This window comes from Lytechinus pictus, chromosome 10 (genome assembly GCF_037042905.1).
Source record: "Lytechinus pictus isolate F3 Inbred chromosome 10, Lp3.0, whole genome shotgun sequence".
Lineage (NCBI taxonomy): Eukaryota > Metazoa > Echinodermata > Echinoidea > Temnopleuroida > Toxopneustidae > Lytechinus > Lytechinus pictus.
Genome location: NC_087254.1, coordinates 8,912,270 through 8,982,007, shown reverse-complemented (window position 1 = coordinate 8,982,007; position 69,738 = coordinate 8,912,270). Strand labels below are relative to the sequence as shown.

Here is a 69,738-nt window from a genome sequence, read left to right as displayed (position 1 = left end):
TTGCCATTCCAACTCCATACAGCTTCACATGTTTCTATTGTTATTTTCTCATTTACATTCAGAACATTCTTCTTCATTCATATCATCTTACCTCATCCTCATTGGTTCACCTTTCACCCTTGGTTCCTCCACTTTTCTGGGTTCTCCCATTCTCTGTTTCTCTATTGGTTGAATTTATCATGTGACATTATTTTTGAATATATTTGAATGTATTATTTGTGAAGGCAATGCCTAGTGAGGTCTGCATTGCAGACCAATAAATCAGAGCACTACTAGACTTCATTTTGGTCAACATCTTTATTTTTGAGTTTAGCTCAATATAATATGAGTTTGCTTGTTTCTGACTGATTTGTGAGGTAGACATGTTAGAACACTCGGCCACCCTACAAACTGGTAGCAGCGGTGTCTCCCTAACTTCAGGCAGAGTTTGCAGCCAGTGATAGCCCTACCAAGCTAATTTCACCCTGTTTCAACTGACATGTTAGCTCTTCCTCCTTCAGTAAAGCTATTTGCCTCCTACTTCATGTGCATAGACTTCAATATACTACTCATCGTGGGTTTAGTACTTCAAGCATTTTGCAACCTGCTTCAAGTCTTGATTTCTCCCTTCATCTTGAATTTTAGCGGAGTAAATTTGTCTACATATTTGAGTAAGTCTACCACCATTTTTATCAGATATCATATATATTTGATGTCATCCTTCATCATTTATTCTCCAGTTATTTATTAGTATGCAACTTATGAGATAGTATTTTCATCCTTTGCATGATTAGTAAGCTCCCTCCTTCATTAAGACACTTTTATGCTGTTAATGAAAGTTGATCGCCCTTCTTCATTTACATAAACTTGTACAGCATTGTCTGGTAGTCTTAATTCATCATGGCAATGTTTCGCCTTGAATTACCAGAGACTTTCACTGGAGAAGGTCAAGATTTTCACCAATGGGTGAAAAGATTTGAAGTTGCAGTTGACTCAGTAGGCAGTAGTAATGCTCAGAAACATAGCTTACTTCCTTCCAGACTTTCAGGTTCAGCATTTACTGTCTGGGAAAATATTCCTGATTCTGATAAGAAAGACTTTCAGAAAGTAAAGACAATTCTTTCAGAAATATTTGGCAGAAAAACATACCTAACAAACTTCCGTTCTTGTGTTACTGCACGGACTAGACAGCCCCTAGAACCTATTGAAGTATTTGCAGCAGCTATTTCAACGTTAGTTGGTGAAGCTTTTCCCAAGTACGATGAGGAAGCTCAAGATGGAGAGAAGTTTCGTCGCTTCATGGCAGGCTTAGACTTACAGCTGAGGAGAAAGCTATATGAACACGGTGTCAAATCTTTCAAGCAAGCCGTTAATACTGCAGTTCGCATAGAACAAGCAACACTTTTGGGTCAGTCTGATAGTACTCAGATTCAAGTGGCTGCTACATCCAAGTCTGAGAACTCAAACGATGCACTCATGCAGCGTATTGCCTCCCTAGAGGAAAAGATTGAAACACTCACGATGTCAGGTCGCTCAAGATCTCCTTCCTCCTTCGAGAAAAGACCACATGACAGAAATTATCATCGGTCACCATACTCAAGTCCAAATAGGTACTCACGTGGTGATGATAGATCATACCATCGTCGGTCAGCATACTCAAGTCCGACTAGATACTCCCGTCGTGATGAAAGGCCATATCATGGACATCGTTCACCCTCATCTAGTCCGACAAGATATGGGTACTACCACGATAAGCATAATTACCAGCAAGAGAGATCACGACATAGATCATATCCCCATTCTTATCATGATTCCTCCCTTCATCGATCAGACTCACCTAGAAGGAATTTCTCGTCACCCTCATCCAGTCCGACAAGATACTCGTCGCACTCACAATCATCCTCCTTCAGACCAGATATGCCGAGTAGACGTCCCCCTACTCCGCCCAGAAGGCAACGGAATGTTCGCTTCAACGACCAAGCTGATAGAACTTACCAGGGAAACTACCTCTAGTTGGTGATGCGGGTCACTCATCAACTCCCACAACTACGGCCCAAGTAAACAAAGAAAATGGATCTGAGTGTTTGTCGCAACAACCACCCTTCATCCCTGTAATCCTAGACAACACATATGTCTTGGCGTATTTAGACTGCGGATCATACACCTCCCTTGTCAGCAGTGATTTCTATGACTCAATACCAAAGTCTCAGAGAAGCCCTCTAGTGAAATCCACTATTGCAGCAACGTCTGTCACCAAACAGCTTCTAGACATCATCGGTACCATTGATATCATCCTACATCTTGGTAATACTTCACGACGACATACGTTCATGGTCGCCAGAGGAATAAGCCACCCTGTCATCATAGGTTGGGATTTCTTTTGGAGAAACGACGCAGTACTCTCCACTACTACGTTCACCATGCCAGGTGTAACGATACCTCTAGTCGACAAGCACCGTTACCAAGCCCCTTTCAAGTGCAATGTTACACTGGTAGGACAAGTCTCTATACCAGCAATGAGCGAGATACATGTCCAAGGCAGACTAGAACCTCAACAACCAGACCTTATCCCGCAAGGATATGATGGTATCTTTGAGCCAACATTACAAGAATGTCATCCTGTAGCTGGTGCCAGATCAGTGAACACAGCCCAAGACGGTCTCATCCTTGTTAGACTAGTCAATACATCTCAAGAAAAGGTTGATCTTACAGTGAACACCACCCTTGGTCACTTCCACTCACTGACCAGTGATCCAGAAGAAGAATACAAGATCTTCGATAAGGTGATTGCAGCTACCCAAGAGGCAAAACCAATCTTACCAGTAGATGACATGCTTTCCAAATCAGACCTTACCAAGGAACAGTACGACAAGACCAAGCAAGTTCTAAATTCCTATGCTGATGTGTTTAGCTCATCTCAAGACGATATAGGACAGGCTGATGTCTACCACAAGATAACCACAACGAGTGACACACCCATCCGTCAAAGAGCTTATCGCACATCACCTACCATGCGATGTGAAATTCAGAGACAGGTAGATAATCTTCTTGAACGTGGAATTATCGAAGAAAGCCACAGTCCTTGGTCGAGTCCTATAGTGATGGTAAAGAAAAAGGACAACACATACAGATTCTGTGTCGATTACAGAGCTCTCAATGCCGTCACCATCAGAGACTCTCACCCGATACCTCGTCAAGATGATTCTGTTGACGCCCTCTCTTCGTCATCCTACTTCAGTGTCATGGATCTTTCAAGTGGTTATTGGCAGATTAGACTTGACCCAGAAAGTAAAGAGAAGACAGCCTTCACTACCGGTACTGGCTTATATCATTTTAATGTCATGCCATTCGGCTTAGTAAATGCACCAATGACATTTCAGCGTCTTATGGAATCTGTCTTACATGGTCTGCATTGGTCGACTTGTCTCATATACCTCGACGACTGTATTGTGATGGGTAGAAGCTTTGAAGAACATCTCCAAAACCTCCAAGAAGTCCTCCAGCGCTTCAAAGACGCCGGATTGAAGTTGAAACCTACCAAATGCCAATTTCTACAGAAGAAAGTCACCTATCTAGGCTATGTAATTGGTACACAAGGAGTGCTTCCAGATCCAAACAACACAGCCAAGGTTGCAGCATGGCCAAGACCCAAGAATCCTTCACAAATCAGATCGTTCTTAGGCCTTGCTTCATTCTATCGTCGATTTATTCCAGGCTTTGCCCAAGTTTCCACACCTCTTACCAATCTGACGCACAAAGGAACGCAATTCGTCTGGAATGCCGACTGTGAAAACGCCTTCATCAAACTGAAAATGGCACTTACCAATCCACCCATACTAGTATTTCCTAACTTCAACAAGACATTCAACATAGCCACAGATGCTTCTAGTGATGCTGTTGGAGCTATTCTCTCCCAAGTCCAAGATGGAAGAGAACACGTCATAGCCTACTACAGCCACAAACTATCAGAAAGTCAGAAGAGATGGTCTACATACGATCGAGAATTGTGGGCCATTGTCGCAGCTGTACGACACTTCCGCCACTATCTTAGAGGCCAGCCTTTCTCAGTATACACAGACCACCAACCACTTCTAGGATACATGAAAGTACCAATCCAAGACGATGCAACTGGTAGACGTGCACGCTGGATAGTAGAATTGGATGCCTATTCCTTCAAGATCATACATCGCAAGGGACGCTCCAATCAGAATGCTGATGCACTCTCTCGACGTCCACACAACCACTCAAGAGATAACCAAACCAATCTCCTACATCAAGACCAAACCAGTTGTAATGTAGTTCACACAAGGTCTACTATGAAGTCTTACACTACTCAAGGATCGACTGAACACAAGTCCCAAAGTACTAACCAGACGCAACCAGAAAATTTCGTTCTAGCCGATCAGCAATCTGAGTTGCAAGAACACCAAGAACAAGACCCAGACATCAACCAAGTCATGGAGTATGTCAAGTTGGGATATCGACCATCTGTCAGAGAAATACGTCGCTTCAATCCCCGTACGAGACGACTACTCTGGGAATACCCTCGTCTGACAATTAAGGGAAACATACTCTATCGTATGAAATATGATAGACTTGGCACAACAATACTTCAACCAGTCATACCTCAAAAGCTCATTCCTAAAGTACTCGAAGAACTCCATGGACATCCTTCATCAGGCCATTTCGGAATTCAGCGCACACTTCATCGAGCAGAAGCCACATGTTATTGGCCATTCATGAGACGAGATATTACCAACCATTGTTCTACTTGTATGGCATGCGAGTCGTTCAGGTCACCAAATCCAAAACACCAAGCCCCATTACGAAGTATAACGACTGATCACCCTTTTCAGATGATCTTCGCCGACATCGCTGAACTCCCTATTTCTCGCCGTGGATATCGCTACATACTAGTCATCATCGACCACTTCACAAAATATGTCAACATCTACCCTATGAGGAACCAAACTGCCGAGACGGTCGCCAAGCATATCTTCGAAGACTACGTCACAGAACATGGTGTGCCAGAAACTCTGCACACTGACCAAGGTCGACAGTTTGAGTCAAGGCTCGTACAACAACTTTGCGAGAAACTTGGAATTCGCAAATCCAGATCTTCGCCTTACCATCCTCAAGGTGCTGGAATGGTCGAACGAGCAAATCGTGTGATCAAAGAACAATTAGCACGATATGTCGCTGACAAACGTGGAGATTGGGATTCTCACCTCCCTCAACTACAACTTGCATACAACTCAAGTGTCCACTCCACAACAGGACTTAGTCCCTACTTCCTTCTTCATGGAAGAGAAGCTCGAGTTCCAGTGAACATAACATGTCCAGTTCCAGCCCATCAACCTACAACCTCACCAGAACAATATGTTATGGATCTCCAACAACGTCTTAAGAAAGCATTTCATTATGCCAAGCAGAAATCTGAACTTGCCCAAAAGCAACAGAAAGTAGGTTACGACATGAAGACTCGTACCATCAAGTACTCTGTTGGAGACTTAGTTTGGCTTCACGACCCAGCAAATGCCAGACACAAGCTACAACCAAACTGGACCGGACCATTTTCCATTATGTCTTCATCAGAAGATGGTTTGAACTATCGTATTGAAGACATCCATAATCCGAGAATACAGAAGGTAGTGCATCATAACAGACTGAAGCTCTTCAGATCGAAACTACCTCAACAATCTGAGTCTAGTAAAGAAGGTGGAACTCATCCAACCATCCCTCCTTCAAATTCAAAACCTCCTTCAAACTCACAACCTCCTTCAAGTTCTCAATCTCGTCCTCAAACTTCCTTCATCGAATGGTCAATTACCAAACCACGACCGACGACAGATACTGACCAACCATCATGGTCAGGGCAGTCTGTCTCCACACCTGATGCCCAACGTCCTCCTTCATCTGACCAACCTTCATGGTCAGGACAGTCTGTCTCTACACGTGATGCCCAACGTCCTCCTTCATCTGACCAACCTTCATGGTCAGGGCAGTCTCGCTCCACACCTGATGTACATCGTCCTTCTTCATCTGACCAACCTTCATGGTCAGAGCCCATCCAGCTGAGGCGAGAAGTTCGTAGAACTGACCGGAGTCAATCAGATGACCAACTACTACCAAACCCCTCTGATGAGCGTGGACTACATCTACCTAACCAAAGCCCAGGTCCATCCGATGCCGGACACCATGATGCCCCTCAAACTCAACCCCATGGACGTCCACCAGATGAGAACATCACAACTACGCGTTATGGACGAAGAGTCAAAATACCAAAAAGATTTCGCGACGTTGAAAAATGATAATGTGAATTTATTGATTTCAGCTTTTACATTTACAATTTTAACCTTTCAAAGAAATAGCAACAATGAGAGTAAATTCAACAAAATCATCCAAAATTTTATGATTCCCATGCTTCAATCTTCGAACTGGATCATTTTAAACTTTTTTTGAAGAAATATCAAGCATCAAAATATTCAAGAGACTGAACTTATTTGAAAACGTAATCTTCAACAGTCAACGTCGCGATGATATCGAAATTTGAACACCAAGGAAATTTTTCCAAGAAGAAAGAAGATAGTGAAATGTTGTAACAAGAATCAACAAATATATTCTATTTCTAGAACAACATTCAAAAGTAATATAATTTTAATAGAAAATAATCATCAATTAAAATCAACTACTAAATGAGCAAATATCTCAACCGAACTGTAAGAACATTTGAAGAAAATGAACATTTGGAACGTTGAATATTTTTTAAAAACATTTTGATCGAGCAATCGTTTGAAATTTGTGCTATTTTTCATGTTATATTATGTGACATTTGAATTAATTGCATGTGTATTATGTATTTTCATAAATGCCTCAATATTTTCATACTATTACAAAACCATTTTATGCTCTTTTTACATAACGGGATATTTTTTCCCTGCAGTGCGAAAATTAGATATTTTGCTTGTATACATTGTACCAAGTCATCTGGTACATGTACAAAAATATTGGACGATTTTGATATACAAAGTTTTAACAAAAATTATCTTTTTTTCACTGTTATACTAGGTTACCAATTACAGATTGTACAAGTTGATGCAGTTCAATACCTTTAGTAGTTAGTGTTTTTAAAGAACCAAGTTATTCAACTTGTAATTTTGCGAACAATAACAAGAACAGTTCAAAAGTTTAATAGAAACTGATATTTTCTTTCATTTTGAGATTTTCCAAATAAAAGATCATGTGATGTATAGTTTATTTAACAGAAAAGAAAAGTTCAGTATTATGTATGTTTTATTTTCATATTTAAGCACATTCAAACATATTTCTGAAGTTTCTTTAAAAAAAAAAAAAAAGAGAGAAAGTCAATTTAGTGATCTGAGGATTTCATTTTAAATCCGCAAAAGTAAATATTTGTATAAAAAGAATACTTTGATATTATTCAGTTCTCGTTATTGTACAGATTACTGTATATTGTGCTTTATAGAACACAGGCAAAAAAAAAAAAAGTTTTATTTCTTGCTGTGTTAGCAACATGTATATTGAAAAGGGACTAAACAACTTTGCCATGTATATATAAATTTATGTTTTAAAAAAAAATTTGCATTTATTGAAATGAAAGAAATACAGATGTAATTCATGTTCTTGTATTTCTATTGCAACTGACAGAAGAACAACATTCATTGATCTTATATTTTGTTCAAATAAACAAGTAAAACGTTTTCATTTGTAAAATAAGAAATAAATGATTAATGTTCTTTCTGGATAATTTCATTTTGGCAAATTTCAAATTATCAACAACAAAAAAATTGTTTTACCGACAGTTGCAAAAGTTGCAGATAATGCTAAAAAATATATATATTTATGAATTTCCTTCATCAAAGAAAGTACTCATCCTCATTTTGTGAATCCAAAAGTTTTCGGAAAACTACTTTTGACAAATATGTATCAATATGAAACTTATAAAAATGAGGACATTTTTAGCGAAGAAGGAAGTTTATGTAAGAGTTGAATTTTGCCTTATTTAATATAATTGTTTATTTCACACTTTGCTTTCCATACTTCTCTTCACTACCATTTCTATGCCTCTGTCACACACCTGTTTCTCTCATTCCTTAGTTTCTTCATCACATCATTCCATTGCCATTCCAACTCCATACAGCTTCACATGTTTCTATTGTTATTTTCTCATTTACATTCAGAACATTCTTCTTCATTCATATCATCTTACCTCATCCTCATTGGTTCACCTTTCACCCTTGGTTCCTCCACTTTTCTGGGTTCTCCCATTCTCTGTTTCTCTATTGGTTGAATTTATCATGTGACATTATTTTTGAATATATTTGAATGTATTATTTGTGAAGGCAATGCCTAGTGAGGTCTGCATTGCAGACCAATAAATCAGAGCACTACTAGACTTCATTTTGGTCAACATCTTTATTTTTGAGTTTAGCTCAATATAATATGAGTTTGCTTGTTTCTGACTGATTTGTGAGGTAGACATGTTAGAACACTCGGCCACCCTACACAACTATTTTCAAAATTCTTTACATAATATTTGTCTTAATCTGTAACTGCAAAAATGCCCCTCCCCCCCGGCAAAAAAAAATCAAGAAAGAAAAAAAAAGGAAAAGACTTTTGTTGTGCAACTTGTGCTTATTTATTAATGACAGTGTGTTGAATCGGTATCGATTATATTCAATATTACAGCAGAGGCCTAGCTACAATATTTTTTCCTTCAAAGTGTTTCTTGCTCAAGGTGCATAGCAGGTGATAGTGTTTTTTTATTCATTGTATGATAGGCCCTGATACAGTTTGATGCCAGTAGGTAAACAACATCTTCCTGCACTATTTTTAGAGAATAAAAAACAGTTTCTATGAAATATTTTGCTCTCGATGAAACTCTGCTGGGAGCTCTGCAATGTGGTCGGGTGAAGATGGAACAGTATCCCGGGACGTCACCAAAGACGTAATCGAGGAAGAGCGTGAAAATGTCAAGTATACGAGAAAGGATTCGCCTTTTGGGTTGATTTCCTTGAGGGCTATTCACAGGAGAACCAAGTAAAATACTTGAATTACGCAGGATGAGCTATGATATCACACCAGTCCAGGCAATAATAGGTGCCTTTGTCCTATTAAGAATTTTTTTTTCTGTGTGGGTTCCTTCACACTTACCATATATTATGAAAAAAATACTAGGGGAACATATCATGAAAAGTTTGTCAGTGATTTTTAGTCTAATTTGCTCTCAGCCAATCAGATGCTAGAATTTTCACGTTTGCAGTACATCAGCTGTCAATGCTAAAACTTTTCATAAAGTGCTCTCTAAGTATTTTCTGACCATGAGTTCTTCCCCATAAGAAAATACAAGTATATTTTGCCCCTGTGAAAGCAAAGTTTTTTTTTATAATATCCCAGAAACATTAAACACTCATGAAATGCTTCCCAGGGGAGCATTTTTTTGAAAGGATGTTTTTGTCTAACAAAGTCTGTTTAATATGAGACAGTTGAATAAATAATAATAAAAATATAGGATTTGTATTGTGTATCCACCTAGCCAGGTGCTCAAGGCGCTCCTATATTACTGTCATCACACATTGATCTCCAAAATTTTGTAAAAGTTATGTAATAGAAAGGTCAATAAAATGTATTTCAATATCTTTTGCCAGGTCAAATCTCAATAGAAGGGTATTCTATAACGGTTCCACTGAGCAGTTTAGTGGGCATCACTGTCTATTGTATATATTGTAAATCATTAAAACTAATATTATTTCAAATGAATTCTGTGTATTTGCATTTTAAAAAATCACATTGAATTCTATTTATGCTGAAGTCCATGCAAGAAGTTATGCATTCATTTTTTTTTGGGGGGGGGGGGGCTTACCGTACAAAAGAGTTGAGTAATAAAAAAAAAAGGAGAATTACTTATTTCAATATAAACTCTAAAAGTATTTTGGGTTGTCATTATTAGCAAGGTTCACATGGCAATCTGGTGCTTTACCTTTAAGTTTGTTATACATTCAAACCCAGCGGCCAACGGATGGTGGACCATATTAAAGGCTTTAACCGTATGAACACAACTTAGGATACTCATTCCCCATCTGTTTGTGCCATCCCAGAAGAATGCAATTTTTTGACCTACATGTATGATTATGATTCCATATGAACATAGTTGTATGATACAATCGATGGAACGAACGGGAGAATTTCCCGTGTTCCCCCTCCGACATCAAGTTACCATCTGGGGTTATAGATGCCTGGTTGGGGACTGTCAGTTTGATCGGATGGTTGTACGTGATGACGTGAGGGACTGAGGGCCTCTCTTCGCTCTTTCCCCTCGACACGTAAGACATTCTGGTCTCCCGAATCAGAAAATTGAAGCAGACTTCTTTGGCCTAGCATTGTAGCCATTTTTCGTTAGGAAGAGTAGATCGACAGTTTTCTATAGGTAGAAGGACTTGGTTTATCAGAATATAGAGGTATGTATGTTATATTGTGGTTGGCATTATAGAACAATATTGTTTGTAATATATAATCATATTGCTGCGTTGAAGTATTGTATGTAGGCCGCCTGTACTACACTGTATGCCATTGTATATGAACTTATTGCCCAAATGCATGAAGGCAGGTTTAGCTTCTGGTTAAATTGTGACTTGTGTCACTCGACATCATGGGCTAAAATTAATCCCTCCGTGCAGCTAGGCCTTTACAAAAAGTATGCAATTCATGTAAATGGAATAGTAGCATGTCAGAATGCATTTTGTTGCATCATTTGACATTGGTTGATGTAATTTGACCAATGGATGAACTTCTGTGAAGAGCAAAATAAACCATGGTAACCCATTGGTTGTGTGATAATCCACCTTTGTGAATGTGGGCCAAGAAATTACAATAATTTGCTGAGGGGTGCAGATTTTTCAACAAAAAAAATAGGCCTGAAAGATAGATTTGATTAGCAGGAACTACCAGATGAGCTGCCAAAATCAAATTGATTATTTGAGATAACATTTTGATGTATGCGAGTGTGTTATTCAATGTTAAAGAAGATTATCTGAAGAGAAAAAATAAATAACATAGGTACTAGACCTTGAGTGTGTCTTAATTCTTACACTATTTACAGCAAAATACATAAAATTTGATTTTTATGTAATCCCCATATGAACTGGGTGCGGTTTAGATTGATCCTTTGGATGTGAACAGGGTCAATGTTTGCAAATCAGGCGGTGCTATGACCTGTGGACCATCTGGAACTCACATTTTCATTATTCTTCCCTCCTCTTTTTATATTTCACTTTAATTTGTATCATATTCCTGGGCTATGACAAGATAAGATCTGGATTCAGTGTACTGGTAATGTCCATGAGGATGGATTATCCGTTCAAAGTCCGGTCATTATTTCGTCATATATTTTTTGAGGACACAATTGGAAACATAATCTCCCCTTGATGGTAGAGAGACTGATGGAGTACAAAGGTCTAGTCTATAGATATAACTTGATAAGCCATTATGCTAATGAGGGTTCGCTCAAGCGAAGTCCTATCTTTGTCCTCTGTTACTCACCATTGTAAAAGGGGTGTTGCTATTGTCTGATGCCATAAAAGGGAACAAGGTATTAAAATGCTGACTGTTTGAACGTGATTCCCATGGACTCCTAGCTCTCATCTCTCTAAAAGCTGAGTGAAAAGCCGTGGCATTAACAACAGTGTACTCATGATAAACGAATGAGGACAAATGCATGGTTCGTCTGTGTTTTGATTGCATCATGGTGTCTGGAAGAACATGAGAGACTGACTACATTGAGAACTTAAATCACTTGATCAGCAACCTGATGAGCCGGGCCATGCTGTGGTGATATCAAACTCTTACGGATGTTGTGCCTCTGAACTGCACTTGACACTTGACAACCTGATCTAATCAGGAGGGAGACAGAGGCGGTCAACAGTTCTGATTTTTCATTCTGCCCGTTGGTTGAGGTGGGAGTGTGTAGGATATGGGAGGTGATATTTATTTTGGACATATAAAGCCGTGATTAATCAACAGGCTGACTTTGCGCAGGAAGTTATCTAGCCGTTATGTCGTAGGCTTCGTACAGTGATGCGCCAACTGCTAAGTGATTATATTGACAAATAGAAATCGACGAGAGACTTGACATTGTTTTTATTTTCCTGGCTGTGGTATTGATTGCAACAGGAGTTTATATGCGGTTTCATTTCCTTCCTGCGATTGGATTCCCCGTAATTAAACCGTGACTCCCGGCTGATCACCGCCGGCTCTTTATCCCTTGGGAGGTGGAGTGGTTGTAAACATTTCGTAGCCAGAGTCGGGTTCATTTTCATTTGGGAGGCTGGCTACAGGCACCTTTCAAATATCAACAGTCAATACATTTGGATCAATTGAATTGCCCTTTCCTGATATAACTGTAGTCCAGTAACATGAACTGATTTTGCTGGTGGTATATGTATATGCTGTGTATTGAGTGAATAACCAGCATGTCTCAGGTTAGTACAGTGTATAAAAAAAATCACTGCTTCTTTGGGGCAACTTTTCTTATTCCTACACCAAAGATTATTTCCTGGTGAATGTTATTGTTTTGGGCACATTGCTCTTTATTATTACTGTATTATGCAGGCCTATAGTGAGTATTTTGTTGAAAATCATATCATGTTGTCGACTACTGAACACGTAGTAGAAACCATTGCCATTGATTGTGTATTCTGTATGCTTGAGATGACTCAGTATTGGTTCTATTGATTGTAGGATAAACAGTTCACATCTGAGGCAAGATACATGTTGAATGGAAGTATTGCTTACATGGGTTGAAGTTGTTTTTTTTTTAGACAGGAATTTTATGACAATCTGATCTGGAATAATTTATCTATAGAGTCTTTCAGATTTTCTGTAATAATTAATGAATGAAAGTCTTTTAGAGTAGCATTCATATGTATGCTTCATAATTTTAATCTCTGTTTGTATTTGGTCTACACAACTATGAATAATATCTGCATTTAGGGCTATACCGTTGGAACAAGGAGGATCCCCTTTGGTCAAACTATATATTTTCCTTCCCTTTTTATAGTTTAATCGTGTCGGATGCCTTGGAATTCATCTCTCCCAAGGAAAGTGGCATTGTGATCGAATGCCTTTTCCTGCAACTGCCACATGTATTTGAATGGTACATGTAGACGCCACTTTTAGGTTTATCAATTCAAGTGTTTTTGTACATGTATGTTGTATAATTTCTTCATGTAGTGTTGGTACAAATTTGAGAATTCGTGTTAATTTCTGAAACAGTTGTAAAGTTATTCTGTATTGATGTTTAATCCTTGATCCAGGCATCCAAGATTCTAGAAGAGTCGAGAGTGCTGTGGATGGTGGATTCTAGCATTTTGAATTCAATTGCTTTCTTTACAGATCATACTTGCCATTACCTTTAATAATATTTCAATTCTTGATGGAGATATGCTGTTTTCTTCACGTAGGCATACAGTATGTAGTCTCATGAGGCCCAGAGGGGAACGGACTACGATGAAAGCAGCTCCCCTCCGGGATATATAAGACACAAATCCAGCATCATTAGAGATAATTGAACATGGTTTACGTCTACCACATTCGAGATAATTAAATTTTTTAAGGACAAGTCCACCCCAACAAAAAGTTGATTTCAATAAAAAGAGAAAAATCCAACAAGCATAACACTGAAAGTTTCATCAAATTTTTTTGGGAGGACAATTATGATTTATAAAAAAAAAAAAGATGATTTATGGAGACTTTGTGTGGGTTAATTAACCCACACAAAGTCTCCATAAATCATCTTTTTTTTACCTACAGGTGTACTGTAATATTCTATCTCTAAAATATATTCTCTTATTAAGTGGAAATGACTCTCACATCTCCTCATGATTGAAATTAATGTCATGTTGTTTTGTGCAGACAAGAATAAACATAGAGAATGATTTGGGCTTTTAAACCATCACAATCAAATATTTGAATTTTCCTACTCAATGCCATTGTTCCAGACCTACATGTATACTCGCAAGAAATGCTAACTTGGCCAAACAATGAGTTTCAGAAATATTCTTTTAACAGTACTGTATACTCTCAGAAAAATTATACTTCAGGGGGGGGGGGGGAATTACCTGCTTGTAAAAGTGACACTATCTATTTCCTAAATTGAATCAGGGGGTAATGCACAACTTTTGTTTAATATACCCTATTTTCTTCTTCCTTTTCTTCCTCTTTTTTAAAAACTACTTGAATTATCATAGGGGGTGTTTCCCTTGTCCCCCCCCCCCTCCGTAGCGCCACCCTGGTGTCACTTCTATTGGTTACAGAAGAATATGTTCTCAGGTGTGACAGTGTTATCATCTGTATCCCATGAAGAAGATGACTTTGTTTTACTTGTGAAAGTGACCCAGAAAGGACTACCGCAGATATATTATTCATCAAGGGGGTGTTTCACAAAGATGTGCACTTGATTCTTAGTTGCATGTTCAGCATAATGGCACTTCATCAAGGGGGTGTTTCACAAAGATGTGCACACTTGATTCTTAGTTGCATGTTCAGCATAATGGCACTTCAGTGCATTGGTCAGATCATATATATGCTATTATTTACATGTACACCTGAGCATAATGAGCCATGGCCACACATGGTGTGTATTGTGTAAGGGACAAAATTTCTATAAAAAAGCTATGAATGAGCAAAGCGAGTGACCAAAAAAGTTTGACCTTTATATTTACAAAAATCTGTTTTTTTTTTATAGATTATGTTTAATATGGTAGGCCTATTTAGAAAATAGAATCATGTTTCACTCATTTTCCCTTCCTCTTTGTTGTTTTTCTGCTTTTATTTATTAGTTTTGAAAATGTTTGGGTCCATGGCCCTCGGCTCAACCCCCCGTCTGTATGCAATCGCTATTGCATATCAATTGGTAAGATTGAGCATTAAATATCATGTGTGCATTAGCACTTAAGAATGATTATAATGCTCTGTGAAACCACTCAGGTCTCTCATCTTGGTTTGGTTTTCTTTGGATGTATCAGCATCAAGAAGGTGTGAAGACTCACCACATTCCCGCTTCATAATCTTGCAAGCGATGACCATCACTTTTTCATAATCCTGCGTGTCTGCCCTTTCCTTTCTCTCCCGCCAGACTTCTGAGAGCACCTACAACGAGTACGATGACAGTGCGATTACAGACATGAGCGAGGAGGGGACGTCGTCGCCGAGCCCCCTCATCAACCTGGAGATGGATGAGGGCGTGGAAGCCTTGATGACCATGGACTTCATTCCTAGGTGAGTACTTGGGCAGCATCTGACATTTGCCTCTCTCCATCCAGGTGTACTCAATGGGTACCCGGTAGGAAGGATCCTAGAATGCTTGAGCACCTGATCAGGGAAACTGTGCTAAAGCATGTGTTCATGTAGAAATATTGTTATAACTTCTGAAGGTTTCCATGGCGAAGAAGAATAGTGTAGTAGGTTTCACGGTACACCATGTATCTTTCTTGGGCAGATGTTGGTCCTGAAAAGGACCACCCAATCTCGACGCAACTCCAAGGACCTCCCTGGAGTTTACCGAATTCCTTGTGAATGCGGTAAAGTTTACATCGGAGAGACGGGTCGTTCCTTCAACACTCGGATTAAGGAACACAAGGCCCATGGTAGGAGAGACGAGAGGGAAAAATCTGCAATCATCGATCATGCCCATACGCATGATCACCGGATTCTTTGGGATGAGAGTAGACTGGTCACCCGTGTCCCCTACTGGCATCAGCGGAGAGTCAGAGAAGCGTTGGAGATTGAGGAACATAACACTGTTTCTCAAGACAGCGGCCTCCAACTCAGCAATATCTGGCTTACCATTCTAGACAAAGAGGCTAATTTGCCTAATTAGCCTACCCGGACGTTCCACACACGTGTGAGCACTGCAGTGCATGGGCAGAAGTGGTGACTATTGTCATTTACATGTATGCTAATCCTAGCGGGAATGATAACTGACAGCATTTCCGGTCATCGCTGGTTTTGCGCGCCCAATTTGTGTGTTGTCACCCATGTCCGCATATGTGGATGTCATGTGACCTATCTAGCCAATCAGAGACATGTACCCTGCGAGATACCGTGCATACGGCACTTCGACAGAGTATATAAGGCCTGCTTTAATTTACAAACTTTGCTCATTTTCTGAGGACGACAAGAACACACTTGTCGAAACGTCGAGATTGGGTGGTCCTTTACAGGACCAACATCTGCCCAAGAAAGATACATGGTGTACCGTGAAACCTACTACACTAGAAACATTGTATTACATGTTAGTGCTACATGTATGTTGCATACAGGTATTATAATTATTATCGTCATTTTTAAAGGAGAATGAAACCCTTGAAACCAGCTGAATCTATATCAAAGAGAAAAATCAAAGAAACATATTGTTGAAAGTTTGAGGAAGATTGAATGAATAATAAGAAAGTTATGAGCATTTGAATATTGAGATCACTAATGCCATGTAGATCCTCCCATTGGCAATGCGACACGTACAACTCCCTCATTACTTTAGTACTTATTTCACTTATATTCTCACTTTTATAGTCTATCACAAGGTGAGGTGTTCTCTTTATGAGAGGACAAGTACAGAGGTTTCACAACATTATATCATTGATGAATCGTTTGTCATATGATTAGAATGAGCAAAAAGAGATGTTTGGGGTATATTATATTTTCAGTGTCCAAAAGGGGAGAGTTGTTCATCTGTGACATCATAGATCTTGGTCGCATTGCCAATGGGAGGATCTCCATAGCATTAGTGATCTCGACATTCAAATGCTCATAACTCTTCTATTGCTAGTCCTATTTTACTCAAACTTTTGTTGATCTTATTCTTTGATTTTTCTGCTTTCACAAAAGCTAACTTGCTCCAAGAGTTTCATTCTCCTTTAATATAAATAATATAAACCATTCCATTTTTCAATGAATTTCCATGCTTATGAAGGAATATATTTGAAAATATAGGGAAGAGTGGGCAAAAGATGTAATACATTTATTTTGTTTTAATAGTGATCTCTGTTATGTAGTGAAAAATTAAAGTTTGTCTTTTGTAACCTTTTTCAAACAAGATTTTTTTTTTATTTCAACAATATTTTTCTGCTTGTTTCCTGTAATTATTTAAATCTAGTAGGTATTACCCTTTATTTTTCCATGTTAAAGACCTTCATCTGCTGGTACGGGGTGTTACATTCCCCATGTACAGTACTTGCGATTACAAAATCGCAAGTCTGAGCTCATGGATGGCATTATTACCCATAGTGCTTTCTGTTGCCTTGGTAACTTATCAACCCTCAATACCATTTTGACCTTGTCCGATATAAATCATTATTTCATTGGGATATATTGAATTCTGATTGATTTATGAAACAAGAGCATGCAAGCATGTGCTGCGATGATTTTTGTGTGTAAATTATCTCCAGAATTTGGATATCTCATCCTTCTGCGTTGATATCATGTGTGTTTTTAAAGAATCTTGATGAAGTTTGGGGAGATGTTGTTGGGAGTAGCTTGAATTGAATAATAATAGTGGTATATTTACCCAGGGTAGCCACTCCAGTTCCGAAAACTGTTCTCCCAGCGGGCCCTGCTATTATTACCCCAGCTTTCGCTTTACTGCCTAGGCGCCCAAGCATTCAAGTAATTAATCCTGCTGGGTACCCATTCACCTCACCTGGGTCGAGTGCAGCACAGTGCGGATAAATTTCTTGCAGAAGGAAAACACGCCATGGCTAGGATTCGAATCCCACGACCCTCTGTTTTAAAGGCAAGAGTCAGATCACTAGACCACGACGCGCCCACAGAATAACAGTGATCAGAGAAAGGGGTGTCTACACGTACCATACATTGGCTCTAAATTAACGGAAGTTCATGTAGGCCTACAGGAGTTTGTAGAGATGGATGACTATGGAAAGACAGATAAAACCCAGAGCCTTTTATAGTTTCTGCAATCTGAATTGGCAGAATTCTTTATATAGCAATGAGAGCATACTTTTTAAATAGGGCAGCATCCTTCCCTTTAAAAATGACCTGTTGCTTTAGTTGGCATCAATATTTGATTAGCAATTCAATTGTTTTCAATCTAGTCAATTTGTGCATGTCCCTTGATACCAACCCAGCATTAAATGTTGTATTACGAAACCCTCATCAATGATACAGCGCCACATCATCTGAGCCATTTTGTGATTAGATGGAGGTGCTTCGTGTATCTTTGTTTAGAAGGGAAATCATTAGAATCAATATGTTTGGGATTAACGATATGGGATAAAGAGTGAAGAGCTTGATTGAATTTCCAATCAATAATTGAGAAGTTTAACATGTTCAGCTAGGTGGGTCCATATTGAAATGGCCGACACTACTGCACTGTGTGCGACACATTAGATATTCATGCTGACACAGATCTTGAGATGTATTCATTCTTAATCAGAATGGATTAATTTGTTTGGGATTAACATGTTGGGATGGATAAAGGATGAAGAGTTTGATTGAATTTCCAATCAATAATTGAGAAGTTGCTTGGTCAGGTCAACGGGTTCACAATGAAATGGCCGACACTACTGTGGCATACAATTTTATGTAGTAGACATTTTACACTGTACAATATATGTAACATATTGGATGTTCATGCTGACACAGCACTCAAAATACATCCATTCTATTGGAATGAAAATGAATTTGTGGAATAGTTAAAATAATCAATGTAAATTTTGGGGGCATTTTCAGGGGAAAAATCTGCCCTTGCTCCTATTTTCTTGTCTTCTTGTCTTTCCGTTAATGCCCACAATCATTATATTGATTATTATGGCATATGAACGTCAAGCTTGACTTGACCTGAATTTTGCCTGGACCGGCAGGTGCAATACACCGGGTGAACACCCTACTCTTTGACGAATAGTGTATCGGTTTGAACGTGCATAGGTTGTGACTCTCCTATACACGGGACCAACATTTGCGTCCTTTCCGATGGACGGAGTGTGTTCCAACTGTATTCACACCTGCACTGAATACAGTGGTGAGGCACGCTAACACACAATGCTACATGTATATCAGATTTTTTGTTAGACGCGTTACGGCATGAGCGGGACTCGAACCCCTCACGTTGAGATCTACGATCTTATCCGAAACATGCGCTCTAACCGACTGAGCTACATGTACGCTGCCTCCCTTTTTTCCCTTATAAATATGTGAATACATTAAACAGGGCTGGAAATTTCTGGTACTTGTCAAAATTTTAGGGAAAAAAATAATTTGTCTTCATTTATAAAGCTTTTTGCAAGAAAAGAAATAAGTAATGTTTAGATAACTGTCTTTTTGAAGACCATATTTTTCTGTTTGTCCCTTTATAATGTATTTTTTGTAGTGTTTAAATTGGATGTACTGTCCCAGCATTGCCTGAAATTGGAGCCTTTGCAGAAATATCTTCTGGCCATTTTGGTTCAAAATAATCCCAGCATGTTTGTAAACATGTTTGTAACTTCAATTTAACTTGATGAACATTTAATAGCGTGATGGTGATCTGCCCGGGGAGCTACATCTAGGAATTCATTGTATGCTTATATTTCTACGACATAGGTTTGAATGCAAAATCTTCTCTACTCCGGATCTTTCTGGGTCATTCCAATGAATAACCTCGTGGGATTAGGAACGATCATTGATTTTTTTTTCTTTGTTGTTGAGAGCACATTTGGGCAAGTTTTGTGAGCTGTGGGAAGTGTTGATAATACTTCTCTATTGATCGATTGTGAAGGACAGAGGTGGAAAACAATGAGGCGCAGTGGGGAGGAATTCGATGGACGTCAGGTGAAATGATGCCTCAGAAGTTTGTTTCGCTGTAGGTGAAATGTACATCTGTAGTCAGTGGGTCAGTGCTGATCGTAAGGGTCAAGTCCACCTCAACAACAGGTTGATTCTAATTAAACAGAGAAAAGCAAATATTAAGCATAGCAGTGAACAATGTTAACAAAATAGTAAAATAAAAAGTTATAGCAGCTTTAAAGGACAAGTCCACCTCACAAAAAGTCGGTTTGAATAAAAAGAAAAATCCAACAAGAATAACACTGAATTTTTTTATCAAAATCTGATAAAAATGAGAAAGTTATAAGCCATAACTTTATTATTTTACATCCAATTTTGATGAAATTTTTAGCATTATGCTTGTTTGATTTTCCCTTTTTATCAAAATCAAAAGTTTACTGGGGTGGACTGGACCTTTAATAACATTCACAGGTTTGTTTTCACATCCTTACAGTTAGTAAATTAGGGAGTCTGCAATGCCACAAACTCAATATTTGTTTAATTGAAACATGAAATATTTCAAATTGAATACATGCACATTATGTAGATTTAATTATTCAATTATTATTTTTTTTTTAAAGGAAAAAGTCATTTAGAAATTACGTCGGCAGGTTGGTCATGTTATGACAAATAGTTGTTGTTTTGTCTACATGTATAAAAGTAGTTCTACATGTAGGCCTATATGCATTTACATTTGCACTGTATTCATTTTACACACCTCAAATACATTACATGTATATGCAAACATAACTTGATGAATCATGTACAATTTTGAATTCACGCCCCTATTACATTGTAATATATTACAAATGTGGTTATAGGCCTACATGTTAGGCCTCATTAAGGTATAATTACTATTTCTTTTTTTTAATTATTACATGTAGTCATGTGGATCATGATCGATCATGAATTTTGAACATTAATACATATACACATGGATTAGAGCATAGAGGTAGTTCTACCTCCATGATTAGAGCAGACTTGCTGTATAAAAGTTGTACATTTATCTCTTATTACACATGGGCAAGACAAGAATGAACGCTTCTGTAGGCACTACGGAGGCTTATACAATTTTTCAAGTTATTTATTGATTATTTTTTTCATCACTGGACTCAATGAGTCAGTGGGAATTCTAGACCTCACCCATTATCAGTATGCAATGGGACCTTCACCAGATGTGTCTGCATGCTTGAAATGTATTTCAATCAAGGAGTTACCAGCACTCCTTGTTATAATCAATTTACAGCCAGATTGCAGGCATAATTGACTGAATAGGTGGTTTCAAACTGCCTCAATCATAAGAATCCCTGTTAAATTACGAGAACTTTTTTAGGCTAAAAAATACCCATTACTTATTCCTGCATTCACACCGCCCCGAAACATATCCTTCGGGATAAGTTCCTGAAGTTAGAAGCATGCACAGTATGGTCTGATAAGCAGGCAAGGCGCGAGATTCAAAATCACTAGCTCAGCAGCCACCCACGGCGCTCGCACCCAACTACACGCTGGGCTAAAAGTTCTCGTAATTTGCTTTCACATTGCCAATATTACGTGGTATTTTGTGATTGGGGTAAATTTCCTGATCAGAAAATACCTGAAACTGACGAACTTCGAGGCAGTCTGAAACCACCTACATGTACATGTAATGTGTGTTTATAATACATGTAGCTTGGTATTTCATGCAAAAAAAAGGAAGATAACAAGACATACTACATGTACATGTAGATGGGTTTATGTACTGTTCCTAATGACAACCAAATTTAAATGTTTTTTTTTTCGTTTGATTTAAAATGAACCAAAATGATCTTCAATCCTTCAAATATTTGTTGAAGTGTATACCAGGTGTGTGTTTGCTGACTCTCCTTAAATTAGCCCTAGTCTAAACCCAGCTTTATTGTTCTGTTTCTGCCATTTATAAGATATGCATGTACATGTACCATCCAACGTCTTTTATGAATTTGGTTTTTTTTTCATTGTAAAGAGATTTTGAAAAAGCCATAAGAAAATGGGAGCCTTGCATCATCCAGTTACATAGTTCATAGACACTGTAACTTTTTAAATATTTGATTTTCCATTTGAAAACATTGATTTCTACATCAACTTTCCTCTATCTCTAGTTCTTTGACTTTTCAATTCGATCTCCCCTTACTCCTGCAGTACCCAAAGTAACCCCGGTATGGCCTTCTCCGTTCCCGTCATCAACGGTTCCGAAGAAAACTTTGAGGACTTTGGCGAGAACGATGCAGGCATCGAGCTGGAAGTCCAGGATGCCAGCAGCCTCTCGGATTCGGCAGAGACAGCCATCACCGACAGACAGACCCCGACGAATTTACTAAATGGGTAAGCATATACTGAATTTTCAAAGAAACGGGTCAAACTTGCCGGTATGTTGATCTTCCATACGCTGAATAATCACCCAAGTTAAAGCAATTTATATGTAATACTAGATCAAGGGCCTGTTGTATAAAGAGTTGTACGTGTTAAGTCAAAATATTAGCGCAAGTCCCAAATGCGTGCTTTTGGTTAAAAATCAACTTGCGTTTGATTTTCCGATAACGTTTGATTGCACCTCTTTCTGCAACGGGCCCCTGATTAAATGCGAAAAATGTGTCGGATTGGTTTTCTATTTTTGTCCATCGATCTACATGTATATGAAAGTAAAAACAATATCTGTTGTCTCAAAAGAATCAACTTTTTATGTAAAAGGCAATTAAAGTTGCCTGCATTTCTTCAAATGCAGTAGATTCCATGTATGGGATGGATTGTTTGGAGACTATTTTGGTTTGTAAATGAGGCATCAAGATGCTTTTTATAGCTTGTAGTGGACTTTTTCCCTTGTAATTGGTGTGGGAGCTATCATATTCACAATTAATGTATTTTTCTAAATACTTTCTTTTTTTTCTTAAGTATTCTGGAGAATTCTAAATGCATTTTCAGACTATTTTGATGGCATCACTTTGGGCAACTATCTTTTTGCTTTATGCCCTACTTTTCATTGAAATTAACACCATTTCAGTTTGCTTCAACTCAATCTCCTGCAGAGAAATATTGGGCACTAGATCTGATTTCTCTCCAAACTTGTCTATGCGTGGGACTACATTATGATCAATTTACAGTCCCACGCATAGAGGCAAGTGTGGCTGATTGATCATTTTGTGGGAATGAAACTCTCTCTTATCCACGATGATTGAAGAGCAATTGGGGCTTATTTTACCGCAAATTGTCTCGAATATCTGTGATTTGTGGCTTATTTCAAATGTCATCGGAATGAGTCCATCATTCAGGATTGGATCTCTTATTATTGCGATGCTATGTATCGCATCATGAAATCAATGTACATGCACAGGACATGATCCAATAGAAACGGTCTCTTCTTTAAGTTTCCGTGAAATTGTTTTTCATCATAAGTGTTCACGGAAGATGAAAACAAAATTTCATTAATCTAGTTTAGAAAAAGTCAAGATATGAATGCAGAATCCAAGAGACTTATGCAGGCCTTATAATTTTTACGTTTTACTCAAATTAGGCATTTTCCTCCAAGCAGAGTTTCCATAATTTATTATAGAAAAATACATGATGTTCAATGTCTAGATGAAAAACTTGTGAGAAAATGTGAAATTCGAGCTCCATTCTGCATAGGGGAACATCGTAAAAGATTTTTTTTTTCATAATTTAAATACCCTAAAGGTAAGAGCAGTCTCCCATTATTTTTCTTCCAAAGTATTATAATAACATTCGAGGTATTTTTTAGCTAATGAAATTTGCTTCCATCAATATTGTCCTTAATACCCCAAAGCACCATGACAATATTACATACAGAAACAGGAGCTTGGAGTCTACTTTAGCCTCAGCCCTAGACCCTGTATTATTTGTTAAAGTGTCAATATGAGTCTGTGCTTGCAGACTATTAAACAGAAACTGTGAGAAAGTGTGAAATTCTTATTAAATCAAATGTAGAATTTAAGTAGACCCTGTTTTTAATTATTTGTTTCAAGAGTCTGTATGAGTCTTTGCTTGCTGACTGACACAAACCAGTGGATGCAAGAAATAGCAACACCTGATTTGGACGAGCAGAATTCAATTTTTAATGCGGAGAGAGCTTTAGTGTTGTTGCTCATCCCTAGCCGAGTCCGGTTCGTAGCTCTAGGATATGATCACATGGGATAAACAACCTCAATCGAGACCCCCCCCCACGTACATGTAGGAACGATGATTCAAAAGGGTTCTTTGCCTTGATTAAAAACAAGCAAGAATGCTCGTAGAATTCTTGTAGATCAACACTTTAAAGTGATTGGTTAACATTGGTTTGACTTTTAAAAAATCTGAGCTAGAAGGTCACACTTGTCACCTGTGTCTGTGATATGTTACAAAAATTAAGCCCAGAAAAAATTGCATTCGAAAATAATTATTTAGTGCTTCAAAAATTTTTTTTATACAAAATCGGGGTTTGCCTTGTAGTTTTAGCTTTTCATTCTCAATAATGGTTGTTATCAGGGTTTATTAGTTCTAATACATGCACTTGTACTCATGTTTCATCTTGGTTTGAGAATTTTTTAAATCGGCTGCTCACAAAGTTAAACAATACCTTTAAATATTGTTTGAGAGACAATGATATGAATGTGGGGGATAGACGTTGTAGAAATAGAAACCCCTCAAATTTCATAACCGTACTACTTTTGTAGCTTAGGGTTATTAATTTGCAGTACATTACAAGAAGACAGCCAGCTATTTACTTTTTTGTTGTTGAATTAGTAAGGCACATTGGAAGAGCAAAGTGATGAATTAAATACAAGTTCAGGATGTTCAGTTCATAAAAAAGATGTTATGTTCTCTTCAAGTTCGAGTTCAAGATACTTCCAAAATGGGAGAAAATGTGAGATTTTTTTTATGACTTGGGAAAATAAACATTGCATTTAATACACAGTGCAAAAAGGGCTAGTACATATTTATGTACACTGTATTATAAGCACATTCAAGCTCCATGACCTGCTGTCTGTGGGCTGTAGAAAGAATTCTCTGGACATGCCATTAAATTACCTTTATCGGGTAAGAGTCCAAAGGTTCAAGACCATATGAAAATCATATCATGCCATGTACATTACTGCTATCTTGCATGGCATTGCACTTTTCTCCCCCCCCCCCCCGCAAGTAGAAGAGATCTGGATCTGGCGATGCAGGATTACTGGGCATAAATGCATGGGGGGTACAGGGGACGTTGGTAGTTAATCGGTGTGTGTTCAGATGTGAATGGCAGTCATGAAAAAAGGGTTCATTTTACTACCGGTAGTCATGGCCCGTTTGTTCCTGACCAATGGGGGTAGTACCAAGGAGATATCACCTCAATCTCCTTGGTAGTACAGGTTGAGAACTAACTCGATGTGTATTGATCGCTCCGTCAATTACTTCACGTTTTGGTAGGCTCTAGAGTTCAGGAGCGAGTTAATGAGGACAAGTAGAAAACCAAATGCTCTAAACCTCTGAGAAATATATATGTACATGTAGCTGGGCAGGGGTAAAAAGGTAAATCGGATGAAGAGATATCATATGTAAATGAGGGCATTATCTTTTTATTAGAATACTATTTTTGTAAAACATTTGAAGAAGAAAATGAAGTGTTTCATTTGTTTGAATCTGAATTGTTTTTTAAAAAAGTTTTTTTTTTAAAGAATTGGTCTAAATCTAATTTTTGATTTTTTTAATCTAAAATGAGAAAAATGTATCCTAATTTGCATCAATTTCCTAAAAATCCATGGAGATGTTCGATACACTGACATTGTTTGTACAGTATAATCAGATTAATACTATTTTTTCAACATGTGCAGTACATGATGGAAAATAATTTTATGAAGATTTTCATTTTTTTTTCATTTATGTTTTCCTTCAGGGTGAAAATTGTGACAAAAAGAAGGCAATTCAGAATTCAATCAAATTTATTTCACTCTAAGAAATAAAATCATGTTGGTTGTATCAACCTTCCAACTGTTACAGTAAAATGAATTTTTATAATCACCACATCATTTGAGCGGTTCTTATTAATTATTATCCAACCTAATGAGTTGTTTAAAAGAATTATAACAGTGTACAGCCCCTGCATTTAATGTAAGCTTCTAGATTAGATGATTCAGTAGCCAACCGGTCAACTTCTGTTAATCCAATAATTATCTGCTGCTGCCTGTGTGAATAGGAGATGACCTCATTATGTTCTTAGTTTTAACGAGGTGGCTTATGAATTCTTGAAGGTCAAATGAATCTGTTTAATGAGGTCGAAGGCACTGGTCAAAGAACTATGCAGCACTAGATTCAGATTGCAATTAGACATAATATTGTTTGTATATACAATGAGAGGGGAAACAAGTTAATGGCAGGAACGCCCATCTGCACTCCTAGTAATGGATCACCAAACAATCTTCCACATTTTTTTTCCAGAATGTAAACTCTGAGGCTTGAATATGTGTAATCATCTAGTGCAAGCTGACATACATGTACATGTATATACATGTAGGGCCTATCTGCAAGTGAGAGAATGACATAGATTAATAAAATTGCATTTGTCTTTATTCATTTATCGAGCCTGCGGCTTCTTAACTTCAGTGAATTTATACATTGCATTAGATTGCATAGCACAAAACGCCACACGTATAATACACACTCCACAATACCCCCAAACATTGCTTGGGAGTTCATAATCACGCGACCAGCGGGAGAGCATCACACAGCTGGTTGCCATGACGACCTGGTCTCGTGTTTCAATAGCCGTTGAGTCGGTGGTTTACATTCAGGGGGGCGGTGTGGGTTCTCACGAATCTCGGTGTCCGTGGCAATGGCAGGTTGGCTGATAAAAGGATTGGAGTGGACATTATGCGTGTAGTTATATTGATAATCAGGGAGACCTGTGGGGTTTTGCAAGAAAAATGCAATTGAAGACAATTTTAGGTCCCAACATCGATTGAAAGTCATGCGTTTCATTGTAAATTTGCAATTGATAGATGATGTGCTTCTTGCAATCAACAAGTATGAATTGGCTATAGTAAACATTGATCTATCACTTGTAAATTTGCATCTGAAATTTGGAATTGATGGCAAATATTTTCTTGTTAACACCTGGGGGCCGTTTCATAGAGCTGTTCGTAAGTTAAGAGTGACTTTAAGAACGACTGGTGATCCTTTCTTGTGGGAAATGATGTTCACCATTGAATGTTTACTGGTGATTATTTAGTGCGTATGAAAGGTTCACCAGACGTTCTTAAAGTCGCTCTTCACTTATGAACAGCTTTATGAAACACCCACCCGGTAAGTTTTTAGGGTATTGTACATGAAGTCATGTTTAGTTTTTACTGCATGTATTTAGGGGATTTTTTGTTTATTTGCACAGTGGGGCGATTGCTGAAGCTTGGGGGCTATTTCTTTCATTTCAAGGGCTACCTTTTGAGCATTAAGCAATTATACTGCTGAAAGAAATGTCATTATTTTGCCACAAGTGTTATTGAATATTGTGACAGATCTTGGGGCAACTTTAGAACAGATGGTCGCCCCAAAGCATTTTATCTTGAGAAATTCTTAAGGCTATTTAGGTCGTCATGAGCGCAAAATAGCTTATCACTCTTATGTATTCCTACACTGGTGTGATATGAAAATACAACTGAGCACAAAGTATAGTAGAGACAGTGAATTTCCGTTTCAAAAAATGGTCTTTTCCATTTCTGAAAATCTTTAATTCCATTTCAACTTGATCTAAAAATGGAAATTCCACTTTGTCACTGAAAATGTACACAGCAAAAACCTGAATTCCGTTTTGCAAAGGTGAATTCCATGAATTTTTACATGAAAAGTATAATCTGACCAAACGGAATTTCCATTTTATTTACTCGTAAAACGGAAAATCACTGTACCTGGTATAGCTTTACCAGAGAAATGTACTTTTCCTAAACAGGGAGATGTAAATTTCCTCGGTTTTTTAATGAAGTGCTATCATTATCAAGAGTGGAGTTACACATGTGTATATTGCATCCGCCATTCATTAATCTATTGGCATTGAGTTTGACAACCATGGAGGAAAGACAACAATGGCTAATTAGAATATGAATACAAGTGTCACACCAAAGATAAACTGATATACGAAACGTAATACAGGGAATCTCTCGAGGCCATCCATCGGTGCGGCATTCAGCTATCGTGTGAATATCGCACATTTCTTCAATTTCATTCTATGAGTTAAATGCAATAATACATGTATTATTGCATACACTCTAAAAGCAAATCATAATGACTAGTTAATAGGGTCAGCTGGGTGCAACTGCTATATTCTAGTCATATTTGACTATTTTCTAGTAGTATTTTACTTGTTTTACTAGAACAGAGTTATTTCTAACTAGAATATATAAGTCAGAAATGTGACTAGCATATCAGTTGCACCCAGATGACTACTTGTCTATAGTCAATTTGACTGATTTGTTTTAAGAGTGTACACTCTAGGCCACTTTATCAGTTGATATGAATTACTTGCTCAGTGGAATTAAATGGCTTGTTATTTGATCTAACATGAGTAGCATGGATTTGCATCTTTCATTATTAGGGTTCAATTCAATTGCATATCAATTTATTGGTCTATAGATGGTCCTGCTCTGTCATCTCAGGCATTTTTTTTTTTTTTTTTTTTTGGGGGGGGGGGCGGGGGCTGGGTGGTTTGCTGGCTTTTTTCTTACAGAATTTATCAACAAGGCAAGTTTTGCCCTTTTCATTATTAATATTCCAATATGTGTAGGACCCTATCTTATTATCAAAAGAATTATGGCTTGTTTTCTCTTTTCCCTTTGAACCATCTCAAATAAAAATGTATAAAATTCTTTATAACAGGTTTGTTTTTCCACTTTGAGTGTAACCTATTACAGTATTCACTAAGGAAAATTTTGCTTTATGGATGGTATTAAATAAATGTTTTTTCCTACCCACTAACAACTTAACAAGTGCAATGAAATGTTACTCTTTGTTGTCTTCTCTTCTCCCAAATCTTCCATTTTTCTTCCTTTCCCTCCGCACAGCTTGTCTCCTTATGAAAGTCGGAAGCCCTACATGTCCAAGAAGGATGTGTGGTCACACATTCATCATAACTATCATCATAAATGGTACCTCCTTCCTCCCTTCCTTCGTTCTTTTGTTCTATCTATCTATCTATCTATCTATCTATCTATCTTTGTTTCTATCTATCTATCCATCTGTCACCATGCTTGCATTGTAACCCACATGCTCTTATCTCTACAGAGTCAAATTTGACTTGCCAACGTTGATCGCTGGGAGTCAACTCTACTCTTAGTCAAAAGACTTGGAACGGTGTGGCATCAGTGAAAAAAAAATGACTTGACTCCAAGTCAGAGTGACTAAAAAAAGGAGTCACTTTGACTTAGAACAGAGTCGATTCCCAGCTGTCCCCATTCAGAGTCAAATTTGACTCCTCAGAAATGAGAGTGCATGTTTGATTTTATTTTATGGGAATATAGTGTTGTGTTTAACTGTATATTGACGTGTAGCATTTATCTGCGAGTGTATTCTTATGCATGGATTCTGCCAAATTTCAACAAGGGAAGCATTTTTTATTCTAAAAAGAATCTAAAAGTTACTTTGCAGGCTAAATAAATGTTAACATTTTAGCATAAAGTGAGATTTAAATTTGCAACAAAGTGAAAAGTTGTTTAAGGCAGCTGTCATATTTACTTTCATTCTTTTTCCTGTATTATAATATTAGTGCTCCCCAGCTTTCAAAAGGAGGCTATTATTGACTAATATTTGTATAGTACATGGTACTTTCAAACCTTTAATAGTGAAGTATCCTGAATGTATTCTGCATACAGCATACTGCTTCTTGATGTGCATCTTGTATTTATACATATTTTTTTATTTTTTGGTTCAAGGATGTGGATGATTAACTTTTAATTTGCAGAGTTGATTGGCATTTATGATTTCTGAAGCAGATCTAGAGGAATAACATAAATTTTATTTGTTTTGCGGCATTCTTTTAATGTTAATATTATTATGTTTTGCGGCTTGCTTTTAAAAATGATAATAATAATAATTATTATTATTATCATTTAATTAACTGATTATAAGGATTTAAGGAACAAGAGATGGGTTTTATCTGGTATCTCTTTCATGGAATTAACACTGGCTTATGCATAATTTATTTGGTTTTGTCGATAACAGATTTTTTTGTTCATTCTCTTGCACTCATGTATAGCATTGGTTTGATGATACAGAGATTGATCTGGTTGCCATTATAATTGCCTGTACAGAATGCACATATAATTATATTCATAGCATGTATTTTTATATGATTTCTTTCTATGTTTGGTTCAATAACCCATCCTAATTTTCTATTCTTTAATTTCTTTTGTACCTACAAGTACTCTGCACTCATCATTTATACATAGTAGCCTAGAAGCATATTTTATATTCTTTTGTAAGGTATCTTTAAACTGCAAAATGAATTTTGATGGAATTTGTTGTCTTCCACATTTACCTACTTATTGTGGGTACATTTTTTTGTGGTTTCATTCCAATAATATGAAAAAAAAATCTGTTGAGAAACATGTCATTGATCTTAATTCATTGTCTTTGTGCAGCACCATGGCTTTTCTAGTGTTCAAAATTAAGAACGAGAGAGAATGAGAGAGTGGGGGTGGGGTGGAGATGAGAGATATTGTCTTACTCATTTGCATATTTATAAAAAATGTTATTGTATACTTAACTCTCTTTTCAAATGTTGTCCTCCAACTGCTATATTGGTTTTTGTCTCACCTGCATAGCAGAGTGAGACTATAGGCGCCGCTTTTCCGACGGCGGCGGCGGCGACGGCGGCGGCGGCGTCAACACCAAATCTTAACCTGAGGTTAAGTTTTTGAAATGACAGCATAACTTAGAAAGTATATGGACCTAGTTCATGAAACTTGGCCATAAGGTTAATCAAGTATTACTGAACATCCTGCCTGAGTTTCATGTCACATGACCAAGGTCAAAGGTCATTTAGGGTCAATGAACTTAGACCATGTTGGGGGAATCAACATCAAAATCTTAACCTAAGGTTAAGTTTTTGAAATGTCATCATAACTTAGAAAATATATAGACCTAGTTCATGAAACTTATACATAAGGTTAATCAAGTATCACTGAACATCCTGCATGAGTTTCACATCACATGACCAAGGTCAAAGGTCATTTAGGGTCAATGAACTTTGGCCGAATTGGGGGTATCTGTTGAATTACCATCATAACTTTGAAAGTTTATGAATCTGATTCATGAAACTTGGACATAATAGTAATCAAGTATTACTGAACATCCTGTGCAAGTTTCAGGTCACATGATCAAGGTCAAAGGTCATTTAGGGTCAATGAACTTTGGCCAAATTGGGGTATTTGTTGAATTACAGCCATAAATTTGAAAGTGTGTTGGTCTAGTTCATAAAACTTGGACATAATAGTAATCAAGTATCACTGAACATCCTGTGCGAGTTTCAGGTCACATGATCAAGGTCAAAGGTCATGTAAGGTCAAAGAACTTTGGCCACGTTGGGGGTATTTGTTGAATTGCCATCATATCTCTATATAAGTGTATTGGTCTAGTTCATAAAACGTGGAAATAAGAGTAACCAAGTATCACTGAACATCTTGTGCGAGTTATAGTAGTTTTCAAAATCAGCACTGCTGCTATATTGAATCGCGTGATGCAGGTGAGACGGCCAGAGGCATTCCACTTGTTTTTTGTGAGTGCCAATATGACATACTTTTCAACGATTCTTGATTGCTTGCAAATGTGTATTTTCTTGTGTATATACATGTAGGCCTATTTGTCATACCCTCCTCCTTTTAAAATATTCAAAAATAATTTATGATAAATTCTTTCCAGTATATGTGTGAAGTATGAAATCGAGTATTCAATTTGTTATTTTACAGACAATGACATACATCAAAATTTCAATCTCAGATTCTTAATCTGTACCTCCAATATGTCACAGTACACACATAACATCTGATTGAATTTAGGTATAGAGCATAATCCAAAATGCACACAATTATGTCACTCATATTCTCCTGAAGAGAAATAATTCACAGTTCACCCACTCATATAAAATAGATTTTTTTTGTCTCGTTTGGGCAATATCAATTAGCATAATTGCCAGTGGCGTGTTGAAGTAAAGGTGGGTTTGCCTATTTCAAGGTTCGCTATGACGATGACGTTAGAGTAAACAGTCTAATATTTCCAACGAGGAATGCAGCAAATATTCAGATGGATATGGTTGGTTAGTAGTGGATTGTATAAAAAACAGTGGACACCCATTGTACTAGGCTATATCAGTATTATCATATTCAGTGGTGGATCCAGACAGGGGCTTGAGGGGCACCCCCCTATATATTGTGAGAATTTCCCATTGACCATACATATTAATACAGATAAGTCTGAGATATTTGTTATCTGTGCCCCTATATTTTCAAATTTGCTATTTGTGCCCCCCCCCTTTTCCCTTTGAAAAAAAAGCTGGATCTGCCACTGGTATTGCCCTCTATAAATGTCAACCCCAGTTGATTTAATTCATTATTTTGTGTCAAGCATCAACTACTTTTGTCATCCTCTTTATCTCAGGGTGATTAAAAACTATTGTATTTTAGTATACAGCTTGGAAAAAACATGTAGGTCAGGATAGACATATTTTTGGTTCTGATTATTTTTTGCTTTATCATAGGACTTTCATATTACATGTATTATGGGGTAATTGGATTGCTGTACCAAATATAATACTTTGCTACTTGGAAAATGGGAAATATGTGATAATTTGTGGTGTTTTTGTTTTGTTTTGTTTTTCTTTGGGGGGGTTATTATATGTCCATTATTTCATGAAAATTTAATTATTATTATAAGCTGATTTTTCGGTGCTATAATCAATGGATAGTCTTTTAGATTTCATAAATGAAATAGAAAATTCCTGCAAAAGTACTTAGTCTATGCACTATTGAGAATGAATTTAATACCTGACTTTCGTTCTTTCATTATTTTCTCTTAAAATGAAGCATTCATTGTAATGGATACATTTATAGGTAAATTTTTGAAAGAAATTGTTGAATTTATTTGACATTTGTCAAGTGTAAATTGTTAGAATGAATCCTTTTTTCAAAGTAGTTGTAATTCTCTTCTTTGCAGTAGTTTTTTTTTAGAGAATGTTTGATCCAGTTAAATGTATTTTTGTCACTTCTCTCATTTTCATATATAATGTTTTACTTTTAGAAATTTTGTTGCATTTTAGAGTTCTTTTGAGTATAATCTTCCTCACTCCATAGCTTTTGAAATTGAATGTGACAAATTTCTATGCATTTAGTGTGATACAATATTATTTTATCTTGAAATCCTTTCTCTAGTATTAGAAAGCGTGCAATAGTTAAACCCCCTCGCAACCATCCAAGGTAAGATACAATATCCTTTGATGGTAACATTCCAACCCAAAAATGTCATGCCAAAATAAAAAGAAAAAGATGTTGTTTGCTGAGTTGTTTGATTTTGCTTAAAATATGAAAAATATATTTACACAGCTGGTTTATTGTTCACAATAGGTGTTTCCTCATTTCATCATAGCATTACCTCCAGGACTTTAATTTCAATATTTTTAGGGAAAGGCCGCTTTTTATATCTGATTTCGACCATTTTTGTTCCTTCTCTTTTTTCTTTCCTGTATATATACGCATATATGAATAAGTCGGCAATATTTTTTTTCATTTCCAAGGGGAATCCACACTTTACAAGCTTTGCTTTAGTGGACCCCCCTGATTTCCATTTATGCTCAATTTTATGCTGTTTTTTAAAATAATTTTTACGAAGTAAGAATGCTCGTCTGTAAAATTGTATCTGATTTACATTACTTTGTATTATGTTTTGAATGGAAATGGAATAAAGAATTGAATTGAAAAATATACAGGGCATATTTCTATATTCCAGTGCAAATGCAGGGGGGGCATCCAAAGGGCTATTCAAACATGGCATTGAGGCCAGTCAGTGGGATCCTATTATGGCCTTTGATTGATTTAAGCCCTGCACCTCCATTAAATATTATTTTGAAAACTATCTTGAAAATTGGGACCTGCAAAGGAGGCATTTATTATCAGCCATGAAAAATATGAAAGTGCCTCTTTCTCACACACATGCGTTTGTGTTCCTGTTGTAACATTGGTATTAATTTTAAGTGATTTTTACTAGATATATACTAACATCAATGTACAAAAAAAAAGAAAAAAAAGGAATAATTTTTCCCCATTGCCTACCCCTTTTAGTCTTTAAAGTCATGTTTGTGATTATGAAATTAAAACCATATTTCATTGTTTCAATGTGAAAAAATACCCCAAAGATTGACTTTGACTTCCCTCTTGGTGTATTATTGTTTGTGCTGTGTCATAATGTTAATGTTTGATGTGGCCAATGTTTTCTTTGCAATTCACCAAACCAGTCATGCCACTCCATATGCTCTACATAGCCTAGGTCTACAAAAGTGAAACACATATCTCAGCATAAATTTCTTGATTATTCTATTTGAAATTCATTATTTCTTCTGCATTCTGAGAAAACTCACACTTCCTAAAATCTTATGAACCATTTATGCGGAGTCGTTCTAAATCTAATTCATTAAGGAAGAATTTAAAGAGATCATTATGCTTATACAGGTATATTCATATTATTGAGAGATTGTCTGAAATGTTTTGAAATCATTCTGCAAGACATGTTATTCATAGAGTATATGCTGAGCTAAAATCATGAAACAAAATTTTGTTTGTATTACATCAAGTCATTCACATAGGAACTTTATAATTCTTCATATTCCCTGAAAAAATATTGATAATTTACAATATTCATGCTTCTTTGTGCATCACGTTATGTTGCAGCTGTATTGTTTGCAGAAATGATCATGCAAAATTGGTTTCTTTTGTAAAGTAGAAATTATTGGAAGGTTGTGAAATTAAAGTCATGCACATCAAGAACAAAACAAATACAAATTATGAAGATCATTTGTGTTACAGATAGGTCCATGCCTTGTAGCATAGGGTTTTTTGTCTCCTATTATATTATTTGTCTATCAGTTTGTCTGCCTCTCTTACTGTATATCTATCTATCCATCCATCTGTCCATCTATCCACCCATCCATCCATTCATCTACATGTACCATCCATCCATATTACGTATCTATTTGTACATTTGTCTTCTGTCCATCATTCTGAAAATCCGTCCATCCATCTTTTCTTTTCCTTCCATCCAATCATCCATCTATTTATCTACCCATCTATCCATCCTTTCCAATATATCATTGTTTGCAGCAACCAGTGGATAATCAAGAAACGTTAACATTGACCATATGCCTTATTCTAAACATTAGTTTCTAAACTTGCTTTCCTATAAGTTGGATCTATTTTGAGCAAATCATAAACATTAAATATGAAATTTGATTCCTTTCTGTCTCTGAAGTGAAGTAGATGAAATTATGATGAGGCTGGACAATACAGATTACCAGTGCTTGTATTATTTGCACTCTGCCTTATCAGACCTGTACAATTCTATTCATGTCTCAATCATTTGCTTAGCAATGCCAGATCATTATCATACAATGACAGCAAAAATTGTGTGTAGGGATTGTTTGTAAAGGAGGGGCGACGCATGGTAGCTTATTACGGCTGTCCATTAGAATTATTGACTGTCTTTATTGACTGAGAAGAAATAATGTCCAGAGTCCTGCAATATTTCAAATATTGTGCTCCATTTGACACCAATATCATTCCCTCATAGTGAGAAAAATGCTTACTTTAAAAAAAAATCATCAAGTTAATTTTTATATTAAAAGTTCTTAAAGTCAGTGACAAATTAAATTTTAAAGGGAGAGAACAATAGGGTACTTAAAGAGCAAATTTGAATATAAAGGGGTCTTTACCATTCAGTTAAAAATGTTTCATTAAAACAAGCATTGCAGCCAAAGGCTGAATAAACAGGTAAATACAATTCAAAATGATATAAGCAATTAACAAAATAATACTTCAATCACTTATTTCAGCAGATGTGTAATAATTAGCTTAATTGAATGAGCGTGCGCCTATGAATAATTCTAACAAAAATATGGCGCAATATAAATGCTGTAGATCAGCACCATCATCATGGAGTCTCATATATAAGTGCACACTAATTACATATGGTAGTATAAGGAAATGAATTGTTGAAATGAAAAATTATACATTGTATTGAGCATCATAAATATGAATTACATCAATTTCAGAAAAATATGAATTACACAATTTAGCAATATCAATATCCACTTTCAAGTTGTTAATTATCGAAGGGGTATGCATCCCTTATTCCCTTTATCTCCATTTTTCGCATGACACTGCAGCTGATGTGATAAAGCATTGCTGTGACCAATCTTGCAATCTTACAAGAGTGATACTGTATTATATTTCTCATGCTGCATAATTTGTGTTGACATCTGTATTGTAATGTGATAGAGATGATATTCTTGAAGCGTAGTTTCCTAGAATTCTAATTACTCCATCGAGAAATCTGATCCCACGTCTATGAGAGATGATTGATAATGGTAGAAAGGGAAGGGCTTTTCTAGAAGATAATTCAAAGATGCATTACCATTAGTATATTAAAAAAACATAAAGTGAATGTATTTTCTAAATTGTATCTGAAAAGTGTATGATCATTGGTCTGGAAAAAAGTTTGAATGGTAAAAAAATATAGATTGTTTCTGAAATTTTTAAGGAGAAAAATCCAGAAAACCAAATATGGAGACCTTGCAAGAAGTAGCTGTATTATAATGTAGATATTTTAATTTCGTGTAGATAATAAAATTGTGTTTGATTGTAATTGAAATTACTACATGAAGTCCTTGTTATAGTAAATGGTAATCCCAGAAAAGGATTCAAAGGGGCAGGACATCATTCAACTTAAATCATGAAAACCAACTTTATAGGGCATTTTCTCTCATGTGTAAAATTAGTTTGGATTACAATTTTACTTCTATTAAATAAAGAAGTGATATTACAATTGACTTGCTATGGAAGTGAGTAATTGTTTCATTATGTCGGCTAATTTCCAAGTATTTTGGTCTTATTGGTAAAACAAATTAAAAGGTGGACTTCCCTTGAATGAATAGTCTTTGTTCATCACTTTCCATTGGATTTGATCGTAGTTTGCTATTTAGGATAAGTGTAAAATAAATCTGGATTACTGGATTGAAGTAGAGGTAATGCACTTGGCTTAATATGGAAATGACTCATTTAATCCTTCTTCCATTTGTCTATTGTGTAGACTAATTTCTGAGTATCTGGGTCTTACTGGTAAAACAAATTACAAGGTGGACTCCCCTTGAATGAATAGTCTTTGTTCATCACTTTCCATTTGATTTCATCTTACTCTGTCCTTTTAGGATGAGTTTAAAATCTGGATTACTGGATTGAAGAAGAGGTAATGCACTTGACTCAATATGGAAATGTTTAACCCTTCTTCAATTCTTCTATTGTGTTGACCAATTTCCAAGTATTTTAGTCTTATTGGTAAAACAAATTACAAGGTGGACTTTCCTTGAAACTTCCCTTAGTTTGCTATTTAGGATAAGTGTAAAATATATCTGGATTACTGGATTAAAGAATAGACATTGCACTTGATTTAACATGAAACTGAGCTATAAAATGATAATCTGTCTCCTAATTGTTTAGGCTAATTTCAAGTATTTTACTATCTTGATAGAAAGCCAACTTTATACATGATGGACTACCCTTATATAGTCTTTGTTCATCACTTTCCATTATACTTGATCTTAGTCTGTCATTTTAGGATAAATCTGGATTACTGGATTAAAGAAGAGGTATCAATTATAATTTCTGATACCAAGTTTCAGGATGGACTTTCCTTTACTGGTATAGTTCATCACTTTCCATTGGTGTTCGTTCATGTTTTATAGTAGTCTGTCTTAAGGTAAAGCGTGATTGTGCTATCACTCTTGGGTAAAATAAATCTGGATTACCTGACTAAAGAAGAGGTATTGCCCTTGATTTACTGATGGGAAGTGACTCATTCAATGTCCGTCTTGGTGGAGGTTATTTTCTATAGGAATTGTGAAAAAAGAATAGAATAAAAATGAAATGAGGCATACTTGGAAACCCAAGATCAATTTCCTTAGAACGGATGGATGTGAGCCTAGTCTTGACTTACAGTTTATCCTTTTTAGCTCTCAATGAATGAATAATGTTATACATTTGAGATCCAGGCCATAGGGGTTCAATGAAATTAGAGGTTTAATTTAACACCCTTTTGTGGGCTTTGTGTGTAAAGTCTGTTCATAACTTGGAAGGGTCTTAAATACACTAGTATGAGATTTTATCCTTTTTTAGCTCTCAAGTAAACTCTATATTTAATTCCAGGGGTTTACACCTTCGCTAATACTGCTCTGAATCTGAACACATTATTTATTTACTATTCTTGAAGGCTGTTTATTCCATATTGAAATACATTGATAACACAGTGACATGACATTTGCTCCTGCGACAATTGCAGCGATTTAGATATAGGGTTAGGGTTGCAATAGGGTTTGAGTAATCATCTTATTAGTGTCAGGTCCAAGGTGTTAACTAGGTGTTACTGAAAGTACTTTGTGGTGTAAGCTGCAAAAATGTGGTGTTCCCTGAATTCCTTCTCTCCTAAACTTTCTTCTCATCAAGGTCTCTTCTTAGATTAGATCTTGCTTAATTTCAAATATGCATGAAATGCAAAGTGGAAATGATAGATCAATATGATGTAAATTTGTAGAAATTAATAGTTTTATTTTATTTGCATATTGTTCTTTGCTTTACATTATATCATATATGTTTATGTACTAATCCTTTGAGTATTTATTTTATATTCTCATTTTTTCCTTTTTGCTAACTCTCCTTTTATATCAATATTACCCATTTACAACTGTTTGTTTATTGTTTTTGCTCATTTTTTTTTTCCTGATTTCTATATCGAAAATTCAAAATAAATTTAAAATCAGATAAAAACGAAAAAAGAGATGAGTAAATTATTAAAAACATGATGTATCTACACCATACTAATGGTAGAATAATTATTTGAGGGTTCTAATACCCATCCATTTATGATTGCCGGTAATCATAATTATGAAGTGGTCTTGCAGCGGATTTTATTTGAAAATTGATCTAATGCAGAAATAAGGGGAAAAGAGTTATAGGACAGCAAATCTCAGATTTTTCTAATAAAGAGTAGATTCATTAATTACTTTTTAAACAATTAGTTGAAAGAACAAAATAATGTTTATTTAGAAATTGTTTCTTTTTACACTTTTTTCTGTTCTCTTTATTACATTACAGCCCTTCAAAAAGAGTTTCATCCAGTGACGTTGCAAGGTACGAAAGATTCTCATCTATTTGAAAGAATTTGTGTTTTATAACCCAAAGTTGTAAAATCCAACTTGAATTTAACAATGATTTTAAGAATTTACCTTTATTTTTCTCACAATCTTATATGCTTATTGCATGAATGAATCCACTTACTGTAAATAAAACATGCACAGATTGATATGTAAAAGGAGAGCTAGTCTTAAAGCAGTTACGAACCAATAGCGCCATCTCGAGTCCTCAACTACTCATACCTGGCCAGTTTCCTGACCCATAATGCTAGTGTAGTCTCGTAATATAGACCCACTTGAATGATAACATGCTAATTAACTACTCAATACATTTATACCGCAATAGTTATGTTACCAAGTTACCAAAACAATTACTTTTCCTCTCAAACATTTTAGTTTCTCTATACAAATATAATTATGGGTCAATATTTTCTCTGTAGTATAAGTAGATATCTGAAAACGTATATTTTAAGACTATGTATTTATAACACACAGTCAATGAGAGACCACACACAGCTCACTCCCCCTTTAAGATATATATCTGTTGAGATAATACAGAGAATGAGTTAGCCTATGATTTTATTCATCTTGAGAAACAAATATTGTTGAGAGGGAACTACTCGCAGGACTTATGAATGTACCGAGTAGTGGATTAGGATGTTATCGTTTAAGTGGGCCTGTATTAAAAGACTACACTGCTCAGAATAATGCATTATGGGTTAAGAACCAGATTTGAATAGAAACCGTTCTCGCTACCTTCCTAAAACTAGTTTACTGGAAACTAGTTTAGTGGAAACTAGTTTAACGCGTAGTGAGAACGGTCGAAGTGATCTTCCAAACCGGTTCAGAAAACCACCTCACGATGTAGTTTTCAAGATAGCTTTGCCTCCTTAAACTGGTTTTAGCGTAAGTGAGGACACAACCGTTCTTCGGGAAGCGATCTTCGCACATTTTGTGCGCGCTACTCCACACGACAGGAGTAGAATGCCTACGCTGCGGTTTTGAATTTTGCGCGAAACGTGTCACCCCACTGAGAGCGTTTCAATAGCAACAAGATCGCTTTACGTGAACTGATTTTGAAAACTACTTTCGTGTGATCAAGTGGGAACGCTAGCAAAGCGATCTTCCAAACCGGTTTCTGAATCGATTTCCAGTAAACTAGTTTTAGAAAGCGTAATGAGATCGGCCTCGTAGTTGAGCTGGCACTATTAAAGGCTTTAAATTCTCATCCATAAATTTTGTTTCAATATTTTCTTGCAGTCAGTTGTATCGATCTTCGTCATCGCACAATATACCTAAGGGAGCAATAGAGGAGGTGTATGGAGAGTACGCAGCTTCGGACAGTGATGTTCTAGAACTCAATGACAAGGTCGGCATTCATTTTTAGTTCAAAGGGCGAAGTTCACCCCAACCCCCCAAAAAATGATTTGTATAAAGTGAGATGGATCATTATAATCAAATGTAATATGATTGAGTTATGATCTTTCCGACTTTGCAAAATTTCACGTAACTGTTATTCTTAGGCCTACGTGCGATTGATTGTTTTGCTGAATTTTGTAATTAATCATGCACAATAATCGCTGGAATAGTTCATTAAAACCAGACCCATGCTCAATTGCAAAGCTTTATCTGCCCAGAATACTTTTTATGTGGGGAGGGGGATATAATGGCATAGACAAAGTAGTGATGCGTAGCAACGTTTAGTTGATTATTGGTAATGATGAAAAGTATTCAGCATTTGATACAGTGCTCTAGAAAGTGTAGATGTGTTTTTTTTTTTGTATTCTGCTTCTTCACAGCTTTTCAATATTGTATTGTTGCTTTGGCTTCTGATGTGGTCTTCAAAATTTTACTTTTTCCTTTCTGTCCCGCAAGGTTCGAGATTTAGCATCGCAAATCAGCCATCTTGAAGTTGATAAAAATATGATCGAAGATACGAAGGCACAGCTGAAAAATGAGAATCGACAACTTCATAAACGGTAAGTGAAATCATTCGCTTAAAAAAAGAGATAAGATTTAACTTTAGGAGCTCTGTACTGTTGAATGAAGGGAGTTTTACTTGTAAATATGTTAGCTGATGTAAAACCTCTGATTTCAAAATTTCTGAATTTGCAGTAAATGCAGAAAATTCTGTATACTAGTACTAGAATTGTTGAAATGGTGGCAACTGCAGATCGTCTGAAAACAGTCCTCATTCCTGTAGAGGCCTGGCATTTTCTAAGAAATATGAAAATTTTTGCCTCCGACGAAGATTCTGCTAGGATCGAAAGCTTAGGCCCCTTTTTGACTTTATAATTTACTCCATTGGCTCTCTTTTATTAGATAAGCAGTTTTCAGCAGCTTCTTTTTGCCAAATATGAAAATGATTTGAAAAATCATTGAAAAGTTGAAATTAATTGAATTTATATTGTATAATATATTTGTGAACTGTTTGCATATGACTTCATGAATTTAAAACCTTCAAGAAAGTAATATCTCTCTCATACTTTGATGGATTTCATCAATATTTATCTCTAATTTTTCTTCTCTATTAAAACCAACTGGTCGTCAGGGTGAACTTCCCCTTTTAATAGTACTGGAAGTCATATTTTTCGTATTTCCCCTCCTTATTTGTCATATTTCTGCTTCCTTAGAATTGTTTACCTTGAGGACCAGCTTCGCGAGATGGAGAGAAGACAAACGGAATATCTCGAGAAAGAAGATAAGAGATCTCAGGAGAAATTGGTGAGTGTTTTCCTTATAAATAATTCTCTCCATGAAATTTGCATAAACAGAAACCTGAACCCCAAATGTAATAGATCATCCTGAAAAAAAAAAACCTCACCACCCTTACTCTATTAAAGCTTATATCTTCAGAGAAATCATCGTAGGAGAAATTATCGCAGGAGCAAATGTTGCATTACCTCCATGGTATCATTCCCTTTCATTAAATTGTGTATGCGGATGATAGGCAAACTATTTTCTCCCAATATGGATTTCATGAGAGTGGTCAAGGACCAAAATAGTACTAACTGTCTTTATAAGTGCTGCTATTAGGAGTGGTATTACCTAAATTTCTTCATTTTAATGATCACCCAAATGTATTTGCTTGGCAATTATAGATGTTGGCATGAAGAATGTTAGCTAATGGGTTGGAAAGGGACAATGTCTAGATTCAGATGATCTTTGTAGGTTTACATGGTGGAGTTTATAACGTGGAGAAGGTTTACGGTTCACCATGTGTAATATGAAGAAGGGAAGGAAATACAGGCAGAGAGATTGAAATGGAAAGACGGATGAAAAGAGAAAATTAGAAGTTTTCTTTTCTTGAAAGTGAGTGAAATCCTGAGAAGGACTGTAAACCAGATGAGATAAGCTGAATATGGCTTGAGTAGCAATGGTTTAAGTAGTAGCAGGATGAAGTGAATCTCTAGATTAATATAATTTCTGTTACGTCATTTGTAAACAATTGCAGTGTTGATTTTTTGTTCTCATTATAGGCAAAGCAGCACAAGCATTTACATGAAGAAATCGAAGCACTGCAAGCCAAGTAAGTGTCATTGAAAATGTGTTTCTGAAAACTTGTATGCATGATACTCAATACTTATTTGTTTATGCTATTTTTTTATTGTAAGCTGAGATCAGTTTCAGTTAACATTGGAGAAAAGTGTTTACAATTTTGACAATTGTTTCCCTGATTGGTTGGTCAATATATTTTTTTTCTCCACAAATTTTCAACAATGAAATCACAAAATAAGGCAAATTAGAAGGCAACATGATATAAATCATCAGAGAAATGACTGGAAAACAAAGCTTGTTTATGAAGGTCCTCATGAATAATTGACATATTAATACCAATCGAATATATCTCTGAGAGTTATATATTTTCAAGTCCATCGTATCTTGATACATGAAATATGAATGTCTTTTGAAATATAAATGAGTTTAACGATTTTCTGTGAAACCTTTGTGTAACAACTGCTCAAGAAATTTCAATAATTAACAATTTGTTGCAAATCTTTGTATGAGGCTTGACTTCATTTGAAAAGGATATCATGAAACAATCCATACTATTTCAGAAAAAAATTAACATCTAGCGTAATTACCTAAAAATCTATACTGAAACATTCATGTTTTCTTCCTCCCTTCTCCCTCTCTCTCTCCCACTCTCTTGCTCTCTCCATCTTTCTGTCACAGAGTGTCAGTACTAGAAAAAGAAAATGAAGATTTCTCAGAAGAAGTGCCTAAACTTAAAAGTCAAATTGAAACATTAAAACAGGTGAGTAACTGTTGCTCATAATATTGATATTCAATCTAGTTTAAACAAAATTTATTTTGGGGGGTAGGCAGATTATATTTTGTACAGAATTTTTCTGCATGAGTATTTTTGAAATGACAAAACAAAAAATCAATGTTTCACCCGAGTTCCCATCATAATCTTATTTACAAGCACAAGCTATTTTTTTACACTATCAAAACACTGTTTTAAATTTTAAGCACGTTGTTTCAGCCTGTCACACTAACAATTATTGTTTAATGTTTTAAACAAGTTGTATAAAACGGTTCAAACAATTTCGAAAAGTTTAAACAGTTGTTTAAAAGTTAAACAACTTGTGATGGGCTTACTGTGTATGAGTTGCAATTGTCTGTTTTTTATTTAATTTTTATATGAGGTGAATCTAATAAGGGCTTGACCTAAAAACCAGTAGATGCAATCGGGGTACAAAACCATAGACAATAGGATGATTTGGTTACCATTGACATATATGATTTCATCATTTATTTCATCTATAATTTTTTTTTTTTCGACAGGACCGGGATAAACTTGAAAGGGATCTTCAAGAAGTTGATAATAATTGGTTAGCGCTGTCATCTGAATACCAAAGGAAACAGGACGAACATAGAATAGTGAAGGAGGAATTGGAAGAAGAAATTCATTCCCATGCAACAGTGAGTATTTTCCCTGATAGAGTACAATGTTCTAAGGATTGATAGAAATAAATCAGTGAAGCATCAGTGAACAATGATGAGCAAAAGTGATTCTGAAAATTGATGAGTATAAATCTATGTAAGAATAGTATCATAGAAGAATGATATTAAACATGTATGACATCATAGTATGATATCAAAGAAGAATGACAAGAATGTTATCAAACAAGAATGCCATCACAGAAGAATGGTATCAAACCAGAATGACATCAGAGAGGAATGATATCAAACAAGAATGGCATTGCATGTTATCAAAGAAGAATATTATTGCAGAAAAATTATTTTAAAAAGAATTACATCACAGAAGAATGTTATCAAACAAGAATGCCATCACAGAAGAGTGGTGTCAAACAAGAATGACATCAGAGAGGAATGATATCAAACAAGAATGACATGACAGGATGATGATATCAAACAAGAATGACATCATTGCATGGTATCGAAGAAGAATGTTATTGCAGAAAAATTATATAAAAAAGAATTACATCACAGAAGAATGATATCAAACAAGATCACCTTAAGAAGAAAGATATCAAACAGGAATGACATACAATGAAATTACACCAAAGAATTAAAACATCAAAGGTGAAGGACATTGTCAGAGAAAGCTATCGAAGAATGATTACATCTAAGAAGATATCTGTTTGCATGAGAATGTTGTAAAAGATGCAAGGGACATCTAAATCCCTTGATGGTTATCAAGAACAGGTTGACATCAATTTTGTCTGTTTGATCCTGTGTTTCAGATAATGGATGAGATGGCTAAGGAATTAGAGCAGTTACGGAGTGAGGGCCAGTCGGAAATAGCCAGGCATGCCAGTCTGATGCGCAGCCCTAGTATACAAGACCTTCCAAGTAGATTCAGTGAGCTGCAGCTTGAGGTCCATCAGTTGAGAAAGGTAATCAGATATTCTGTAAACACTGTATGAAAATTCATTGTTTAAAAAAGACATGGGGTTTATTTCATGAAAGGTAAAGAGGGTAATCAGATTGAGCTCCATCAGTTAAAGTTAATCAAATTTAAATAAAAAATTATTTTGGAAAGACCTGGGACCATTTCATGAAAGTCCACCAGATCAAAAAAATTATTCAAATTGATGTCTGTCAGTTAGAATTAATCATATTTTTTGAAAATTGAAAGAAAAAAAAGACACAAGGACCATTTCATGAAAGTGCATCAGTTAATAAAGGAAATAAGATTTCATGAGAATTTTTTTTAAGACATCGGGACCATTTCATGAAAGTTGTCAGTACTGACAAGTCATCATTATCCTAAAAATACCTAAGTAAAAGTTAACCTATCACAACCTATGAAAAATGCCAGATCTGACAACTTGTCAGACCAAGCTTAGTTAAATGATTACAGTGATGAGCTGAGTGATCAGATTAGTGATTATTTTGTTTTATTAATGATAATAATAACGGTATATTTACCCATGGTAGCCACTTCAGTTCCGGAAACTGTTCTCCCAGAGGGCCCTGCTATTATTATTACCCGGCTAAGCTAGGCTACCTATTCAGGTGCACACAGCTTTTTGAGGAATTACTTCCTGCCGGTACCCATTTACCTCACCTGGGTCGAGTACTGCACACTGTGGATGAATTCCTTGCTGTAGGAAATTACGCCATGGCTAGAATTTGAACCCATGACCCTCTTTTTCAAAGTCCGGAGACTAATCCGCTGGGCCACGACGCTCCACAAGTTATATACTTTCTAGCAATTAAAAGGATTCGTACGAGATGAGTGCAAAGATCAGTGATTATTTGTTTTATTATTGTATTTCCAGGAGAACAAGCAGTTGAAAGATTCCAATGATGAGATGAGTGCACAAATCTTGAACAATGGCATCCAGATTGGACGGAGTTTACTACACAGGGGAACGTCAAAGTCAGAATCGTTTGCTGCTGAGCTTGAAAAGGCTTCTAAGGATGAGGTATGTAAATGTAGAAAGAAATAAGAAATATGTCAAAATGTATTTGATTATTAACAGGCATATCATGAGATCTTATGTAGTGTAATACATGTATATACCTTTGTTCAGGGACAAATTACATGGGGGCTTGGGGCAACTTTGCCCCTGGAAAATTCCCAAAAGAGCTCTGGAAACTCCCCATTTACTTCATTGTTCAATGTTTCAGATTTAGGAAGTAGGTTATGAAAAAGACGTAGCCCCCATTGTTTGGCCTGCTTGTGTTTAATAGTTTCTGCATCTCTAAGGAGGTAAAGATTCTTTTGTAACCAATTTTCCTTTTTTTTCAGATTATGAATGCTTTGAAAGAAGAAGAGCAGATGAATCGTGACCTGAGGGGTTACATCGGTCAGATACTCACCAAGATCATTGAGAACCATCCAAATCTTCTCGAGATCAAACCCCGGAGTCAGAGCGTGAGCTCGGTCAGCAGCTTCAGCTCCTACTCATGACATCAACCTTGAACTTTGAACTCTGAACTATGAACTCTGAAGTGTGAACTTCATGCATCATTTAGCATCCTATCAGGTTGGACTATTTTTGCATCAGAGATGTGTGAACTGTGGGTTCGTTCTCGTGGACTGTAGGTGGCGCTTTCTCACTGCGTTCGCGAATTTGTACTGATGATGACGATGTACTTCGCTTCGAGCCCGGTACTTGTCTCCTGACCTTGACATGACGGTGCCTCCATTTTTGCCTCCAGATAGACATCGCTCTTATGTGTACCTCCACTTGTACTGTGGATTTAAAGTGATGAACTGTCATGCTCGGACCTGTAGAGGGCAGCATTTCATGATATCTTCAAGAAGGAGCACAATGGTGTCGACACACACATACTTCCATTAAGAAGCTCAAAATAAATTGCGTACTATAGTTGTGTTTGACATTCAAGCAAAGAGTCCACATAGTACTAAATTTGCATCAATTCCTTGCCTGCACTCTTAGTACTAACTTTCGCTTGAGAAAAGAAGACTTGATTTTAAGGTTGCTTGACTAGAATTCATGAGCATCTTATCATTATGTGCTTGCTCTGTCTCGACTGTAGATTGCATACAGCGTGAGACACATTGATTTGCACTTTGCTTAAACCACTGTTGTTCAAGACTTACATGGAGTCTCTTACATAAAGTGGTTTTCTGCAACTTCTGAAGCATAAGCTATGTGCAATGATTATAAGTCAAGACGATTCATACATTGAGATATTTTTAACAGCTTTAAGGTTGTTGAGTAACTTTCACAAAATTTTACCAATTGACTGTTGTATGGTCATCATCATTTTGATGAGTGTCAGCCTTTTTTAAAAACAAAATACAATCTCTTTTTATTAAATAAGAAACACAAATTTGTCTTCAGTTTGCAGTGCCATACTCGCTACAAGGAAATTCTGATTATTTGATAGTACATATCATTTTTTATTACAAGTGTATTGCTGTGCCGTTAATCTTTCCTTTTATATTAAAGATGCAAATGTGTTGTTTGCATTTTGATTCTTTTTTTTTTGGTACTTGGATATTTGATGAAGCATTTATGTACATCATCATTTTCAAAAGATTGAATTCTACCACATAGATGAGAAGTTGAACATAAACTTTAATATTTATATGATGTTTCATATTTATGGAGTCTGGACAGTACTTAGTACAGAAGAGGATTGTAGAGGGTCAAACCTTTGCCAAGTCATTCTTGCACATTATACCTCTCTCAACCCAGGTGTTTAATGGCTACCGCTAAATACAGTTTGAATTATTTTTACATATTTCATAATAATTACCGTAAAGTAAGGAAATCAAAACAATACAATCTTCACCCGCACACATATATATAGTGATGTTGCAACAATCATGATAAATTACAATATTTATTTTAGAGATGATTGGGATGATGATTAAAAGGCAAATGGTTACGAGAATCTATTTTGTTCTTTTCTTTTAAATTGGTAGCTATTTTCAATCATCCAGAGGAAGTAGAGAATAAACATCAATTTGTGCAGATTAAACAAAGGCTATACCTCAGGATACGCTTACAAATATCACCAGTGCTGTTTGTGTGTATAACACCCAGATTATCATTGCAGAGTCAAACTCAGTAAAATATGAATTTTCCTTATTTCTGCTCTGAAATGATGCATCGTAATATGGGGAGGAGTGAGCCTAATGCATTGAAATCGAAATATCAAGAGTGTATTTCTCATTTGATAGTTGGAAAAGAATTCAACATCATACTTCTTGGAGCAGTACTTATTTGAGGAGAGAGAAATAGCACTTGGAATTACGAATTAACCGGTCACGAAAGTCAACCGCGAAATCCCCTTTCTTCTCTCATTAGAGTGTCTTTGCATAACTTCATTAATATTTGTGGCTCGATATACTTATGGTTTGATAATTGGAAGCCAAAGCCTTAGGATTGTGGGACCACATTTTTGTCCCTCTTTCACTTTTTTGTGCTTTTTGCTGAGCCATGTTACATTTCAGGATTATTTGGGGTTCATTCTGTGGATCAATGTGGCATTAAAAACAAACACAAAAATTTCTTCCTTAAATATTTTAATGGAAAATAACAAGCATTTTTTTGTTACTTAGTCATCAATTCTTTTTAAAGATGACTACTATATTAATTATGAGTTTTAAACAGATACACATTTTACCTAGAATTCCGTATTTATATAGCATATGCTTTTTTTAGAATAAATTAGAATTAAGATTTGAGAATGATATTGATGATGAAATCAGTTGACTGAATTGAAATTTATAATTGCCTTGTCAGTATGTGATCTTGTATTCAACTTGTACATTTTGTATATAAAATAGAGAGTTTTTTATATCAATTTTTAAAGAGACAATCCATTTGAGATTGTTTTACATGCTGCTCTGAAAGTAGCCTGCTTTTAAAAAATGTCTTAACAGAAATCTTGTTTTTATGAACTTGTGGATTCATGTGTAGTACACTCACAAAATCTAAATTTGAAAAAGGGGTCAAAGGATTTTTAGTCTAGCTTCGAACAAAAAAAAATTTCTTTGCACAATTTCATCTGTCAATATATACTCTGTAATAATGCTTATTTCAATTATGAATTGGTGTATATTGTCATGAATGCAAAATTTTCAAATGTAAGGCTCTGCGTTAGTTGACCTTGTTATAGCTCGTTCTGTTGCATTTGTCTGTGTGAAGGCAATATACAACTGAACGCTAGCTGAAAACACAAATTGTGAGCCAGCCTATAGTATAGGCATTGACATGGTATACAGAGTAAAAGAGCACTATAACTATGGTGTACATCAATGTTTAGAAGATTTATCCCAAGATCTATTTTTATAGACAAATTTATGGAAGTATATTTTAAAACAGCGTGCAATTTGCTATCTAGTAGGTCTAGTTTTCATATGAATTTCTTAATTGATTATGATTTGAATATAGGCCGGTGCATCTGAAGATTATATTATCTTACTATTGCACATAGGATGTAGATGATGATGATTGATTGTAAATGGGTTATTTTTTAATATTTCCCTATCTTTCAATAAAAAGATTAGCAATAAAAAAAAAAGAAAATTGCATTTAAGTGGCCACTTACTATTGCATTGTCAAATGCTTTTAACAAGTCATTTATGTTAAGCCAGCACAAAACGAAAATTTCTTAGATAACTTAAATAGATTTACTGAAATTAATCAATGCATCTACTTATTAAAGCAAAAAAAAAAGGAATTTTCAGCACAAAAATTCTAATCCTAATATCATAGGTTTCTGCGTTCATGTACCTGTTCATTATTTCATCATTTCATCGTGAACCCTTTGCGTCCCCTCTCTTTTATTCCATCTCTCTCTCCCATTTTTAGCATAATATTGTGGCAGACACTTGGCAAATTTGTTGTGTCAATTTTGATTTGGTGTTTTATTCATTCTTTATGATACTTAATTAATTTCTACATGACAAAGCCATTAAAAATTATACATTCCTCATTTTTACTTAGTATCAATGCTTCACACACAAAGTATAAGCCATTGACCATAAGTACTCTATTATGTAAAGTGTCTTGTGTCTTAAAGAGTCTTTTAATCAAAGCATTGGTGTGGTTCTTGAATCTTGCCAGAGTCTTGGGTGTAAATTTTTATTCATTTATTTGATTATCTTGAAACAATGTCTGCAGAATTGTTAAAATACATTTTTTTTTGTCATGAAACATCAAATATAAATTATTAAAAGGAAGCACATTCAGATGGAAAACAGTGTGAAAATTTTTAGATTGAATTTTAATGCACCCCAAATTAGATAAATTTTGGGGGTAAAAATCCCCTTCATTAATACGAGTTAATACATGTTTAATCTTACAAGTACATGTAACTGTAAATTGAAAATTAAATCAGGGCAAATGGAGGCTTCTTCCAATATTGAGGATTTTCCTTGTCAAGAAATAGGGGTGATCCTGCTAGAAGCTTGTCTCGCCTTCACTCTAGATTATTTGATAATTATATTATGGTGAAATTGTTGCTCAACACTTGTTCATCATTTTAAGAACAAGATTGAATCTTTGAAGGGGGTATTATAGGTTATATTGAAATTATATCTAAGAGCCGTCTGTCTGTATATTTTCTGTTTTGAAAGTGCCACTTAATTTCTGTCTCTCAGAAGTTATGTTTGAAAATTCTGGCTTTAATGTTTTTTTTTTTCATTATGATTTTATCGTCATGCTTTTATTTTCAATCTTAAATTGCCATTGCTTTATCAATTGTAATTATAAATGCACTACTTAAATGCTTTTAGCGCCTATTTGCTTGAGATTTTTTTGTTTTATCTTGCCAGTATTGAGTGCAGTGGGTTTTAGATTTTCGCAATTGGTGCCTTGTATACAGACATTTTAAAGAAAGTACTTTCTTTATGGCCGTAATATTTAATTGCTTTGTAAATAATGGAGAATTTTTGGTTTCTTCAAAAGAGTACTATCAAAGCAGAGGATATTGTTGTTTGTAGGGTAGTGCCTTTTCCCTTGAAATTGTGAATATTTGAAAGACAATGTAAGATTTATGGCAAAACATACTTTGTAAATTATTTCATGTGAGAGAGATCATTAAAGACATGATTTCAGCACAAGTGAACGTGAAAAGTCTTGGTTGACTTTATTTTGTGTAGTTTTGTTGCATTGGTCTTGATGCTGGGAATAATGATGATGATGATGATGATAATGATGATGATGATGATTATAATGCTAAAAGTTATGATGATACTGATACTTTAATATAATGCTGATGGTGATGATGATGATGATGATGATGGTGATGATGATGGTGATGGTGATGATGATGATTATGATGGTGATGATGATGCTGATGGTGATGATGATGATGATGATGATGATGGTGATGATGATGGTGATGATGATGATGATGGTAATGATGATGGTAATGATGATGATTACAATGCTAATAGTGGTGACGTTAATGATACTGATACATTTAGTGATGGTGATGATTATGATGGTGATGGTGATGATGATGATGATGATGGTGATGGTGATGGTGATGATGATGATTATAATGCTAAAAGTGATCATGATGATACTGATAGCTAAAAGGTATGATGACACTGATAATGATTATAATGCTAAAAGTGATGATGATAATACTGATACTTATAAAGTTGGTGATGATGATTTTGATGATGATGATGGTGGTGAGGAGGAGGATGATATTAATGATAAATGTCATAATGAATGTGGTGATGATGATAATGAATGACTATAATGATAATAGTGATGATGATAATGAATGATTATAATGCTAATAGTGATGATGATACTGATAATTTTAATGATGGTGATGAAGATGATGGTGAGGAGGAGAATGGTATTAATGATAAATGTCATGATGAAGATGATGTGATGATGATAATGAATGCTTATAATGCTAATAGTGATGATGATGATGAATTATTATAATGCTAATAGTGATGATGATACTGATAATTTAAAATATGGTGATGATGGTGGTGATGATGATGATGATGATGATGACTATAATAATGATGAAAATAAAGGTGAATTTGTTCGTTAAAGTAGAATCTCTTTTGACCAAAGAAATCTGTTTGATTTTGGTGAAATTGAATATGGGATAATGGTACTTAAATGATGCACGCTTTTGATTTTATGATCTGAAAAAAGAATGCATCCATTCAGCCTATTGTCATTATTAGAAGCTCAACACCGTGTAATCATGAGCATGTACTGTACAATTGCTATAACAGTAGTGCCTAAACTTGAAACCGATGCAATTTTAAACATTAATGGAAAGTCACTTGTGTTGGTCCCGGGGAGGGGGGGGGGGGTACTTAGATTTAGTTTGGACGGGGGTGTGCGGCTGAAGGTTCAAAACCCATACCCATAATTAAGGGTTATTTTGGCTAAAAAGCAAGTACCCATTATTAAGGATTTATTAACATTTAACAACCAAAAAAGAAAAAAAAAGGTTATCACCCAAAATTGGAGGAGAATATGGAATCATGTTTAAGGCCAGTATCTAAAAATTGGGGCCATGTTTAGGGATTTTCCGGAATAAAACCATACCCATGTATATTATGTTAAGGGATTTCTTCCAAAAAAAGCGACCCATTCCAGCAGCACATCCACGTATATGACTTATTTCGTGAGTACCCCCCCCCTCCCCCGGGGTCTTGGTTAACTTTATTTTGTGTCGGTTTATTCATGGTAGGATCCATGGTTTATTGCATTGTGGTATACTGTGCCCCAGTGGATTCGTCTTCTGACTTTGAAACAGAGGGTCATTGGGTTCGAATCCCAGCCATGGCATAATTTTCTTCGGCAAGATATAGGCCTATATCTACATTGTACTGCATTTAACCAAGGTGAGGTAAATGGGTACCTGGCAGGAATTTATTAATTAAAATGCTTAAGTGCTGTAAAAGACTGTGGGGCTAAGGCTGGCCAGGGCAAGGGCGGAAATCTCTCCTAAAGGTAGGGGGACCAGGGGCTGGAAAATTTGACAAGCAAAAAAAAAAGGTAATCACCCAAAAAGTAACGTCATCTCGTCCAAAATAAATGTTTTATTTCGATTTTGAATGATGTATTTCTATTCACCAGTAGTAGGGGGGCATTTGATATTGTGTCCCCCTACTATTTTGGTTAGGGGGACGCGTCCCCCTGTCCCCCCCCCCCCCTGGGATTTCCGCCCATGGGCCAGGGTAATAATATTAGTCCTTTAGAAGCGCATAGGGACGTTACATCATAATTTGATATGCGCTATACAATAACTGCGCTACTATTATTATTGGTCCTGATACTGTACATAAAAGCATAATGATGTTGGTGGTGGTGGTGATGATGATGATTATTATAATGATAAAAGTTATGATGAAGATGATATATCAATTTACAACTCCAGAAATAATCACAAAAAGTCATACACATATCAAGTATTGCATAAAAAACTACAAAATAATAACTACAAGTTGCGGCAGTATCAATATCAGCATAAAAACTATCAGAATAACATGTATTCAAAATCAATATGAATTCATATTTTTCTTCAAAACATTAACACCTAATTTTTTTTTATACTAACTCTTAAAAGATTTTTTTAAAACTTTCATGAAAAACTATGAATGGAAGGTACATACTGACTTTGACGGATTTCGTATTTTCTTTATAGCGCCATCTTTCGTTGACTATCAACACTAATCGAGGGACGAGATTGCCATTCATGGGATGCCCATGATATTTTTCATAGTATTGAATTGAAACGATTTATGAGGAAATATCGTAGCAGCCAACGGATACATTCTGAGATATATTACAAAGTATACAGTCCTACAATACAAATAATCCAAATATATATAGATGACATATAAATATTCGATGAGTAGGCCTATCAGGATAATGTAAATTATGGGTATAGATACAGTACATAAGTAAAACGAGAACAATGAAATATGACTGCAGGTATTTGTTAAAAAAAAGTACTGGATTAATGTGAATGGGGATAAAGAACATCCCCCCCAAAAATGAATAAAAGATTTAGACACAGATTAACTATATTCATGATATTAGGTGCTGCTTGTTGAAATGAGAATGACAATTGAGACCCTCGATTGCAGCTGCTAGAGGAATAAAACCCTTGGAGCAGTGCATTTGTAAGCATATAAGCCTAGGCTAAGTCTATCCGGTTTATTATTTAAAAAATAGATTTATTAATGACTGACTAAGTTCCAAGCAAAACCAAAGAGATATAATGTGGGATATGATAATGTTGTCAGACCAAGAGGAGATGAAAAAGGGCCAATGTTCGTTGTATTATTGTGTTATACTTTACATTGGTTTATATTTTTCATCCGTTTTTCTTAATACATCTTTGATCTTGAAACACAAATTTGTAAAATTGTACACTGCAAAAACTCCGGTGTTGATTTAACACCAGCCTGGAATCTATATAATGTCCACATGAGAGAAGAGTTAAACAACACCAGTTTCGTTTTGGTCTAACACCAGATAGGTGTTTATACAACACCAATTATTCTGTGCCGATGATGTCCCATTGAAGCATGATGTGAATTAACGAATATCAATTTTTTTCACGATCATGCAAAAAAAAATTATAAAAATGTGGAAACAGAAAGTAAAGGAAAGGAAAAAAGGGTGAAATATGAATTAGTTTTCTGAATATTATGTCAAAATCTATCAAATTAATAGACTTTGGTATCAATCAAACTACTGTTAGTCCACCGTCCTCGATTTGGTGCAACTCCCCGGCGTGCACGAAGATAATAATTGAAGAGATTATTAACCACAACCACGTGACGAGGGCTTTTGTGTCACACTGCTAGCTAGATTGTCATTGTTTTTTTTATCAACGTTGTTCTGTTGTGAAATGAATTCACAAGCATTTTGACAAAGATTGGGGGAGGGGTACTGCTGTCAATCTTGTTTTAGACCCTGTTCTATATATTTTGAAACTCCTAAACTATTTGAATTTTTTTAAATTTGAATTTATTTTACTTCTACATAACAATATAATATAACATAGATGTAACAAACATATATTGACAATAAATCAGGTATAAATCATTTAGCATAAAATTAATAGCAGAAGAGGCCTATTTTTTTCAATTTGAATCCGGGTATTTTTTGTGAACTATGTGAGTGTTTTCATTGTTTTGTGACTTTCAAGTTCCAAGAAAATTATAGGCTTTACGGTCTCTGTAAACTATTGGTTACGGAAGAGCATTTGCCAAGAACTCCATGATCTTTATTTATAATTTATTCACTTTTTATTCATTAAAATTATATAAAATATAAAACAAGGTGGAGGATCAGGACCCGGTTCAGTTTAAAAAAAAAACTGCTTTACAACGGAGCACTCCATCCATCTCTGCAAACATATATCTATAGAACATAAACATGATAAAATAAACCATCTTTATGGTTTAAGACAATTAAGTCTATATCTTTTCATGTATCATTATAATCATAACCGATTGGATAATCTCGATCAAATTTTTATTCTACGAACATTATGAAATAAAAGAATGAAAATGATTTGACGCACGCACCGTACGCAAGTGTCGTGCGCGCGCGTTATTTCACTCATTGAGCTCGAAACTGGTGCGAAAACAACGGTAAGTAATCTCACGATTTCTATTAAAATTAATCATAAAAATGCGTCAGTGAAGTTGAAAAAACGTACAATTGATCGATTTATCCCATACATAGCAATCTATCGCAACTTCTTGCTTGTCGAAATTGCCTAATTTTAAAGCTTATTCGGTTGATTTTCCCTACAGGATTTTCGAGTAGCAGACTGAGTGATCTGTGACTTGCTGCTGCTGGCCTTCCTCCGCTACCATTCTCCACGCGTTTCCGGTATTTTCTGCGGTGGGTGTATTGACTCATCATCAACCTCATTCATACCCCTGCATTTGGACTGGTCGCAAACAAGTGATTTGTGTGCTGTATTTTTTTTCCGAGGGAGTATTCAACGTGTTTCAGGAATATATACAAAACAAATTGTGATTGAAGGAATATAAATCTAGGATTACCGCAATGGCCAGTCGGATGAGGAAGCTATTTCATCGGCAGAATGCTGCCGCTGTGGAAGAACGGCGTAAAATGCGAAAGGATCTCTTTGCATTCAACAAGGTTTGTATGAATATTCAACAACAGCAACTCTTTCTAGTTTACAAAAAATATTAAAATTGGATAGGCCTAAAGGTAAATGCTCAGAAACGTATACTGTACACACTAGTAACAGTTACATGACCAAACATCAAGATTCATTAGATTCTAATCAATTATTGAAACCAACTCACAAACATTTCTACTTCTAGTGAAAGATCATGTAATGTCAGCTAAATTGACATTTTTAACAGTATCTATCACGACAGTTGTCGTTGTTGCGGCTGGGCCATTCTTCTTCTTTGGACGTACATGTACTGCCCAACGGCAACGACCCACAGTGGGAGCCAACCGGGCAGATATTAATGTCACAGATCTGGGAAGGAAATCGAAATGATAGAGAGGGATTGTATTTTGTTTCGAACGTGATATTAAAGTATCAAGAACTATTTAAGATATTTAGATACTTGTAAAACAAATATTAGAGGGTGACTTCACTTGCTTTTAGCATAGTTATGCAAATTATTAAAGCGAAACTGAGTGAAAAATGACATTGTTGTAACATCATATTTTGATGTAATTTTCTGTGTCTTGCCTGTTTGATATTTCTCTTGTTTTTTATTCAAATTACGTTGTTGGGGAAGATTTTTTTTTTATTCTCAAGAGCAAGTAAATTTTGATCTTCAATTATTGACTTTTATTTACTCCATCAATTGGTAATGTGTGACACCAAAAGACATTCAGGAAAAAAAATTGTCCGGAGCCAGTTCGCTCTCAGCTTTATAGCAAAATTGGGATAGTGTAACTACATGTAGATCTGAAATGTGTCCTAATTTTGCTATAATGTTAAAAGCAAACTGGTTCTAGACATTTTTTTTCTGATTGTCTTTTACATGTACACTGAGTGATATAGAATATCTCTCCTCATTCATTAAATACCTGTATTTGTGAAATAATTTTTTCTTTTTGTAAATAACAACACTAATACCGTAAATATTAAAAAGTGATGGCACCTGTTAACACTATTAAACATAAATTTGTTAATTTACATTATGATTTTGTTTCAATGAAAATGCTTGCCTCAATCACTCACAAAGAACGAGCTGGCTTTATTTGTTCGCACATAACCATGAACTTTGACAATGCCTTTGTGTATGCAAGCCATACACCTGTTGCTCCAAGCATTGTGTGCAGCTTGCATCAATAAGAAAACTCCTCTCCATGCAAAGCGAGAACAAAAGATTGTCAACTGGCTTTCCCAATCCCATTAGCATTCAAAGAACAATTCGCCTGTGCATCTGTATAATTTAGACACGTGTAGGCTACATCTTATGTTTGCCAAATTTATTTTTGTTTTGTGAGTCATGATAGTACACGAATATATAATGCCATTAATTTGTGCAATAGTGCATGACCAACAATCTTCTACAGTATCCTTAAAAATGATAAGAGGACCATACATAAAATCACTGTTATTGAAAAATTATTTCATATTTTTAAAAATAAATTCCTTTAAAACAATATTTGAGACATCAATTGACTCAAAATATTGAATCATAGAGGTTCAAGTATTTGTACTGTTTATGGTGGAATTGATACATTAACCATGATTCTGGAATAATCACCAACAGTAATAATAATATTGTGTATGGCAGTTTCTCACTGGAAATGAAAGCAATGAGGATATATGAAAGCCAACCTTTAATAATATATCATCATTATGAGCATTTTTGGGTGAATGTACAATGTACTGTCTTTTCTAACTTGAATGATGTTGTTGTTGTTGTTAACTTAGGTTTTAAGGCGCGGGTCATTCAGATATGAATATTTACGCCTATGATTAATTTGTCGTTTTTTTGGTTATAAAATTTGCTGCATTATGGATCAGCGCTGCTTTAAGACAATTTATATGAGATCGTGAAAGGCGGCTGGCTCATCACGAAAGGAAGAATCATTTCCAGTAGCCTTGAGCCAGGTTGATGATTGTAAATATTTATGCATGCTCAGAACAATAGAATCATCAATAACATAGAAGTACATTTGACTGTCATGCAGGATGCGTATACTTGGGCTGGTCCTTCCGTCAAGTGTATTCGTGGCAGAAAGACGCTTGATGGATAGAGCCGTGCGGATGCCATCTCGGCCCTACACAGTATGTTCAAGGTGCATGTACATGTAGGCCGGCTGTATTTTTGATTAAAAAGGCTTTGCGTGTCAGTCTGTGCCACATGTTTGGCCTCGCTTGGCGATAATGCATTTTACAGAAATGACGGGGCTACTACCCATATGCCTACTGTAGCTTCAAATTCAATGTCCTCTCGATGTTGTTCTGTAGAATATCAAGGTTGTATCAAATTGATTTCTTGGACCAACAATTTATTCAGGTAGTACTGTACTTCCTTTTGGTAAGATATGATTGTATTTGTTTAAATACATTTGTACAGTTTGTACATGTAATGACCACAAATATGAACCTGTTTGCCCTACATTTTTAAAATCCAAAATACAACACAACAACAATCTTCATCGAAATACATGTACAGTACATCAGTTGTCAATCAATTTTTTTTTTCATTTTTGGACAAAAATTTTAATAAAAATCATTTCATACAGTAATTCATTTCATTAAATAAAATAAAAAAGGATTAGTGCGGATATGACATTATCAGCTTGCTCATTCACATATTTATGAATAGGACAATTCAAGGCATGCACATTTAAATGTCACAACTGTTTCACCAAAATAATGCAAAGCTTTGAAATGCCATATTACTTTGTCATTCCTTGTCTAATTTTGGTCAATTTTTCAGCGTTTTGTTTGATTTTGCTTTATCTGTTCAAATCATATTATTTTCTGCCTGGAGTACCCCTTCAAAGTTCTTGTACTAAAGTTCAGTGGAACCTTGATACAGGAATACTGCTTATTGCATACGTGTACTGCGGTGTACACCCCTGGTGTCTTCTCCAGGGTTGGCCAATGAATGATCTGACCCCAATCAATGACTTCCTGGGGCTAACTGACCTGCAAGACTGATCTATTTACACATAAGTGGGGTATTATACCTGTCATGTTTGGCATGTATCTGGGATCTGATTGACAGAGCTGTGTGTATGTAGAGTCTTTTCACATCATTACCCGTATTCATTAGGTGCATGGATACTTTGAGTTTCAGGAAATTCTAAATAAAAATTTTAGGCCTCAAAATGCCAAATTCTTTAATTTGTGCATTCACACTTATCTGAAGATTTATAAATAAGTTTTGTGGTTATGAGCTTGCAACTACAATTGAAATAGCTAAATGTTGTCAATAACAGGCAAAATCTACATACAATGTACATTTACTGTACATACATGTACATGTGCACTGGCATTTTTGAAGCATATTATAAATTAGTAGCTTGGTATAATTTTCATCATTTTGTAAAAACAAGTTTGCTGGAATCAGACCCTGTCAATGTGCACACAAACACATATTAATTTGATATAGTTTATCATTTTGAGATGATCACTCAGTAGAATTATTCTATGATGATGACGACATACATGTACATCTGTAATGACTCAATGTCCTCCTTTGTTCTCTTCCCGCAGACTGTTGAGCATGGCTTCCCCAATAAGCCAACCGCCCTTGCCTATGATCCTAAGCTGAATATCTTTGCCATTGGGACATCAAATGGAGTCATCAAAATGTATCCTTTTCAGGTCAACAAATGTCACACGCTGATCTTGTGATGGTCATAAAAAGAAAATCATTCATGTGATCCGACTTAAGCCTGTGCTTGCAATACATCTACATGTACGTGTAAAAGTGCATGCATGTACGGTAAAGAACATTCATGTACATTGTAAAGTGTTGAGCTTATGATGTGTAGCACTAATGTAGCTACTATAACATGCCATAGTATATCATTCTACATTCATGTACATTGTAAATGAAGGGATTCTAGTTAAAAACAAAATGAAACAAAATATGGTGCTTTGTTTTTAGTTGGGGCGGGGCCTTCAAACAATACCAAGACAACATGTTCATGTAGGCCTACAGCTTGGGAAATAATTATTAGACCATACTGTACATGTATTGTAAGGGAGCTTCGTAGGAAAGTGGTCAAATGTTTATTACCCAATCTGTACATGTACATGTATGTACAGTAATATTTTTGTTATTTACTTTTTGTGCAGGGTTTGTTGTATTTTGATACACTTTCCTTGAAAATTCAGTTGTTGTACAGTAGTCATGACTCAGTAAATTTGTCTTCATGGTCAAAATTCTAGGATTTTTTTGAACTTTTAAACTTGAAGTGACAGACAAGTCTTTTTTGGCTTCTTGTTCTAAACAATGTATCCCTTTTTGTCTCATGTTCGTTTTTACAATCTAAAAAAAATATGGACAAGCTTTATGAAAGTTGCTCTTTGTCTCTCTCCCTCTCTCTCTCTGCCTGTTGGTTATCTACCAATAACAGCTGTTTGAACAATGGTAGTGGTATGCCTGTATTATATGTGAGCAAACATGAGTCACTGAGCTATTGTTAGTCATTGTTTTCCAATATTGATCCAGAAAAAAATCGCCCCACTCATGATTAACAAAATGATCTCATTTATTGATCTGGTGCGATGCTGCAACAAGCAGTATGGAAAGAAATGTGCAGTTGGCACTGGAAAGTGTTGGCTAACATTAGTCAGTTCTCATTAACCATGCCCCGTCGTGTGATGAAAAAATATTCATGCATTATTCATGATTTCATCATGTCGTAGTTTATGTGTAGACTCCACCCACAGGGATGATTAATGAATTCATAATGAGTAGGACTATTGTGTACATGAATGTTCTTGATAACAAAAGGCCCACAGCTTTGAATCTATGGACAGCAGGACATACATGTACAAAAGGCAAATTTGATTAAAGACATAGTGTCTTTTGATATTAAGGTATTACATGTACTCTATGCAAATTAGCCACCCTCCACTCACAATCACTTCGAAATCACAATATTTTTGGCGAGGCTACTCCCCCCTCCCTCCTTGAAATACACTCATTAATCATCTCAGACAGCTGATGTCTTTTGGGCTGTAGGTCTACTGATAGCTGGACAAAGAAGCTTTCAGTAGCATGCTCTACCAATGAACGATGAAGATACAATATGTTGACCTCACAAATACAGTTGACCAAGCACCAGACATGTCATCATCCATGGGAGTAATGCAGCATACAGCTCTATCTGTTTTACCTGCGAATCATATGATGGGTTGAGAAAGCAATACTGATACATGTAGTCACCACAGTTTTCTGTTTTCTAATAGTCTAATTCTGTGTTCTTCCTTGTTCTAAAAAACATTATTCTGTGTTAGTTTGGTAACATGTACAAAACATAATCAATAATAGGGATAATCTTTAAATGTATTTAAAGTTTCTATGCAGATAAAGCTTGGCAAACACATGCTAAACACTGTGAAAAGGCATTAAGTGTCATGATTTTTAATATAAAAATATTTTTGTGATTCAATTTTTTTTCATGAAATTATGTGAATTTAATCTGTGGCATTTTTCCTTTTTCTGTGTTGCTGAAAAGTAAAAACTACATATTGGAATAGCTTGAGGTGTCTCTGGATCCATAAAATATTATTTTGGATATTTCATTAGTTAACAGAACAGTCACATGATAAACACATACAACAGCTGTATGTCACATGATATCACTAATTAGGCAACAATGTTTGCCAACTATTTGCATCTTGTTTGAACTACAGAATGGTATCGGTATTGTGAAAATACTGTATATTGGTTGAATAGGTTCATGTAGTGAAACCCCTGAATAAATACAAGGAAATGACCCAGCTCACTCTCAACTAAGTATTGTAAAAATATTTGAATATTTTTTTCATTCTCATTTGTGATTGCCATGCCAACTTTAATAACATTTGCAGACTGAATGACTTTGTACTTGTAGGGGTGGAAGGATGAGGTTGAAATAACAAAAGGTGATGATTTGATTACATTTGGCTAAAACATGATCAAATGATTTTAAATTAAAAGATTATGAAACTCAATTTTAACACCCTGGAATAGTGCATACCGGTACATTGCATGCACGTAGTCCTACATGTGTAGCATGTGTACTGGTATCTTTAACGTGTCTTTCAAACATACAAATACACACGTACCTCTAATTGATTTAAGTTATAGTGGATGACATCATTATTTACATTTGAAATTCAAACACTCATGTCTGGGACACAAGCCAGCCCGCCAATTTCTCCTCTCTGCAAATATATTGATCCCATCGTTGGTGAGTAAAGTACACGCGGGCCAATCACTATTAACGCTGACATGCTTGTGCTTTTAGTTATCTGTTGTGTACAGTACTTCTCGTTGAATCCCAGCTTCGTGTCATTTGCATTTCCATTGTATGTGAATGATGTTTTGAAAATAAATCTTCAATCTGGAATTTGTGAAATTGTAAAGATAGAGCTTTGATTATTCCCAAAATTGTCATGTTTATAGAACTGTTTTCATTCTAATCAGAGAACCATTATCATTGACATGTGGGTTGCATTTCTATAAAATCTCACTTCTATAAGCATTTCGTATTAAAATATAGCTTTAGCAAACTACTGTGAAAAGCATGAAATATACAGAGCATGACCAATGGCATCACAAATACAACATTAATTACCGGAATTTACATATAAACTTCATTTTCGAGCTTCAACATAATTTGTCTACAGGTACAATGTATGACATAATGTACAGTCTAAAAAATTAAAGTATAAAGACATTCAGGTTATCGCGTACATATTAGGTGGTTTCAAACTGCCTCAATCACAAGAATCCCTGTTAAAAAATACAATGTATGAAAACATCTTTCAGGCCAAAAAAACCTGATAATTATTCCTGCATTTACACCGCCCCGAAACATACCCTTCTGGGAAAGTTCCTGAAGTGACTAGCATGCGCAGTATAGTCTGATGTACATATGTACGTAGGTAAGGCATGAGATTCAAAATCACTAGCTAAGCTTTACATTTTTGAAAGACTGAAAAGTCTTCTGTATAGCATATTTTTACACATTACTTTAATAGTTAGAAAGTAAAAAAGGGGCCTACTTTAATAGTTGAGAGCTTTTCTCTTATGACCAAAAAATGCTATTCAAATTTGTAAAGCAAAATTATTCCCTGATTAGCATAAAGTGGCCATCCCTATAAACCTACATACATGTATGTTACTATTTGAATGAGAAACAACTAATTGCCATTGCAGATGTGAACTCCCTTCTTCGCTTGGGTCTGCTGTCTCTACACTGAAGACCCTTTTGTTGTTGTGTGATTGTACTCCATACAGACGCAAGGTCGTCCGTTGATTGTGTGCATGAATACATGCCCTCCGGTACTCCAAATTATTTGCACTCGTAGACCCTCCAGGTGTGAAGTTCAGCCGTTTGAAATTTTGGCGCGATCTACAGCCTTGTCCCCATTTCATTTTTCGTGTGTGATGATACTTCGAAAAAAAAGAAGGTTTATGATGATACTCTGAAATATTGAGTTAATGATATCTTTAATTAAACCTCCCTTTTTTAATAAATGTTCAAAATTTCATTTAAATTTGTATACATATTTATATATGAAGGACCTGTATGTACAGTACATGTACATACAATTTATGTTGAATTACATACAAAATATAGAAACATTTGGGCGCTGTTTGTCAGCATTTTTGTGTATTATGTTCATAACATCTATGTGCGTGTACATGTATGTCCAGGTACAGTACTCTACATTTATGTAGACCCTTCATGTATACAGTCCAACCAGGTTCCCTGGTCCAACATTGTACTGCACATACATATACATGTACATGTAGCAGCAATGAAGAATTCCTCTCGCATTGAGGAACAGGCTCTTATGTATACTGTTATATCGGGTATACATGTAGGGCCTACATGTACATGTATGCATGTACCCTTTTCATATTATGGTACTGTATAAAAATGTTTAATTCTCATCAAATACATGTACCTTTTTAGATCAGATGATTTTGTTAAGAATTGTGTAATACTGGTCAGAGTTTCCTCCTAAGTCCATGGTTATACATATACATGTACAAACTACATGTACTCTGAGATGAACCATGGATGCATTGAGATCTCTTGACCTCTGTACATGTTCTTGTATCCTGTCCTTTGGGCGTTGTCTATCCATTGGTGCAATGTACTTTTACCATTACCACTCCAAGCTCACTCGTCCGGCTTCACGAAACCATGGACCCTATAGTACTAAACAGTCTTGAGAGTACACCCCACTGAGCTCAATTACACTCTCCCTGAAAATTGGACTTGCCTCGTCCATGTGTGTACGCAAAGGGAATGGCGCGTATGAAATGATCTTATGCATGCTCGGTGATTTACATCATGTAAACATTTTCATGCTAGTTCAAGCTACCGTGAAGAAATGTAGAAAAGGTACACTAGAGAAAAATAAGCCAATTTGTAAAATATGGATTCATTTCATCAAAACTTGTTTTTGTGAGGCATCTTTGGAAATAAATTGGATCACACAGTTTGCTTGATTTACCATTGTTACTGTATGTCAAGATGACAGTTTCATGGTGGATTTATTTTGATGAATATTTTAAATACCCTAGCTCTTTGAAAGTCCAATTTGGTTTTAGGGTTTACTGTACATAAAGAATAGTTGGAGGATGGTGAACAGAATTTTAATGGTGGGGAAAAAAATATCATGATGGTGGTAGTAGCGATGGTGACAATGATGATTACGATGGTGGATGCGATGGTGGTGATGATAATGATGATGACCAGTGATGATGGTGATGATGATGATGGTGATGATGTTATGATGGTGATGATGATGATGATGGTGTTGGTGATGATGATGGTGGTCGTGGTGGTAGTGGTGATGATGATGATGATGATGATGATGATGATGAATTGTGATGATGATGATGATGAAGATGATGAAAATGGTGATAAAGGTGACGATAAGGGTGGTGATGATGGTGATGGTCACAAACTCAGGATGGTTATAATGATTATGATTGGCCTACAACTCCGGAAGAGACACAAACATGGAGAGAGAAGAGAATTTGACTTCCCTGTAGTGTACAGAAGTCGCATACTAATGTAGGCCTAGATTGAAATACAGTACATATTTTGTTGGCTGGATGTATATTGTATTGAAAAACAAGTATCATACAGGATCACTTTGCAGTCTGCTCAAGGTCACACCTCAAGGTCAAAGGGGTCATGAGAATTATTTTGTGCTTTAAATTCTGAACTGGCAGCTTTGGGTGAGTTGTCCATCATTCAAAGTCAGTAAAATATTGCTTTTCACTCTTCTTCCTTTGACACAGTCTAGGCCTACATATCTGTTTTTGTCTCACCTGCATAGCAGAGTGAGACTATAGGCGCCGCTTTTCCGACGGCGACGGCGACGGCGGCGGCGACGGCGACGGCGGCGGCGGCGTCAACACCAAATCTTAACCTGAGGTTAAGTTTTTGAAATGACAGCATAACTTAGAAAGTATATGGACCTAGTTCATGAAACTTGGCCATAAGGTTAATCAAGTATTACTGAACATCCTGCCTGAGTTTCATGTCACATGACCAAGGTCAAAGGTCATTTAGGGTCAATGAACTTAGACCATGTTGGGGGAATCAACATCAAAATCTTAACCTAAGGTTAAGTTTTTGAAATGTCATCATAACTTAGAAAATATATGGACCTAGTTCATGAAACTTATACATAAGGTTAATCAAGTATCACTGAACATCCTGCTTGAGTTTCACATCACATGACCAAGGTCAAAGGTCATTTAGGGTCAATGAACTTTGGCCGAATTGGGGGTATCTGTTGAATTACCATCATAACTTTGAAAGTTTATGGATCTGATTCATGAAACTTGGACATAATAGTAATCAAGTATTACTGAACATCCTGTGCAAGTTTCAGGTCACATGATCAAGGTCAAAGGTCATTTAGGGTCAATGAACTTTGGCCAAATTGGGGTATTTGTTGAATTACAGCCATAAATTTGAAAGTGTGTTGGTCTAGTTCATAAAACTTGGACATAATAGTAATCAAGTATCACTGAACATCCTGTGCAAGTTTCAGGTCACATGATCAAGGTCAAAGGTCATGTTAAGGTCAAAGAACTTTGGCCACGTTGGGGGTATTTGTTGAATTGCCATCATATCTCTATAAGTGTATTGGTCTAGTTCATAAAACGTGGAAATAAGAGTAACCAAGTATCACTGAACATCTTGTGCGAGTTATAGTAGTTTTCAAAATCAGCACTGCTGCTATATTGAATCGCGTGATGCAGGTGAGACGGCCAGAGGCATTCCACTTGTTCACTCTGTATTGTCGGATTTTACTCTTTACGTTTTACAATAATTGGAAGGTTGCCTCCACAACCTCATGGATGGAATATGGAATAACACATGTACATGAACACCCAACATTCACTTTTTTGCATAGAATGAACTAATTTAGGTCTACAATTTAGGTCTACGTGTACATGTACCTCGCTCATATTTAGAGGGAGAGAGAGAGAGAGAGAAAGAAGTTAATTTAAATCAGGGGTGGATCCAGGATTTTTCAAAGGGGGGGGGGGGGCACATTTTTCTGATGAAAATTTGACAAGCAAATAAAAAAGGTCCTCACTTTCAAAGGGGGGGGGGGGCACACTGGGTAAAAACTGTATATTTACATTTAAAATGTTGATTTTGGGGGCAACACTGGGCTTCTCCTATTACATTAATGTATGTTGATGAACATGACAAAATCAGAAAAATAATTTGAGAATCAACATCTGCATGTTTTACCCCTTGTAGGCCTATACATGTAGTTGTACATTTTTTTTTGCAAAACCTTTGTGGAAATCATTTTGTAGATTTTGTTTGAGTGAACAGGCCTGAAGTTTTTAAAATATATTTTACCCAAGTTATTGTACATGTACATAAGCTGCTACTACAGTACAAATCATGTTGCCTTCACATATAGAGTGTATGTACGTGTTCATTTAATACCCGTTTCTTTCATTGGATATATGTTATCTGTTGCATTCCTTGTACACCCTAATGATCACCATAAATGCTGTACTAATATACCAAGTGTAACTTCTCAGTAGTTGAGTAAATAGATTATATAATCTAGTCCTTACAATACACTGCCCTTACATGTATGTCCACTTGTGTCCACTTCAGAACAAAAGGTGTTGTACTTGGCTTTGTAGTCCCTCCCCATTGACCCACCTGTATGGTCCTGGTTTTATTGATGGGATTATTGATGGGATTATTGATTGAACTTGTCTAACTGTTAACAGTTAGCCAAATATTAAGCAAGATACTACAGGTGTATAAAAGGGAGAGCCAAAGAATGTAAGGAATTTCAGGTATTTATAACAGTAGTACATGTACTGTGCATAAATAATGGCCATGGATTATAACATCTTTAAAATTGGCATGTAAATGTAGCCTACATGTACATGTATGTTTACAAGGTAAATTTCTGTTTTTGAATACTGTGCAACATGTACATATGTACATGTACAGGCCTACATGTAATTTAATATTGATGTACAGTTGTACATGTATGTATGTAGAAACTTTACATACATTCTCTGACACTGAAAAAAAAGAGGAAGAAACTGCCCAACCCTACATTTATGCCCGAATGCCTTTCATACATGTATGTTACAATTGTATATGTACATATGCACATGTACATGCTTACATGTACATGGGGGCATGTATGTAGGTTACATAATTATTTTTTAATTTTAGATTATTGATCCGTACATGTAGTAATTCACATAGAAAATATGTACTACACTGCTACTGCTGTGTGTTTTGTATTAATTGCATAATGTATTGATATTTTGACTTGCAATCTGTGCTGATTATTGCATGCTGCGCCTAAAATAATATTGGTTGGCACTGCAGCTATGATTCATTGTTTTGTGGTCATTGAGCTTCTAAGTTACTTTATAAATTGGTAGTTTGATTGCTCTGTTAAAAATGGTAGAGTCATTATGTGTCATTCCCTGGCCATTGTCAAGTTGCTTTGATACCAACAATAACCTCCAAATCAATCCACCATTGAATCAGAAATGAGTAAGCAATGATTATGTCCACTATAATAACATTGGATCTTATTATTAAAAGCCCACAATGTGTTGTGTTCACACGACACTTTGTTATCTTTAACTTTTTGGGTTATGTACATGTAATTTCAGTAAGGAGTAAGAACCGAGAAGTTGTACATGTGTAATGCCTACATACATGTAATAACATAAAAGAAATAAAACTGGACATTTGATGATAATTAAAGATAAATACCAAGTAACAATTTCAAAATGAGTTCGAACAGAATCCTATAAAATTACCCTCAAAGTGTTTGTATACATGTAAATAAAAATATGTGCCAAATATATAGCTCTGGAAAAAAATGCATAATTGCTGAGAAATGAGCAAAAAAGCACGGAATTCCATCAAATGTCCTGAGGGATTTTTTGAAGCAATATTAATTAATTGTCCCACATATGCTTTTCTGTGTTAGTGAACATCAGAATTATCAATTTTGAGCTACATGTAAGATGTCATGGATTTACAGAGATAAGTTTACATTAATGTACCATATCTAGATGTAGATGTATGGTAATATTTTGACAATTAACCTCGATTGAAAAGAAATAATTGTTTGCTGCAACTCCTTTTTTTTTAACCTATAATGAGGGTTCTCACTCAAATTATGGACCTTCTCAATGCAATTGAATTTGATAAATATACCAAGTTTGAAAGGAATACATTTTAGCTTACAAACTTCTTGGTAACATCAGGGAATTGGGAGTTAGAATCTTGCATTTGAAATTATCTTTTTCCCATTGAGGTAGACCATAGGTTATACATATACATGTAAATCTATAAATTTAAATATTTGTTAATTTGAAAACAAATTTGTTTCACTTCTATTTGAAGTTTGAATGCTTATCTTCAAAGTTTTTATATGAACATTACTAAAGTTTTCATTGCTTGCTAATTTGTGAGAATAAGGGGGCGTGGTACGTCAGTGGGAGTGGTGATTATTTTTTTAGGAATTCCAGACTTATGTTGGTACTGTAGTGTAGATTGTGGTTTGTGTTGGGATGTTATCACCAAAAATAAAGGAAGTTTTCAATTGCTATGTCATGAGTTAGCTATAAATTGGTCATTAAAATTTTTGATAAACATTTGTTTTTTTTTCTTTTTAGAAATCAATTCAATTACATGTCTTAATAGCAAGGCAATAGTCTTCTTTAAAAAAATTAGACATTCAGGGAATTTTGCATATTGAAAAATATTGTATTTAACCATACATTTACACGTAGGCTATGAAATATGTACATGTATGTACTCTATGTACTGTAGGCCCACAGCTTACATGTAAGTTTTGTTGATTCCTTG

The 69,738-nt window shown here is 35.7% G+C and overlaps 1 protein-coding gene and 1 long non-coding RNA gene across 2 annotated transcripts; both read left to right on the top strand.

Annotated features, from left to right (window-relative positions):
* The first annotated feature begins 11,542 nt into the window (after positions 1-11,542).
* LOC129269712 (rab11 family-interacting protein 4-like) lies at positions 11,543-51,259 on the top strand. Its single transcript, XM_064105278.1, has 15 exons — positions 11,543-12,476; positions 15,131-15,273; positions 21,970-22,152; positions 28,851-28,934; positions 33,210-33,254; positions 39,192-39,227; positions 40,490-40,598; positions 41,105-41,208; positions 41,863-41,953; positions 42,709-42,758; positions 43,406-43,487; positions 44,021-44,158; positions 44,944-45,096; positions 45,985-46,131; positions 46,458-51,259. Exons 1-15 carry the CDS (start codon positions 12,468-12,470, stop codon positions 46,617-46,619), a joined length of 1,536 nt encoding a protein of 511 aa, XP_063961348.1. The 5' UTR covers positions 11,543-12,467; the 3' UTR covers positions 46,620-51,259.
* Positions 51,260-55,739: 4,480 nt separating this feature from the next.
* Positions 55,740-63,035, top strand: LOC129269811 (uncharacterized). Its single transcript, XR_008585445.2, has 3 exons — positions 55,740-55,787; positions 55,953-56,307; positions 59,876-63,035. It is a non-coding gene; the product is annotated as an uncharacterized LOC129269811 (long non-coding RNA).
* Positions 63,036-69,738: the final 6,703 nt, after the last annotated feature.

What these genes read in the sequence shown, in the direction of transcription:
- LOC129269712 (XM_064105278.1), top strand. An exon ending in CCGACGAATTTACTAAATGG is followed by an intron (nt 22,153 to 28,850) that starts GTAAGCATATAC and finishes CCCTCCGCACAG; the next exon opens with CTTGTCTCCTTATGAAAGTC. An exon ending in CCCCCTCGCAACCATCCAAG is followed by an intron (nt 33,255 to 39,191) that starts GTAAGATACAAT and finishes ATTACATTACAG; the next exon opens with CCCTTCAAAAAGAGTTTCAT.